Raw genomic sequence first — 72,089 nt, 5'->3', positions numbered from 1 at the left:
ACTATTAAACAAGATGAAATCTATGGGGTTAGGTGAGACACTAATTGCATGGGTCAAAGATTGGCTGAGTGGAAGACGTCAGAGGGTGGTGGTCAACGGCACCCTCTCTGAGACATCGGAGGTGACCAGCGGAGTGCCACAAGGCTCGGTCCTGGGTCCACTCCTTTTTAACATATTCATAAGAGACTTGACCCAAGGGCTTCAGGGTAAAGTAACTCTATTCGCTGATGACGCCAAACTATGTAATATAGTAAGTGAAAGCAATCTGCAGGATAGTATGACGCAGGATCTGCTTACGTTGGAAAACTGGTCCTCGACATGGCAGCTGGGCTTCAACGCTAAGAAATGTAAGGTTATGCATCTCGGTAGCAGAAATCCATGCAAACCTTACACCTTAAATGGAGAAACACTAGCTAGGACTTCAGAAGAAAGAGACTTGGGAGTAATCATCAGTGCAGACATGAAGGCCGCCAAACAAGTAGAGAAGGCCTCATCCAAAGCAAGGCAACTTATGGGATGTATCAATAGAAGCTTCGTTAGCCGCAAATCTGAAGTCATAATGCCACTGTACAGAACCATGGTGAGACCTCATCTGGAGTACTGTGTGCAATTCTGGAGGCCACATTACCGTAAAGACGTGCTTAGAGTTGAGTCGGTTCAGCGGATGGCCACTAGGATGATCTCGGGGCTCAAGGGTCTCTCGTACGAAGAAAGACTAAACAAATTGCAGCTCTACACTCTAGAGGAGCGCAGGGAGAGGGGGGACATGATTGAGACATTTAAATACATCACGGGACGTGTCGAGGTGGAAGAAGACATCTTCTTTCTCAGGGGACCCTCGGTCACAAGGGGGCATCCATTCAAACTCAGAGGAGGGAAATTCGATAGTGACATAAGGAAGTATTTCTTCACAGAAAGGGTTGTAGATCACTGGAACAAGCTTCCAGAGCAGGTGATCAAGGCCACCAGCGTTATTGACTTTAAGAATAAATGGGATGCCCTAGTAGGATCCTTACGAGGGTCGAGTTAAGGAACTAGGTCATTAGTACTCAGACTTAATGGGGTGGGTCAGTAGAGTGGGCAGACTTGATGGGCTATAGCCCTTTTCTGCCGTCATCTTTCTATGTTTCTATGTTTCTATGTTTCTAAGTTAAAAGGTGATAGGCTCCGGAGTAATCTAAGGAAATACTTTTTTTCAGAAAGGGTGGTAGATGCATGGAACAGTCTCCCAGAAGAGGTGGTGGGGACAGAGACTGTGTCTGAATTCAAAAGAGCCTGGGATAGGCACATGGGATCTCTCGGAGAAACAAAGAGATAATGTTTACTGTGGATGGGCAGACTAGATGGGCCATTTGGCCTTTATCTACCATCATGTCTCTATGTCTATGTTTCAAACACTGGTGGTGAGCAGAAATTCAGATCTGGTATCATGCTGCAAAGGGAGCATGGCAGAAGGAGAGCTGGCTTCCATACTTGTGGCTGGCTTCTCTCTGAGCCCAGAAGAGCAGAAGGGTCCTGCAAATCCAGCACTCCAGGTTGGTGTTTGTGCAGAGCAAGAGCAGCCTACAAAGACAATCAGAGATTCAGATGCAGGGTCAACCCAACTTGGGGAAATGTTGCTTCAAATTACCAGAATGGAAGGAAGAAGGGACATCACTGCACAACCAGATCAAGGAGAAGAAGCAATTAGAAGATTCCTTGCTTGGGGAAGGGAGACCAAGATGACACAAGAGACACTTGAATGCATGAACTTTGCAGTACAACTAATATAACCATTCAATTCTTTCTGGAAAGATTTTGCCAACTTTGAGCTTTCTCTCGCAAAAATTTGCTTTTTTATCTGATATTTTACAACACTCAATAGTGAATTATCAGACTTTGGAAAAGAGGATTTCCCTAACGGAAAATAAAGTGGTACATTTAAAAGAGTCAGCTAAGACTTTCGCATAATTATTGTGAGAGATAAAAGCTTGAAACTTTGAAGAACATAGTCTATTGATGGATTTTACATTTTCCCAAGGTATCCTCTTACTCCATCTCTAACTTTGAAATCACTGAAATCCTGAGTGTCGGAGCAGTTACTGCCACTGCCAGTGCTACAACCCGCGCTAAACATTCGTAAAAAAGGGGGTTAGTTTTTAATTGGTTTTAAGCAACATGGTCAATTAACTTAATTGGTTTAATTGGCAATGAACAATGTGGTAACTGGCAGTAGGAATCCTACCTCTGCCTAACTTTTGGCATCCCTATGAGAATCAGGGACTGATTTTTCACGACACTTATTGTTCTGTGCCATTTACTAAATCTGGTCTGTATTGTGTGGTAAGTGCAAAACTTTAGTGTTTTTTTTTATTTTTTTTTAATATATAGTAATGAAATTAATCCAAAACTTCTAAATCATGTGGAGCACAGCAGGATGTATTCAATTTTTGATACTGCCTAAAATGTTAAGAATGTATGCAAAAATTAAACACATGTGGCAGGTAATGTGTGGTGCCAGATGGCTAGATTAAAAACTTGGAATCTACAATGCAATAGTTTTTAACAAAAATATTTGTGTTGTACCAAGTAACTAAAGAAGAAAAAGAAAATTCTGTCATTCTTTCGAATAAAGTTAGAACTAGATTTCTTCCAAAAATAAACTTTCACAAAGACTGCGCAGGTTTTTATTTTAATTTGCATGAATTGTAAACAAGCTAATACAACTTATCAAGTAAATGAGGTTCAAACATCTGATATACAATCCAAGAGCAGAAAAAATAAATGAAGGAAGATCATATATCTTAGCGGCTTCTATCAAGTCCATCTTATTCACAAAGAGATGAATACTATCATATTGGATAGGAGAAAGAAAAAAATCAGGAAGCACCACTAGAGTTACATGTCACTATAGTCATTTTAGCCCAACCTCTATCATCTATTTGAAATGATATAACTCTTTCTAAAGTGCACTAATAGTCCAAGAGCATACTTAGATGTTTAAAGTTAAAAAAAAATCTAACACTTTAAAATTTAGAGGCCCATTTACAAAGTTGTGGTGAAAAGTGGCCTTAGTGCGTCCTTACACGGGTGTGTCCTGCATGCTAAGACCACTTTTTTGCCATGGCAGGAGAATGGCCAATTTTCCATTTCTAAATAAATGGTTCTGCGCTGATGTTGCATTAAGATGTGGCTATTGACAAAGTTTACCACCAACTATTTTGTAGGCTGTATGGGTTCAAGCACTAAACTTGCATTCATCAGTAATGTACAGTAGCTATGCTAAGTAATTAGCACATGCATTCACTCTCTACCTCTCAAGATATGCTGCCTTGGCCAAAAAATAAAATTTATTTTTTAGCATGTGGGTAGCTTGCGCACATGTGCACCTTGCCGCAGGATACTTGAGCATGCTCCACGATATGCCATTTTAAGCTGTGCTAGTGCTTACTGCAGCTTGGTAAAAGGGCCCCATAGCCCTTTATTTGGCACTGTTGCTCAGAAGCAATGTGTCTTCTATGGTTCTTATGGGAGATCTGCATCTCCAAATGCCTTGGCACTGTTGCTCTCGTTCAACATCGGTACGTAAAGCAGCTGTTTCACCATCTGCCAAATAAAGGGTTAATAAAGAACTTCAAAGGGTGTCACCAAATTCACCACCTATATTTACCACTACTTGCCAAATCATCATAAACAATATGGACTCGGTTCTGTAAGTGGTGCCGAAAACTTTGTGCCAAGAAAACTTTGCACTAAATACTATTTTATCAACAGTGCTCAGAGTAGGCCACCATTTATAGAATAGTTTTTGGTGCTGGGATCTGTGCGCAATTTTAGGAATTAATTTACATAAAATAAAACCAGGTGCAAATTCTTACACCTACATCACACACAGAGATCCCTTATTCTATAAAATCATGCATAAATTCCAGAAATATCCCCAATCTGTCCATGTTCCTCCCATAGCTGTGCCTCCTTTTTGGATCTGCATATAAATTTTACACACGAATCCCAACACTTAAAAATGTGTACATCAATTCTAATTAATGCTAATTAGTGCCAATAATTGATACCAATTATAGGTACTAATTTGCTTGTTATTCATTTAAATTACACACAGAAATTGGGTGTATGCCCACATTTTCACATGCAACTTTGAGCACCATATATAGAATTCATCCATATATACCTGCTCTGTGAATGCTTGCATTAGTCAAGAAACAACAATACTATCTGATTCAGCCATAGGGGTCCTTTTATTACAATGTGGCCTGCACTGTTTTTAGCATGACTCTAAAATGACCGCTATTAACATAGTTATAAAGGCAAATTTAACAAAAAGATGAAAATACTCAATCAAACTGAGTTAAGTAATCCAACGTACAAATCAACAAAGAGGAAAAGATTTCAGAAGGTACCACCAATACAGGCTGAATATATCAACTCACCATGGGTAAAAAAATAACCAGCACCACCATCATGAATCAGAAAACCTAGTATTCAAATAATATTTTATTTTCAAAACAAAACAAAAAAATATTGTTCTTATAGTGATCAAATGAAATTAAACATCTCTTAGTTTGAATGTATCTATCTAAAACTGTAATTAACCATCCATATCAGCAGGGACTATGTAATATAGAGGGCCATTTTCAAAATGACTAAGTCAGACTTTGGATGTTTCTACAAAATGTCCAAAGTCAGAGATGGAGAAACAGACATTTTTGAATGGGACATCCAATTATTTTTTTTTTTCAATCCCCTACTTGGATATCTTAGCCACCAGGACGTCTAAATTTATTTGCCATTTTTGACCACATAAATGTCCACCTTAGAGCCTTGCAAATCTAGACCATTTCAACATGAGAGGGGCTAGAATTGTTAAGGACTGGCCACATAGACATCCCAATAGAGCAGTGGAACACCATAGAGGATACTGCTATGAATTTCGCATAAAAGGTGCCCAATACATCTCACCTTATACACTGCCATATACACCTCACCTTAACCCCCTTAAAATGTATGTTGATCCCTCAAAAACTCCCTAAAAACCTACTATTCTCAACTGTCTACTACCCCGATAGTTCTTATAGCTCCAGGTGGCACTTATATGGCAGCATAGTAGGTTTTGGTGGACTCATACCCCTTTCCTCCAAATCTGAATAAAACAGTACATACCTGTCTGCAGAACAGCAGCATCTAGCATAGGTGTCAGAACAGAGAAGGCCACAGGGGCCATAGCTTCTCCAAGAATTAGTGGTCAGAAGAGTCAGTTATGGCTCTACTCCCCCACCCACCTCCTCCCGGCTGCTATAATTTTAAATCTGCGGGCAGCTGCCACACCGCATCACTGTAGATTGAAGACTTCCAGGGCAGGCCTCCTCATTGATGCTGTGCAGCAGCTGCCTGAAGATTTAAAATTGCAGTGACCGGGAAAGGTAGGTGGGAGAAATTGTCATGTCACAAGATCCTGCTGGAGATAGGGTGGAGCTTTAAGGCCCCGAAACAAAAAAGTGTTCCGCTGCCTATGGCATCTGGTATGGGAAAGGTTAGTAGAGCATCACATGAGTGTCTTGAGTATCCTAAGAGGACCCAGGCCCTTAAGACACTCTTACCACTACATTTATGGTGGAAAGTGTGAGTCTACCAAACCCCACCAAAATCCTACTGTTAAGAATATAAGAATTGCCATACTGGGACAAACCGAAGGTCCATCAAGATCAGTATCCTGTTTCCAACAGTGGCCAACCCAGGTCTCAACCACCTAGCTAGATCCCAAGTAGAAAAACAGCCACCTGCAACCAAAAGGGTTATTGAAGTTGTAGACAGGTGGGTATAGCTGGGGGGGATTTTTTTTAAGGGGGTTATGGTGAGATATATATCTGGTACCCTTTATGTGAAGTTCACAGCAGTGCCCTCTAAGGTGCCCCACTGCTCTATAGGGATGTCTATATAGCCAGTCTATTATAATTCTGGTCCTTCCCATTTCCAAATAGTCTAGATTTGGATGTTTTCAATTCGGTTGTTTCTGTGGCCTCACACTTTCCACCATAAATGTAGTGGTTAGTGTGTCTTATGGGCCTGGGTTCTCCTTTCTATGATTCACTAGCCAACTCAATAGGCTACTTAAGACTTGTGTACTACTCTAGTAGGCTTTCCTAAACCTGGTAGTGCTGTTCTAGAGACAGGTATGTACTTTTTCATTTAGAGTATTGTGGGGTATGAGGGTGTATGTGACTACTGGGGGAGTGTGGGGTGGGGTCATTACTTAATCCCTCCAGTTATCATCTGGTCAGTTGAGTACTTTTTGGCCACTTAGATGATTCTAAAACAGGTCTAGCTCAGAATATCTTTCAGTCTAGGAAGTCCTGCAAAAGGTTTGATTATCACCACCACATGTCCAAGTCTAACCCAGCCCACAGCCTGCCCATATCCTCCCCAAAACGCACCTCTAATATGCCCCTTTCTAAGATGGACGTTTTGGAGGACAAACATCCTGCAAAACGTCTAAGTTTTTTGTTCCGATTATTAGCACTTGGATGTTTCACAGAAAAAAAGCATCCAAGTGCCGATTTTTGGATGTTTTTGTGTTTTGAAAATGCCCCTAATAGTAACATAGTAAATGACAGCGGATAAAGATCTGAATGGTCCATCCAGTCTGCCTAATAGTTACTGGGTCATAGACTGCAGAGTTCTGCCTGGTACTGTCCTTAGGGTTCAACTACTGGAGTCGCCGTCAAAGCTCACTCCAGCCTATCGGAACTCTCTCATCATTTGTAGGATACAGACCATAAAAGTCTACCCAACACTATCCTCATGTTCCAAATTATTGGCGTTCCCGTCGAAGCCCTCCTCAGACCATTCTAAACCAAATTGCCATATACAAGACACAGACCATGCAAGTCTGCCTAGTACCAGCCCTAGTTCTTCCCATTGCCATTTTCCTATTAATGGATATGTGCATATTGTAAAATTAGTGCATGAGCTCTCAACACCACCTATTTAGATGTTAAGGGCTCCTGTGCTAATCCTTTGTTAATCAGTCAGCATGCACCAATGTCCAAGTGCTAACTGATTAGTGCAGGGCATGCCTACTGTCTGCCCCCAAACAGGACCCAGCACTAAAATACAAAATGTATGTTTTAACACATGGGAAGTGCACTGAGCCTGCTGGTAGCACATGGTTCCACAGCATGTGTCACCAGCGCCAATTTTAGGCAGTGGTAAGCACTCAGTAGTGTTTACCATTGCTTAATAAAAGGGTCCAATATTGCTCTACACATGGAAAAATGTGGTATTGTAGAATATTTATCTGACTCAAAACCTAATTCTATTAAGAGTAGCACAGCTGTCTATTCTTCAGTATCAGGGTCCTCCAGAAGTGTAGAAAAGCCTAAACTATCTACTCACATGACGATTTATATTATATTACAGCCTTTTCACCCTCATTCTCTACTTGCCTCTTAAATGGGAAATGCAATACTTTATTTAAAGTACGAAAAAATGAATGACTTCCCTTGACATTTTGAACACCTCCTTCAGGTTGATGGCAAATAGGAAAAATTACTGGAAGTGCCATAATATTCAAATGCCTCATTCTGTTTTCAAAGAGTTTCAGCTTATGATGCATCCAGGTGCTGCTCTGTATTAAAACAGTTAAATGTTTGTAAAGCTATAATCTGAGGCCTTGATACCACTGCAGTCCGCATTTTTTAAGCCACTGAAAGCTGTGGCTGAATTAAGCAAATATATTCAATGATTGATCATGTCTGGGTTATGTCACTGAATATCTGGGTAAGTGTAGTCACCTGGAAGTTAACGTGGTACAGGCCAATATTCAAACCAGTCCTTGGCTAGAATTAGTGGATAAAGTTGCTATTCCTAACTGGTGGAACACTCCAACACTTACTGCTAACTGAACAATGCCATGGTTGTCACAGGGAATATTAATGTAAGTGCTGCCATGTAAGTGCTGCCAAGTATTGATGGAATGCCAGTTTAGAGGATTTAACTGGGTAGGAGCCTTTTCTGTCTAGTGTAACCGGGTCTGTGGCCTGAACGAGCCTCCACAGCACCTCACAGTGGTTACACACACAACAACACCTACGTGTGACCCAGACTGGAGTCACCCTGCAGGCATGGACTGACACCAAGAGTAAAACCAAAAATAAACCACAATTCCTTAGAAAAAGAAGTAAATCAAAACTCAGGATTTATTTTCTTTTAGGTAGTAAAGTCAGGATTAATAGTAGTACTACCAGCAACAGGTAAGTAGAAGGTCTTCAGTTCAAATTCAAACAGCAGAATAATGAACAGTCCAAACATAAACTACAAAAAAAATACTTTTTTTTTTTTTTCTTCACCCCACTGGGTTTTGTGCTTCCCTTAGCATTCAATTTAGCCTGCTCCTAAGCAGGGCATTTAGTTCATTACAAACAACAAAACACAACAGGGTTTAAGGCACTGGATACCCTATTGTTAGTGCTTCAAAAGGAAGCCTCTGGCAGCCATGAAATTGCACTGCCAGGAAAAGGAGAGTGCCTCAGGTTTGCTTTATTTTTCAGCATATAATAGCTTCAAATTTCCCTCCCAGATTATAGCAAACCTCTCCCTCAGTTCAGGCACTATCAGCTTCAACCAAAATGCAAAACAGTAAAAAAGAAAGTCCTCCAAGGTTCAGCTTCATTCAAACAGTCTCTCAAACAAAGAAAGCTGAACAAAATGCACTCACTGTTTCTTCAATGGTTAGCAGGTACAGCTGGTGGACAAACCAACTTCCATGGCTTCCTCAGCCAAGCTCATTTCTTCTGGCAGGTTGTTAGTCTCCATTGGAAGTTCCAGCTCAGCTACAGATTCTTCCAGGATATCTCCAGCCTCTTGCACCTCCATGGGTGTAACTGGTTCGCTCTTGCCTGGCCCAAGGAGACTCGCAGGGAGCAAAGGTCCCAACCTTCTCCCTAACCTGCTTCCTTGCTTGTACACAGCTGCTGGTTTTATACTGATTGGGCTACGCCCTAGCCTGGCTGATTCAGCAGTCCTCAAGGCAGCTCTAGAGCTCCTCCTGTGGTGCCCTGGATATTGCTGGTCTAGGGAACTATTGGGAAACTCAGGCTCCCTCTGGTGGTCAGCCTGGGAATCAGCCAGATCCTCACTAGGACAGCTTTTACCTACTCTCTTCCGGGTTTTGCTGGGAGTCTTAGTAGAAACACTAACTGGAACCAGGTCAGGCACGAAGTCTGTCTGGTTACATACCCCCTCCCTTAAATGATGCTTATCCTTATAAGCATGGGGATTATCTGCCTAGCAAAAAGGAGAAAAAAAAAATTATTTGCGTCTCCTATTTTTATATCTCTTCTCCTCCGGACGTGGATTGGGACACAAATTTTCAAAATCTTCGGGCCAATGCAAGACCGGAGGTTCTGGAGATTTAGCCTCGTTCCCTTCATTCTGAGGCTCAGCCTCCTCCAACTCTTCTATCCTATTCGAAATTGCAGTCATGACTTGAGCAATTTCCTCAAAGCGTTCTTATACTTGGTCCTGTAGGTGTGTAACACTACCCCCTACATGTTTTACCGAGTCTTTCACGGTTCCCAATTGTACGGCTTGTTGTTCTACTGGGCTTTGTTAATCTGGCTTTGTTTGACCAGAGTGGCTGGTTCCACTCCTTGGCCGGCCCAAAGCTCCTGTTTAGACTGTAAATTTTTCAACTGAGATAGTAACTCCTGCTGTTGAACTTGACTACTGGACACTCTAGCCTCTATTTCCCTAACCTGGCTCTTCATCTGGTCCAGAAGTTTCTCAAGAGTGCTAGCCTGCTGCTGTCCCTGTATAACCATCTCCTGTTTCAGTACTTCCTTTAATTCAGGCATGAAACTATTAGATATAGGTTTTTCCTTTACAGGCTGTTTAAGGCACGCCTCCACACATGCCTGCCGGACAGCTTCTAGTTCCTCTTTCCGGTTGGCCACCTGGGTGCTTGCTATCTCTTGTAATTCCTTTTTTAGAGACACTACTTCTTGTTGAAGGAGGGCAATACTTTGATCTGCCTGAGTTATCCTGCCCTCACTAGAGCACTGAGAATATCTTTCTTCACAGACATCCCTTTCCCTATCTTGTGAAGAGTTCAGTTCAGGCCTTTGCGTATTGTCCGGGCTGGCTATCCCTGTAGAACCAAACTCTTTTGACCCCCTATCGGTGTCCCTCAGGTGAACCCACCGCTCTAACTTAGGGAACCATATTCGCTCACAAATCAGCTGTGCTATCTTATCTCCGTGACGAACCTGGTAATCTGCCTCTCCTTGATTAACAAGGAGCACAGAGAGGTTGCCTCTGTAATCGGGGTCAACAATCCCTGCTGCTACATCAAGGGAGTGTTCCAATGCTAGACCAGATTTGGCTTCAATCCTAATGTATGAACCCGGTGGAGGGGAAATCTGTAAATCAGTCTTAACTAAAGACCGGCCTTTAGCTGGTATAACCTGTTCATGGGCTGCATAAATATCTAAGCCCGCCGCTTTAGAGTACGCTTGGGTGGGAGCCCGAGCGTTCTCGGACAGTGGAACCCACCTAAGTGTGGGCCGCCACCCCTGTCTAAAAGTAGACGAAGGAGATTGTCTTTTCTTCCAATTTTCCTATCAGAATTCCAACCCCCCTTAACCTGAGTTCCGCACACTAGTTTAGGAGTCGGTGAAAACTTAACCTGCATTTTATTAAAAACTGGTCCTGTTTGTTTCACCCACCTCCTCCATCCTGGCCAATCCCTGCCTAAAATTAGTGGGAACGGGCAAGTATCCAGGATGGCGACTTGTAAGTTATATTTTTTTCTCCCATGTTGGAGCTTTACCATAGCCAATGGGTAACGTTTAGAATCTCCATGCACACATCTTACATCCACACTCTTCATTTTCCCCTTCCTTAAGGATGAGGTCTCCACCCGATTCCAAAGTTGGCGTGAGATTACCGATTGTTCTGCCCCTGTGTCTAATAACGCCTCCACACTTTTCCCGGCTACCCACAATGGGACCCGACACCCTGATAGGTCAGGTCTGTTAGACTCCAGGGACATTACAAAATCTCTCCTCTCTCTACAGAACCGTTGTGTGTGTCCCGGCTTTCCACACCTGTAACACCTTCTGTCCCCACCCTGAGTGTTAGGTTTAGGACTTGGACCACAGGGATCCTTAACCTGCGGCTTCTTACCCCAACCTTTGCCTAACTCCCGTGGGTTCGATCTAGGTGTGTGGTCAGCTAAGGGACTCATATTCTCTCCTGAAGGTTCTTGGGCATCTATAAATGCTTCAGCCACTTCCAGAACTTGTCCTAAAGTCTTGCAGTTCTGCCTCTTAATCCAGGACCTGATGTTCTTTGGGACAGCTTCTAATAGTTGTTCCCTCACTATTTCTGTGAATAAGGCCCTGGCATCATTCAGAACTGGTTGCAGCCATTTTTCAGCCAGTTTGGTAATGCGCTGAAGCAACGCTTTAGGCCGTTCTGTATGAAGCATTGTGGTTGCCCTAAACTTTTGTCTGTAGTGTTCTGTGGTGAAACCTAAGAAATCCAATATATGGGCTTTTACTACAGGGTAGCTATTGGCAAGCTCGGGCCCTAGGGTCTGGAATGCCGCTAGAGTCTCCCCGGCCAGGCAAGGCAACAACCGGTACACCCATTGCTCTGGAGGCCATCCAGCAGCCACAGCAATTCTTTCAAAAGAATTAAGAAAATCGTCCGGTGCATCCCCAGGTGCTATCTTGCATAAGTTTAAATGCAATAAAGGGTTAGGTCCTACCGGTGCTGGAACAGATACAGCGGGTAATGTCTGTCCTGCAGGAGGTATAGCAGTCTTTTGAAGAATTTGTGAAAATGCTTTGGCCTGGTCCTGCATTGTGGAAATCAGTTCCCCATGTTGCCGCATCATTGCTTCCTGATTCGCCTGCCAGCGTTCCTCGCTTGACTTCAGGATAGCCTTCAAGTCATCACACTGCCGCTGCCGCTCGCCGGCTAGTGTGGCTAGGATCTGGGCCTGCTCCATCACGACGACCTACAAAGTAAACAACAAGACAAGGAGACCCAAGTGTGGCCGCTTGGAAAGAGTGTTCCTCCCTTACTAGCCTCCCCCAGCTTCCAGTCCTCCCCAACCAGCACCACTTTATCCTCACCAGCTACCCCTAGGTACTCTTACCGGAGGTACTGGTGAGTCTTCGCATTCGTGCTGATTGGGTGCACCGCCCGTGCTGTCTCCGGTCTGGAGCTGGTTTCCGGCTCGGTCTCCTGGTCCCTCTGGGTCGTCCTGGAACTCGGTTCTGGAACTCTGGTCCGGTTCTTTCCACCTCCGAACTCCAACTGAGCTCCTCGCTGCACTCCTCCACAGGATATGCTGTAGTCTTTTTTCCTGCTTCCGCCTTCCGGTGGGAAACTCCTCCTCCGAATAGGTAACAGGAACCTCCTCCAATAAAGTACTCCAACAAAAATTAGGCTTTTTCAAACAAACAATTGGTCAATAGTTCAATAGTCCAATTACAAAAATAAAGGATAGTCAAATATGCCCTTCCAGCACAAGTTCAAAATGGCACCAACAAAAAAAAAAAAAAAAATTTTTTTTTTTTTTTTCACAATTGCAGTACCTTGGTGTCGCCTGCAGGAGGTGCACTATCCCACTTCTGACACCAAATATGTGTAACCGGGTCTGTGGCCTGAACGAGCCTCCACAGCACCTCACAGTGGTTACACACACAACAACACCTACGTGTGACCCAGACTGGAGTCACCCTGCAGGCATGGACTGACACCAAGAGTAAAACCAAAAATAAACCACAATTCCTTAGAAAAAGAAGTAAATCAAAACTCAGGATTTATTTTCTTTTAGGTAGTAAAGTCAGGATTAATAGTAGTACTACCAGCAACAGGTAAGTAGAAGGTCTTCAGTTCAAATTCAAACAGCAGAATAATGAACAGTCCAAACATAAACTACAAAAAAAATACTTTTTTTTTTTTTTCTTCACCCCACTGGGTTTTGTGCTTCCCTTAGCATTCAATTTAGCCTGCTCCTAAGCAGGGCATTTAGTTCATTACAAACAACAAAACACAACAGGGGTTTAAGGCACTGGATACCCTATTGTTAGTGCTTCAAAAGGAAGCCTCTGGCAGCCATGAAATTGCACTGCCAGGAAAAGGAGAGTGCCTCAGGTTTGCTTTATTTTTCAGCATATAATAGCTTCAAATTTCCCTCCCAGATTATAGCAAACCTCTCCCTCAGTTCAGGCACTATCAGCTTCAACCAAAATGCAAAACAGTAAAAAAGAAAGTCCTCCAAGGTTCAGCTTCATTCAAACAGTCTCTCAAACAAAGAAAGCTGAACAAAATGCACTCACTGTTTCTTCAATGGTTAGCAGGTACAGCTGGTGGACAAACCAACTTCCATGGCTTCCTCAGCCAAGCTCATTTCTTCTGGCAGGTTGTTAGTCTCCATTGGAAGTTCCAGCTCAGCTACAGATTCTTCCAGGATATCTCCAGCCTCTTGCACCTCCATGGGTGTAACTGGTTCGCTCTTGCCTGGCCCAAGGAGACTCGCAGGGAGCAAAGGTCCCAACCTTCTCCCTAACCTGCTTCCTTGCTTGTACACAGCTGCTGGTTTTATACTGATTGGGCTACGCCCTAGCCTGGCTGATTCAGCAGTCCTCAAGGCAGCTCTAGAGCTCCTCCTGTGGTGCCCTGGATATTGCTGGTCTAGGGAACTATTGGGAAACTCAGGCTCCCTCTGGTGGTCAGCCTGGGAATCAGCCAGATCCTCACTAGGACAGCTTTTACCTACTCTCTTCCGGGTTTTGCTGGGAGTCTTAGTAGAAACACTAACTGGAACCAGGTCAGGCACGAAGTCTGTCTGGTTACACTAGTTATAAGCTTTTGAAGATCAGGCCCTGAGTTTCCAAAGCCTCACTTTTCCCCAAATGTTCTACAGCAGGTCCTTTAAGTCTGTCCACATGATCTTGCACTGTCCCTAGAGAGGCATCCACTTTGTTACTTATAGTGCACTCTAAGTAACAACCGCTTGTCAAATAGATTCCAGGATAGCAGTAGCAGGATGTTCTAATGTTTATATCTCAACAGCCTCAAAGATATCTCTGATCCATTTACCCTTACTCTGTTGTCTCCTCTACAGTCAGATTGGTCAGACCATGTGTATCCTCAAAACACTTCTAGGCATAGATACTTCCACATCAGTATCCAACAGTCTAGTTGCTCTGTTTAGTTCTACGTTGAGACCTTTGGAAGCAACATCTCCACGCTCCTAGGTTTTCCAATACAAATACATTGCCACCAAATCCAATAGCTGGTTGGCATCTGTCTGACCCTTGAGGCTGAGAAACATCTCCTCCTTAAACCAAGATAAATCTCATTCTTTAGCATTAACAATCAGAATATTTCCCAAGGTTTCAAGATTCCTGTCTGCCTCCCAAAATGTATGGAAACATACTGTAGTGTGGAATAAAAGTTAAGGTTCCTGAAGGAAAAACCTTCTGTTCTGTCAACAAATAAGACTGAGTCAAGGATACAAACTGGTGACACCATCTGATGAAAATGGGATGGAACTACTCTCTGAAAGGGTCCAGAGAAGAGTGAGTAAGATGGTTAAGGTGTTGGAGGAGCTGCCGTACAGTGAAAGATTAGAGAAACTGGGCCTCTTCTCCCTCGAACAGAGTAGATTGAGAAGGGACATGATCGAAACATTCAAGGTACTGAAGGGGATAGACTTAGTAGATAAGGACAGGTTGTTCACCCTCTCCAAGGTAGGGAGAACGAGAGAGCACTCTCTAAAGTTGAAAGGGGATTGATTCTGTGCAAACGTAAGGAAGTTTTTCTTCACCAAGAGAGTGGTAGAAAGCTGAAACGCTCTTCCGGAGGCTGTTAAAGGGGAAAAACACCCTCCAGGGATTCAAGACAAAGGTAGACAAGTTCCTGCTGAACAAGAACGTGTGCTGTTAGGGCTAATCTCGGTTAGGGTGCTGGTCTTTAACCAGAGGGCCACCGCGTGAGCGGGCTGCTGGGCATGATGGACCACTGGTCTCACCCATCAGCGGCAATTCTTATGTTCTTGTGAAAGCTCAGAAAATTAGTGTAAAGTTCTATACCTGCTTGGCACTTCCCTCATGCAATGGTCCCTTCAGCTGCTCAGTTGAACAGAAGCAAAACTGCCCAAATGTGTTGTGTTCCCTGATTGTTTTTATTATATTTTTTTTTTTCCTTCTTACTATGTTGCCTAAGTTAGGCTTTTGGCAGTGCCCAAAATGTGGCAGAAAAATTCAGAATTCTAACACAGACACCAACTGACTTCTTTTTTTTGCCTCGGTCCTTTCTATAATTTTGGTGTCATTATTATTCACTTTTATTAAGTTTTATCAAGTTTATTATGCAATTTGATTAATCGCCTATTCTACATTCTAGGCGATATACAAACAATAACGAATAAATAAAAACTTGGGGTAATTATTACATAGACAAATAATATTATATAATTACAAAAACTTACAATCATGAGACACTAGGCATGTCCATTTGCACCAACTAAAATATGGTAAATCCTCATGCCTAGCTTAGGCATGGATGCCTCTTATTCTCTAATTATATGTGTAAATTTGAGACACCTTCCCTTCCCCCGATCCACCCATCACTCTCCCATTTTTGGGCCCTTTTTTTGGCAGCACATGTAAAATTTAGGGGTCCTTTTAATAAGGCGCGCTAGCTGTTTTAGCACCTGCTAAATATTAGTGCATGCTAAATGCTAACACATCCATTATAGTCTATGGACGCGTTACCATTTAGCGTGCGCTAAAACGGCTTGAGCGCCTTAGTAAAAGGACCACTTAGGCACGGATCCCGTGCCTATATTTCCATGCATAAATTTAAATTTAAACCAATTAACACTAATAATTGCTTGTTAAGAAGTCAAATATCAGCGCTAATTGGCTTGTTATGCACAAATTGCACACATGCAGAAATGCTGGCACACATAAGAACATAAGAAGTTGCCTCCGCTGAGGCAGACCAGAGGTCCATCTCGCCCAGCGGTCCGCTCCCGCGGCGGCCCATCAGGCCTATTGCCTGAGCAATGGTCCCTGACTATCCCTATGACCTACCTCTACTCAAAGGGCTCCTTTTACTAAGGTGTGCCAGCATTTTCTGCACCACGCTACATGAAAAATACTAACGCAAGCTCTATGGAGGTATTAGTGTGTAGCGCACGCTAAGCGCGTGCTAAAACTGCTAGCACACCTTAGTAAAAGGAGCCCAAAGTGCCAAATATAGATATAGGACGTTATACTGTGAGGCCACATTAAGGGGTTTTGCAGTATTTGTCTGTTATCATGTTACTTAATGTTTTTGAATTTCTCTATTGGTGGTTTGGCATGGGCCAAGTGTGGGTGTAGACGTCATTTGGCCATTAATGAGCTGAACTTACTACATATCGTCTAACACAGAGTTAATGTGGAGCATTGTGCTCCAGTCATCAAAATCATCTTACTGTCCCTTCATTATGTCATACTATTTATGATACCACTCATAAATCTATTTTCTCAGTAATTGTTCCCATGTTACAAAATGCCATGTCTTCCTATCTTCGTCAAGAATCTTCATTTGATAGGTTTAAATCTAACCTCAAAACTTTCCTATTTAAAGATACATACAACATATGAGAATAAGAGACTTCCTTCACCATTGTTTACTTTCTTTTCATTAAATAAGAACGGGACTATTTTAATCCAAACTTAGATAAAGTTTGGTCAATTTTAACTATATTTCCCCTCTCCCTTTTATGCTTTTCATTTGTGTTCTTTTTTATTGAAATATTGTATTTTTCCCCCCTTTCCTTATGTATCTTGTCAATTGTCTTTTTATTATTCCCTGTATTTTTTTTTTAACTTACCTTTACTGTAAACCGCTCAGGCATTTGATAGGTGGTATATCAAAATCGGAATAAATGAGTGAAGTGGTGTGGTGGAAAGCCTGAAAGCATTTCAGGAATAGGAAGAGGGAGGGTTGGGTGTGTGGGCATGCTTTCGTGTTTTCCATATATATACTGATATTTGTCAACATTTCCTTATTTCTGATCTGAAGAAGAAGGATTACCTTCAAAAGACCATCATCAAATGCATTGAGCTAATCCAATAAAAAGATATCACCTTATTTCCTTTGGCTTTTTTTGTTTGTTTTATTTTTTTATATTGCCCTGAATAAACTTAAAACCACTTACTGCATCTTAAATAGGAGGAATCAAATGACTTTATTTTGAATCAAAATAAAAGGCATTTTCTGACAAAAAATAAAAAAATAAACAGGAGGCACACGTGTGTCCAAGTTAATCAGAATATTCAAAAATATCCCAAAGCCTAAAGTTCTTAATATTTGGAACTCGCACTCTGCATTCAAACAACTCAAACAACACTTAAACATAAAATTAAACACTTAAGCATCAATTTATTATGGCAGAAATTTGGCCTCAGCTTTATTAATTGAAATACTCAAATAACACAGCAATTCAACTTCTGTTTCATATCCCTCTCTTCCTAGGCGGTCTTCCATTTTCTTTTCCCAACAGCTAGTCGGTCCCGACCTAGCTGCTTCTCCCCAACATCCACTACATTAGATTACATTCTAAGTATCCCATCTGCAAGGCCTGCGGTGTCGCCCGGCCTCACCTGTCTGTGGTGATGCCGCCCACAGCATATAACATTATCATATCTTTTACTATTTCCCCACAATCCATGGCCGCCTGGAAGTAATCCCCACCCCATTTTCCGCCACGTTGCGACAATCCCAACCCCCCCTTTGCCCAACACAGCACTGAACACAACTACCCAGTGAAAACAATCCCGCACCTAAGCCAAACAGCCAAAACATACTCCCCCCCCCAACCTAAACCAAAGTAAAACAGCCCCACAGAAAGGGAGGGAAGGGAGGGGATTAAACCAAAACTAAAAATAACAGCTCACAATAAAAATAATAAAAAATTGAGGGAGCACCCTTTCTTGATGTATCATTAATTATGGGCTTGCCACATATTAAAATACTGCATTATAGTATGTTAAACCCAAAACTTAGACCTTCAAAGCATTTTAGCACGGATTTAGCGCGTGCTAAATCAACACATGCGCTAACCGCTAACATGTCCATAAGATAACATGCACGCATTAGCATTTAGTGCGTGTTTAGCACATGCTAATATTTAGTGCACGATAAAAAGCTTAGCGCACCTTTGTAAAAGAGGGAGTTAATACCTTCTACTGTAGCAGAAGAAACAGAACCTCTAAAAGACTAATGCAATGATATTTGAGTATGTATTCCTGAAGATGCACTTTAGAAACACTAAAGACTGATAAATTTAAGTAAACATAGCTTTTCAGATCACAGCTCATTTTTCATCTGAGTAATTACAGACTACCCACATTGTGGTAAGCTTTTCTAGCTTAAATTTTTATCTTGAATATCCTACGATTAGTTTTCTTCAATGAAGGTCTTTCCTATATTTTTCAGAGGTGTATCTGGAGAAAAAACGCGCACAAAAAAGGTTTGGAATACAAATGGTAAAGCCCACACATCTGACCTGTCTCCAAGTGAGCATCAATTGAGCCTGATTGATCAAATGTCTTGCATCTGCCAACCTGTCATTCAAGCAAAGGGGATTTTGATGAATCCAGCACTTAACTGAAGGAAAGCTTTGCCAAAATGACTTTGTGATTCCATTTATGTGAGCTACTGTAGCCCTAAAGCATCTAGGTTCAGTGAAATCTTATAGCTGATTGTTTGCTATGGATAATGTTTGCTAGAAAACAACTCCAATAATTCAGAAAATGTACTGTCACAGAACTGAATGGATTTTCCTCTTAATGTGCGCCTTTAACCTAAAAAAAAAATAAAATCACAAATGTCTGCTGCGTTACACAGTGAGAATATATAAGCATTTAAATCACTAATATCATTACTTACACGTGTAATTGTGAAATATGTTCTGTTTGCATTGAAAATTAAGGGAGACAGATGGTACAAAATCAGCTTAAAGCTACTGTATATGCCCATTAAAACACCCCATAGAGTTTCTGTTCATTGTAACAATAGTTTTTTTTCATTTATAGAAAATTTTTAAATGCAGAAGTGAAAGGAATGACATGGACTGGAGGACTTCATAGGAACAGGTATAATAATATGTGATATCTCCTTCTCTGCTTCCCAGTGCTTCCAGCCAACTTATTGCCCCCTTATCTTTCTCATTGGTCCCATGAATTTTGATTTTCTGAAGTATTATTAATAGAAGTATTTACATCTTTGACCTCCATAAATTTCTTGTTGACATCAGCAAATTAGGAATTTGGGGAGGCTAGTTTCATTCATGAATCTTTCAAGTATGCACACAGTAGGAAACTTGTACTTCCAAGTAAGCAGGGGATTATTTGAAAACACTCTGTCAAAAATTACAAAGACTATGGGACACTCGATGAAGTTACAGGGAAATACTCTTAAAACCAATAGGAGAAAAAAAATTTTCACTCAGAATAGTTAAGCTCTGGAGCGCATTGCCAGAGGATGTGGTAGGAGCGGATAGCGTAGCTGGTTTTTAAGAAAGGTTTGGACAAGTTCCTGGAGGAAAAGTTCATAGTCTGTTATTGAGAAAGACATGGGGAAGCCACTGCTTGCCTTGTATTGGTAGCATGCAATATTGCTACACCTTGGGTTTTGGCCAGGTACTATTGATCTGGATTGGCCCACCGTGAGAATGAGCTACTGGGCTTGAAGGACCATTGGTCTGACCGAGTAAAGCCATTCTTATGTTCTTAATACCCACCATAAATGACAGAACTTGAGAAATCAAAAAATATCAAGTTGCTGCATACATGCAATCCATCCCATTTCAAGAACAGAAAAAATGTACTTTTTGGAGTGTACAAAATTTCCAAGAACCTCCTTCATTTTATGTGTATGTGTTGTATCTGTTCAATCCTGTTTTCTCCTCTTCCTTTCTTAACCAACTGTTCACTTAGTTCCCCCACCCCATGTTTCAGTGGATCCATATACCACTTCAACCTCAGTAGGCCAATCTGGGCTTTAATTTCACCTTGACTGGTCTTACAGACAGTTGTTAGAAAAAACATACACATTGGAATTTAGATGTCTAGGCTGAGATATGCCAGCTTCCAGTATTATTTTAGAAAAGTATCTAATGACATAAAGCCTTTTAAAAATACATGCAGGAATGACAACATACAAGATCTGACAATTAAATTCATGACCTTGCCACCATGTGCTTACATACGCAGCACTATACATAGAGCTTGGTAAGGTTTCATAATCATGGTACATCAGTGTCTCACAGCTGTGTTTGTGTCGATGTGTGCTGGTGTCTTGCTGAGTGACGTTCATTATTGTTGCATGTTTTTGTGTGCTGTCGCAAGAATGTTGGAGCTTGAATTAGAGCAACAAACAAACATTAACCCCCTCTTCTACTAAACCACGCTAGCGGTTTTAGCGCAGAGAGCCACGCTGAATGGCCTGCGCTGCTCCCGATGCTCAATGAGTTCCTATGAGCATCAGGAGCAGCAAGGGCCATTCAGCTCGGCTCTCTGTGCTAAAACCACTAGCGCGGTTTAGTAGAAGAGGCCCTAAATTTCTTGTTAAACTTGGCAAGAGTGGAAGTGAAATCAGGGACATGTTAGTACAAGTTTATGGGGATAATGCCTTGAAGAAAACGGCAGTGTACAAATGGATTAAAATTTTTCTGAGGGGAGAGAATGTGTCACTGATGAAAAAAAAGTCAGGGCAGCCAGTAACGAGTAGAACTGATGAAAACATTGCAAAAATTTGTCGAATTGTGCGTCACAATCATCGGCTGACTGTGAGAAGCATAGCAAACCAAGTAAACATCAATAGGGAAACAGGAAAAAACTGAAAATCTTGGCATGAGAAAGGTATGTGCAAAAATGGTCCCTCATGGTTCTTCCATCATGACAATGCACCAGCTCACACGGGAATTTTTAGCCAGTAAACAAATAACTGTATTGGAACACCCTCCCTATGCACCTGATCTGACCCCAATGGCTTTTTTCTTTACTCAAAGATAAAGGAAATATTGAAAGGAAGACATTTTGATGACATTCAGGACATCAAGGATAATATGATGACAGCACTGATGGCCATTCCAGAAAAAGAGTTTCAAAATTGCTTTGAAGGGTGGACTAGGTGCTGGTGTTGGTGCATAGCTTCCCAAGGGGAGTACTTCGAAGGGGACCGTAGTGATATTCAGGAATGAGGTATGTAGCAATGAAAGAGTAAGGGGTTACCTTCTGCTAATGCTACCATTCTACTTCCATACAGCAGGGGCTATCAGCCCAAGACTGAGCAGAATACATGGCCCAGACCGCACTGGGATTTACAGCTCAGTGTTGAGCCATCTTAACAAGGTAACCCTGCTGAGCAGGGAGGTGTTTATCTGCCATAGAGGAGAATCATTCAGGGAGGTCCCAGAGTGAGAGGATCCCGAAGAAGAGAAACCTTCCCTAGCCATGGCTGCATTCAAGCCCTGGGGAGGACTGGAATGAGAAAGCTTAGCGACCCTGGCCCAATTCACTTACCTGTCTTCTGACCATCCTCCGATCCGTGCATACAAATGAGGGCAACGGCATGCAAAGTAGGCAGGGATGTGATTCACTAAACAAAATCCTGTAACATCGACTGGGCTGGCCAATCAAAAAAAAGCGACTTCTGAGGACCAGTTGCTGAAGCCCTTTGCGACTCCCCTGCCTTCTACAACCCTGCTCTCTGCCCTATCAGCCCCGATCTCCTGCTGCCCCGAATGCCTCCTGCAGCCCCAAACGTGCCTGCCTTCCCCAAACATGCCTGCTTTCCAGCCCCGAACCCGAACATCCTGCCTGCCTGCCCCAACTCTCCCACCCTTCCCCGCACTGCAAGCCCGTGGTTTTAATCTGCGGGCTTAAGTGGGTTAAAACCACAGGCTCCCAAAAGTTCCTCGATCGCCTATTTTAAAAAATCTATGCCATCCCTGAGATCCAGCACTTTTCAGGTTCCCTGGCTGCGCTCAAATAGAAGAAGAAAAAAAGCCAATTCCGACAGCCTGGAGGTCCTGCACATGCTCAGACCATCTACAGATGGTCTGCGCATGTGCTGGGATCGCTATAGCGCGATCCATGCCTGCAGATGGGGGCATTCCTCCGATCGCCCTAATCTGCATGTTGGAGTTTGCTGAATTAGTCGGACCTGCCTGGATCGGGCCCAATCAGGCAGGTTAGTGAATCCTGTCCTATGTTTGATAGTTTTCCTAATTAGGTAGAGAGCCTGCAATTACTGTTCTCTTTAAGCTAAGAGGGAGTCCTCCAACTGAACAGCTGCTAGTGGATGGTGGTGCTTCATTATTGTGTTTTCAATTTCTAGAAAGAGGCAGGTTCCCTGGAGTCCTGCAGAGGTTGCCTCTCCTGCGCTGTTGAAAATCTGATAGTGAAATAGCACTGGCAGGACTATAGGTGGAGGACTCCTGCTCAGCTTAGAGGGAACAGTGCCTGCAGTCATATGGCACAATCAATTTAATGGGGATAGGTGGAACAGGGGTATTAAGATACTATATATCAGTAGAATGTAGTCAAAGCCAGTGGCTATACATATAGAGGCATTGCAGGAAAGTTAACTCCCTAGACTCCACCAAAAATATATAAACCTCAAATCTAAATTTTTAAGATAAGGAGCATCCTCAGCGTGAGTTTGAAAGCTTTAAATAGCGACTCAAAGAGCAGCTCTAGTGCTTAGAATAGTAAACCCAGCAAACAAATGATGATGGTATGTGGCTGGCAGAGAGTGGTAATCTCTGCTCAGTGTTTGCTGGCGATCTGCACGAGGCAGAAGCGTAGGAAGATCGCTCCTGCCCCGAAAGCCCTCTAGACCACCAGGTAAGGCCGGGAAGGCGACAAGGAGGTGGGGGTGGGTCAGAGCCGGATAATCGCGGTTTTTCGGCATTCGCGGTCCGGCTCTGCCCGTATCCCCCGCGAATGACGAGGGAGAAGTGTATTCACAAATGATGATTTTGCAATGTGGTACATAAAATTTGTGCGCTATGATTGAGATTTAACCAAAAGTTGTTTTACTTCATGGTCATTCCTTTGAAATTACTATTTCTATGAGCATACTTTATGCAACTAAAATTTTTAGTGCATTTATTTTTGAGTCTGCGGGATTTTCAGTTATTCATTTTTAGAGAAGCGGCATTAGGGCTGTTTAAGTCACATTAAGGGCCAATTAATATGACTTAAACTCCCAACACCACTTGATGAATTCTCCCCTTAGTGTGACCTTTGAAAATAATGTAGGGCTCTTTTTACAAAGGTGCGCTAGTTGTTTGTGGGTTGCAGGTTCCCAATGATCTATCTCTATCTATACATGTCATGCATACATGCATGCATCTTTAAACAGACTTTACTTCAAAAGAAAAAGCAATACTGCCTTACAATCTATTCGAACTCCGGTGTTCAGTGAAGCTCTCCTAACATCTGATAAAGGGATGCAATCCTTAAACTGGTAAATGAAAAACACTCTACACCAGTAATGATGAAATATAATGGTTGTCTGGCATGCTAAAAAATGAGCCTGTTAAAAGTTGTTATGCACCATTTCATGTCAATTCTACAGATAGGGTGAAGCCCTCTCAAACAAATACCTGATGAAAGAGTAAACCTGTAAAGATAAATTTGCTGTCCGTCAGTACTACATATAGATGTGGGTTTGTGCTATATCTGCTGTGAATAAATTACTGCAGTAATGCCTATTATTTCAAAGAGCAGCAAGAATAGCATAACCCGATGATGTCAAAGCAGTGTGATCAAAATTCTGACTATGCAGTATCATTGCTATGTCACTCCGGTTTTTCCTTCCTGAGCCATATTTACAAACTTTTATTCTACTGCCATTAGCCGTGTAAGTTAAGAACATAAGAATAGCCATACTGGATCAGACTAATGGTCCATCTAGTCCAGTATCCCGTATTCACTGAGGTTACATATCGTACTACGATGTGGAAGAGCATTTTGATATGACATCTAAATCTGAGTTTAGACATTTTTGAAGAACGCACTGAAAAATCCAATAGCAAGCGTGACCACTTACAAAACAGGAAAATGCCTATTTTTTTGTTTCAAAAATGACCATTTCTCAGATGTGTATGGGTAACAGTGAACCTGGTTTTATAAATGGCGCCCACGTCATTCCCTTCTTGGCTGGACTGAGAACTTTTTATCACTCCCCGGTAGAAAAAAGACCATCACCTCTTTCCCAGGGCAGGATTAACCAATAGGCCAAGTAGGCACGTGCCTAGGGCCCGAAATGGTCAGGGGGGCCCGATGAAGGAAGGCATCAACATTGTTTTTTTTCCAAACAGTGATGGGCCCCTCCAGCATCGATCGGTAACGCGGGCCCCACCCCAATCGGCAACCCCCCCAATCGACGGAAAGTATGACAAGCAAGCAACGCGGGTAAGAAAGGCAATGAGAACTATAATTGTGCAAGCGGTGCTGCTTGCCCAAAGCTTCCTTCTGACGCAGCTTCCTGTATCCACCTGGGCACATGGTGGGGTGGGGTGGGGCGGGGCAGGGAGGCCCAGTGTACTTGTGTGCCTAGGGGCCCTCGACGAATTAATCCTGCCCTGCTCTTTCCAAGACAGCCTACAGCAACTCCTCCTTTCCTCATGCCCCATACATTTCAGTAGTTTTGACATTAAGGGGTCAATATTGAAAGCAATTTAACTGAGCAGTAGAGGCTCCTGCCTGGTAAATCACTTGTGCTGGTCTATCCACTGATATTCAGCGGCACTTAGTCAATTAGTGCTGCAGCATATCAGCACTAACCACTAAAACTAAGGGCAGTCCAAGGATGCATTTGGCACTGAACCACCTACTTTAAGTTAACTGGACAAACTAGAATGCCTAAAACTCAGTCCCCTCTTTATCCAGCTTCACTTAGGCCATTAAGTGCTGATCAAACTTAACTGGATTAGGGATAGCCAGTCACATGAACCCAGATTTTCAATGCCAGCACCTGGTCATGGCCTGACATTGAATATCAGGGTCCAATGCCAGCATAGGCTATAAAATGCTGATCATCACTGACTGCCTTTTTACCCCTATATTTCTTTCACTGTCTTTTTCAGCGAGTTGATGAGCAGCAGTGCTTAGATTTCTCCACATTTGGTTAGTTTCGCTACATCTTTATTCATTGGACCCCTGAGGAAGGTGTTTTGCCAAAACACGGCCCGTGTTGGCTCCGTTCAATACAAATGTGGATTGTTTTTAAGCTTTGTTTTTGAGTTGCTTTGAAGAAATAAAAACGAAGACTTTGAACATCGTTTGTTTCCACAGTTTTGTTTGGTTTGCCATTTTTTCTGTGGAAACTTGGGTCAATTTTTTCTTGGTTTTCATTGTTTTCAAAGAGTTGCATCTCTTCCTGGCCTTAAAAAGCATTTTGGGGAGTCCTTGTATTATGCTTAAATAAGCACTATCACTAGGTTAAAAAGGCACTACCACAGGACATGCTGTGTTCCACGGTGGTTTTGGGATCAGCACACATTTCCCAAGGGCTAACAGATGGGCTTTATTTCTTAGTTCGTGGATATGCTTGAAGGCAGAGAATAGGCATGTCCTGCGTTAATTAGCATGTTGGCATTGGTGTGTGCCGACTGATTAGTACAGGATTAACACGGGAGCCCTTACCACCTACAAAATTCAAAAATGGCCATTAATAAGAAAAAGCAAATGGCAGCCTTTTAATACTACTACTATTTATTATTTCTATAGCACTGTGCTAAAAATAGTAAAGGGTCCCATAATCTATTATAGCCATATTTTATTCATGGGACTCACTGAACCATGCATGCATGATAGCGACATTACCCAAGTCTGCCTCAATAATTAAAGCTTGCAGATATGGAATTTTATTGATTAGTCTGTGGATTTTGTATTCATAGTTTTCTAGATATTTCTCTGTGACTTGCTTACACTCAATATAACCTTCTGCCTGTTTTACTTTCATACCCTATTGCTCAAGAGTTTGATTAAATAGAAACCAAAATTAATTTCTATTGCTGTTTCACACATACAATAAATTAACTGCTCCATTTGCATTGCTGTTTGGAATATTTTCCAAGAGAAGAATGTTGGCTTTCATGGTATCATCTACAAATCATTTTCCCACCTTGAATATAGACAATTAGCTAAGAATGACCTCTAGGAACATAGCATTTCATTGCTTAAGCATACCTTATCCCAAGGGGCCTTCACATTTACAAAGCAGAACTCTTTCCCGGCCCAGAAAGTCCATTAAATTAAAACAGAAGAATTATTTTTCTTTTTCAAAATTAGTTATTGGTTTACAGTTGAAATTTAAAACCCTCTCAGTAGAAATATTTGGCCAAAAATAAATAAACAAAATAGAAATAGTAGAAAGGTGTGGAACAGGCAATTATTTGCAATAGGAGAAACTATTGATTTCCCTTTTGATACATAGTTTAAATTATCCCTCTAGAAAAGTAGTAATGCATCTTTAAACAGATTTATTGATGCAGCCAGAAAAAAAACAGCGTTACTTAACTTCAATGGCATTGAATGTTTCTTTTTTTTTATTTGATAGAAAGATAGAAGTGACAGATAGATAGACCTCTCAGACAAGGCTTGATTAGTTGCAATCTAGGCTGTTACCGAAGAGCAGAATGCAAATGAGAGAGAAATGCTGCAGTTTTGACTGAGGTCATGTCAAATAGAAGTTGAAAGATCTTGCATTGTACTTCAAAACTTGACAGGCCTTGAAAGAAGGACAATCACAAGAAAGAATGTCAAATTATGATGATGGCCATGAGGAAGATGATTTAAAACATACATTTAGAAATGATGTCCTGAACCATTTGGGATGTTACTTTATAGGTTATGATTTTATATGATTTAATAGATAGATGCACTTTAAAAATGTCCATTATGGATATGTCAAATATAAAAATAAGCATGTGACACTTACCCTCTCTTTTATTAAGGTGTGCTAACTGATTAGCGCATGCTAATCGAATTAGCGTGAGCTAAACACTAACATGTCCGTAGACTAACATGCATACATTAGCGTTTAGCACACGCTAATTGGTTAGCGCAGCCTAGCAAAAGAGGGCCTTAGAAACATAGAAACTGACGGCAGAAAAGGGCCACGGCCCATCTAATCTGCCCATACCAATGACCCACCCTTACCTACCTCTATGAAGAGATCCCACGTGCCAATCTCATTTTTTCTTAAAATCTGGTTCCGATAATTTAGACACAGCAGTATAGTAAACGATACAGACCACTATGCCCATCTACTCCACCAAGATATTTTGGTCCCTGTTGCTAAGTACAAGGGTTAAATGAAAAGTAATGCCTCCACCTCTATGGGCTCCTTTTATCAAGGCACGCGACGAGGGGTTAGCGCGTCGGACATTTCATCACACGCTAACCCCCGCGGCAAGCCAAAAAACTAACGCCTTGTCAATGAAAGCGTTAGCAACTAGTGCGGTGGGTGGTTTAACATGCGGTATTCTGCTCATTAAACCCCTACCGCGCCTTGATAAAAGGACCCCTATAACTTTTGTTCAAATGAAGATATTGTTGTAATGAATTAAAAAAAAAAAATGTTTGAAACTTGTGGTTTTATAACATACGTTTTATTTTCTACATATTTGCCACCATTCACCAATCATTTCTGCCAACGATGGACGCATTTTTGAAAGTTGTCACCAAAGAACTGCACCTCTTGTCTCTTCAACCATTTGCTCACAATCCTTTCCACCATTTCAGCTGAGCAGATGGACCTGAAGGTATTCTTTCCATTTTGGAAAAAAAAAAAGATGGAAATAAACTTATATATGACAACTTGTTATACATCGAGGGGAATTGCTGGTTTCTATGTGGTTTACAAAACAAATAAGAGAAATGTGAGAAAAAGAAAAAGGAAGAAGGGAAGGGGGAACATAGCTGGGAAGGGAAGAAAGAATCTCGGAAAGTTAGGGAAAAAATTTCATGGTGCTAAGTCTGGGTTGTAGGGCAGATGGGGTAAGACTGTGAGACTATAACTATCAAAAATAGGATGAAGAGATCTATATATATGTAATAACCCAAACAAGCAATGATCTCATGCAAAGTTAGCAGTCCTTCATGAGAGGAAATGGATTTCAGCATCCCTATAGACCAGTGGTTCTTAACCTTGTTGGAGGTATTGAACCCCACCAGTTTCATATGCGTGTTCACCGAACCCTTCTTTATTCCCTTAGTTTTGCCGGAGCTAGACTAGAATTACTCAACTTGGCATTGCAAATCATGCAATTAGGACGCTGACTCCCATCACGTTCCGTTATACATGTGAATCCATATTGTACATATTCGTCCGACCACTTTCGTATTTTGCTCGACATAGTTAGTAAGGGATTAAAATATTAAGATAGGTATCACACGACGTACCATCATAACAGTTACAATTCGACTACTGTGCGCATCAAATCCCCTGCAGCACAGTTGCGAGATCACCTGCAGCCAATTATGGACAAGCGGGGCGTATCATCACGAATCATAAGCGCTTCGGTCATGTTCAATCATCTATCAGTTAAATCACAAATTTTGATCAGAAATTGATTGATGTATATAAGGCGTTAGTTACAGATTGATAGATCAAGAAACCGAGTACACGATCAGTCTTGATCAAAATCACTGAATAACTGATAGATGATTGAACGTGACCGAAGCGTTATATGAGTCGGAGGTGTGTTTTGACCTCCGCCGAACCCGCGAGACTGACTCACCGAACCCCTGGGGTTCAGTCGAATCCAGGTTAAGAACCACTGCTATAGACAATCCAAAAGGATAATCAAGTCTGTTTTGAGCAAGCTCTGTTGTCTTTCATCGATCCTAAAAAAAATCTATCAAAGCTGACAAAATTAAATTGTCAAATCTATTTTTTCTTTAGATATATATAATTTTGGTCCAACTATCAGTGGTGCAAAATATGTCTCAACACCTTAAACTTTGGGCTCCTTTTACAAAGGCGCGCTAGGGCCTTAACGTGCGGAATAGCACGCGCTAAAATGCCACGTGCGCTAGCCGCTACCGCCTCCTTTGAGCAGGTGGTAGATTTTTGGCTAGCGCGTGCTATAGAAACATAGAATATGATGGCAGAAAAGGGCCGTCGGCCCAGCACGTCTGCCCACTCAAAAGAACCCTCCCCTTAAAAGAACACTCCCCTAAGCAATTCCCCGAAGTGAACCCACATGTTTATCCCATCGCTTCTTGAAGTCGAGCACGTTGCTGGCCTCAACTACCTGACGTGGAAGGCCATTCCAACGATCAATCACCCTTTCGGTGAAGAAGTACTTCCTGATGTCGCCATGAAATCTCCCACCCTTGAGTTTGAGCGGATGCCCTCTTGTTGCTAATCCGGTGTGTGCGGTAAAACCCGTAGCGCACCTTCCTAAAAGGATCCCTATATAAAAATGCCACTTAGCTTTCTAAACAGAGATTCCCCCGTTGCTGGGTGAACAAAATACTAGTTTGCCATATCCCGTTTTGCCACTCACAGTGACTTCTTCATGGGTCAATTAAAGCAAGGGAATTGGCAGACCCCCCCCCCTAAAATTCTCCAGCAACTTTGATAGTGAGGTGTTTTTTTTTGGGGGGGGGATCAATGAAAGACAACGGAACCCGTTCAAAACAAACTTGATTATCCTTTCGGATTGTCTGTGGGATTGCCGAGATACTTTTCCTCTCACATGAAGGACTGCTGACTTTGCATGAGGTATGACTGAGACCCATCTTTGCAATTACCTCTTTGGTGTTTAAGTCTGTGTGAGATTTAGTGTTATCATGTTAAAACAAAATTTTCTTCTCGTTCTTCCAAACTCTTCTCAGTCACTCTTTTCAAAGTTTATAGGGTTGAATGTAATGCTTTGAGAGATTCTTTGTTGCCCAAGTTTATCAACCTTTCTCATCTGAGACTCATCTGTTGCTGTCATGGGTAATCCATTCCATTTTTTATCACACAAATCAGCCCTACCCAGTTCACCATCTTTACATTTTTTGGCCCAGCAATGCACAGTACTTGCATAAAAACAGTCATCACCATAAACAACCTGCATACAGCAATGAATTTCAATTGGAGGGACTCTTTCAACATTCAGGAATTCTATAGCAGCACGTTATTGAAATCACACTGTGAATATTCACTGTATGCTTCATGTTACAAGCAATTGCAAAAAAGTCTTTTCACACAGTTGAGGTGAAGACGAGTATATGTGGAGCATCAATGCTGCCATTTGTTGATGAATTATGGAGGTGGATGCATTACTTTTCAATTAACCTTTATATTTATTCCAGCTATTGGCAATAGAAGTTAGATCACTTACAGAATATTACCCTTTACCCAAATCAGTTGTTGCTGTATTTTTATTCTGGGTAGATGATCATACAAAATTTCCATACTTATTCCAAAATTCAGAGTTTTCTGCCTCCATATCCGGCCTCTGTACTTTCTAATTGTCCGAAAAGCAATCAAAACTAATTAGACTGTTCAACCTCATCGTGGGCATAAACACATCCACACTTCTAACTGAAGTGAATAAGAAGGTTCAAGATTGTTTTTATGTTTTTACTAAGGCACGCTAATCGCTTTAGCGCATGCTAACTGATTTAGCATGCACTAATTAATTTAGTGCAAGCTAAAGATTAGTGCGCGCTAAATGTGGCTCCCATAGAATATAATGGGCGCCTTAGCATTTAGCATGCGCTAAATCGGTTTGCGCGCCTTAGTAAAAGGACTCCATATTTAGAATATTGCTCAAAATTAGTGAGGTTATGCCCCGAGTATTCAGCTGCCTATATCCTCATGACCTTCTTGGACTTTGCCTGGCTACCACAACCTGCTGTCATCCATTGCTTTCTTTGGTGGTGTAGCTTATTAGTTTCCTCATAGCTTGCAGTGTCACTAGGTTATATTTTCTTTTTTTTCCCTAGTTACCTATTCCCGTTTCTTTCCTTCTGAGACAGAGAACTGAAGGGGGGAATTATTTACAATAGTGCAGCCTCCTAACCTGTTTTTTAGCAATGCCCTTTATAGCTGTTCCAAACATAGATGAATTCTGTCACAGCATTAGTTTCCAACACAGTTTGAGAAAAAGATAGACTTTATCCCTTTCTTGAATTTTCCGGTTTTCTTTTCTAGCTTTAAGCCCTTCGGTAAGTATGTCAGTCACTGGTAGGTGCAGTATCCAGAATCATGTCTATTTTTTGTACAGATATCCTATATGTAGGCCAGCTTTTTACAGGCCTACATTTAAAGAGTCTGACGCATGCCTACGGAAACGCCTAGGCATACCTATGGATGCTTAAGGCAACTTAAGGCCATGCTTAAGGTCTGTACTGTGTTTGTGGTAAAAGGGGATGTGGGAAGGTCTTGATGGTATGGGGGATGAGTATATAGGCAGACAGCAGGGCCTATCCAGATCCCGGTGTTAAGCCTTTTTTCTCATGTTAAGCACGTTAGCACTTAATGAAATTTAGTAAAAGGGTGACTAAATTTGCACCAAAGATAATAGGAGGGTCAGTGGAGATATGAACCCTGGCATCCATGATTCTTAACCCAATTTAAGAATCATGGATCTTATCCTCTGAGAACTTCTTTATAGATGAACTTGCTTTCTATAAAAGGTTCAGTTTATATTCTATCAAAAGTAATTCAAATTTTAGAGTCTTATAGATGAGAAGCTATGTCTGAACCCTCATATCAATTTACGAATGAAAAAATGATTCATTTTATTTTGGAAATTAAGGAGAATTTGAATATTTTTTGTCTAAATTTCATTTTTGCCTATTGGTTCAATCATTATAATTCCTATATCTTATTGATTACAGTAAACAACATTTATTTAAACTATACTAAGTTGGTTTTATTCAAATTGTAAACTTTACTAAATTTATTTTATTTAAAAATTTATAACCTGCATATCCTGCAATTCTAGGCGGGTAACAATAAAACATGCATAATAAAATGGCACATGATTGCATAACAATAAAAGTTATACAAACAGTTGACATTAAAATCTACTACAAGCAAAACTAACCACAGTCAGAAAGTGTATCAAACATAAAATTAAAATTAAAACCACATTTTAGGAAAGGAACACTTGTTCAAAAAGCCTAGTTTTTAACATCTTCCTAAACTGCAGAATCCCTGACAGATTTCTCATCTCCATGGGCAACTTGTTTGTTTGTTTATTTATTTCTCACCTGCCCTTATCCAGGGCGAGTTATATATTAACATACAAAATAAAAATTTACATTTATCGTACAAAACACTTCAAAGACACACTATAACAAATTTCATACTTACATATCAAATCAAATTACATATAACATACACGTCACATCAATGCGAAGGGTTCGGTGCTTGGACCCATGCTCTTCAACATATTTATAAATGATCTGGAAATTGATACGACGAGTGAGGTGATTAAATTTGCGGACGATATGAAGTTATTCAGAGTAGTGAAGACGCGGGAGGATTGTGAAGATCTGCAAGGTGACATAAACACGTTCGAGAAATGGACATCGACATGGCAAATGAGGTTCAACGTGGATAAGTGTAAGGTGATGCATGTCGGTAACAAAAATCTTATACATGAATACAGGATGCCCGGGGCGGTACTTGGAGAGACCCCCAGGAAAGAGACTTGGGAGTATAGGTGGACAAGTTGATGAAGCTGTCCGCACAATGTGCGGCGGCGGCGAAAAGGGCAAACAGAATTCTAGGAATGATTAAGAAGGGATCACAAACAGATCGGAGAAGGTTATCATGCTGATGTACCGGGCCATGGTATGCCCTCACCTGGAATACTGCATCCAGCACTGGTCACTGTACATGAGGAAGAACACAGTACTACTCGAAAGGGTCCAGAGAAGAGCGATTAAAATGGTTAAGGGGCTGGAGGAGTTGCCGTACAGTGAGAGATTAGAGAAACTGGGCCTCTTCTCCCTTGAAAAGAGGAGACTGAAAGGAGACATGGTAGAAACATTCAAGATACTGAAGGGAATAGACTTAGTAGATAAAGGCAGGTTGTTCACCCTCTCCGAGGTAGGGAAAATGGCGGGCACTCTCTAAAGTTAGATTAAGTGGGGATGGGCGGATCCGCTATGCCTAAGGCCTGATTGGTCCAGGCTTCTAGAGCCTGGGCCAATCAGGCCTTAGGCTTCGGAAGGATGGGCCGGGAAGGGGCGGGCCCACCTCATTTCGACGAGATGGGCCTGCCAGCTGGCCAACAAGGAAAGGTTAGTTTGGTTGGGGGGAGGTTTGAGGGCTGTTAGCGCGGGAGGGGGGATGCGGAGGGGGTGCGTCTTCCGGCAGGAGGGATTGGGCACCCTCCTGCCAGCGATCGGTAGTGTCAGGGGGGGGGGCGGTCGGTAGTGTCGGGGGGGCATCTTCTGGCAGGAGGGATTGGGCACCCTCCTGCCAGCGATCGGTAGTGTCGGGGGGGGGGGAGGGGGGCGGTCGGTATACTTATAGCAGCAGAGAGATCCCTTGCCGCAATAAGTATAGCGGCCGCGTCTACTTACAATGTAGACCAGCATTTTGTTGGCCTACATTGTAAGCGTCTCTTCCTCTACTAGGGAGATGCGTAGGGCCGCCTAGGTTCGCCTAAGGCCCGCCTAAGGCCCTTAGGCGAGCTTAGGTGTCTTGCGGGCCTCGCCTTCAATATAGAAAGCCTGCCTGGGGAGCATTTAAAAAAAAAACGTGCATCCCAATTGGCTGATTAGACAGCTGTAGGATGCCTACAGCTGCCTAAAATCGGGACGCACTATGTAGAATCAGGGCCTAATTGTGAATGTTCAGTTATCACCCACTGAATAATCATGGTTGGCCACAAAAATGCTATTTAAGAGGTCAGGGGCTTTTATCAGGGGTAAGGGGTCACACAGTATCCCTTAGATAACCAATTTGCAAGCAATACTTTAAATGCTCTAACTGGTTAGTATAAGAAACCCCACTCCCTCACCCATGATATGCCCCCTCCTAAATATTAGTGTAACTTAGTAAAAGGGCCCCTAAGTAAGAGAGTCTACAAGGCCACAGACTTAGGCATCAGACATTGGCTATGGATATGATAAGAGGAGTTGTTAGAAGGCAGGAAGCAGCTCCGAGCAACTTTAAAAGCTAAGCACTTCATTGCTGTTGAGCCTCCTGCGTGCTAAGTCCATATTGCCACCTTCCTCTTCTCTAGGTAGACCTACTAGCTGCTTACTGACACCAGTCCAGAACCATACTTCTAGTTGGTTTCTAATTTATGCTTTAACCTTATGTTCACCTTGATAACTCCACTCCTAGCTCACTAATAATTTCTGTTCTAGCCTGTAATTCCCTAGGTGACTCCAGTTCTGGGATTACAGTGCTATGGTACCTGTTTTCTTCTGCACAAATTCGAACTCCAGTTCCTCCTACTTTCAAGTTCTAGATCTGGGCCTTTGTCCACCTGACTAGAGCTCCTGACTTCTGGGTACTTCCTTTCTTTTGCCAAGGTCAGCCTATGCCAGGCCCAGCCTGAGGTTCCATGCCCTGGGCTAGGGCTCTGGCCCAAACCCTCCAAGTACTAAAAACAAAACAAAAAACTATACCTTGACAGATTTGCACACTTTGTTCACCACTTTGAATTACTGTGGGCCAGAAAGCAATATACAATTAGACTAAACAAAGAAATAAATCTCCAGTTGGGAGAAAAGGGGTGAATGATGCTACCTCTTCAAAGACTATGCTGTATTACTGCAGGTTGATGATTAGTGATCATTCCAGGAAGATTAGAATGTGAAAAGTGAGACAGTGTACCATTTATTTTCTATCTAGTTCATACAGGATGCAAACCAGAAAATAAGATTTCAGCATTTCCTGGTGCTTTTTTACCCAAATCCAATCTCTGCTAAAGATGCAATTTTGTGACAATGATTCTGGAACACAGTTCCTCCTTGTACTTCACATGCTCAGATCCTCTATGTAAAACAGTCAATCAAAACAGGCAAATGATTTCCCCAGGATGTTGAAGGGAACCATGCCACAGTAATTCAAGCTACTTCGTGGCTGACTCTGTGCTTTCAATAAAAGAGAGGCAAGCAAGCCAACAACTGTGTAATTTAAAAATGTGGTCTGAAAACTTGAGAGATTTTTTTTGTTTGTTTGTTAAAAAGAAAATTAAAATTCTGCACAAAGCAAGTTGAAGGAATGGAAGATATAGGCTCAAGAGAAATGTGATTGCAATACTGACAGATAAATGTAAGGCATTCCTGTTATGACAATGAGAACTGGTTTTTCTCTCTTGAAATATTAAAAGCAATGCCTACAGTGGTTCAATTTGCTTCCTTATTTCAAACCCTTGCAATTGGAGCTATGGTTATCTGAAAGTTTGCTTACTTTCTCAAGAGTTTCAAACTTTCATAACCCTTGGATGACCTGATGAACACAGTAAAGCACAGTGAAATCAAAAGATTGGAGAGAGAGAGCCCAAACACCTTCAGTATTAAAAAAAAAGAAAAAAAAAAAAGGATAAAGCAAGGGAACTGTGAGATGGTATAAATGAAATGGTTTGGATGAGTATAGTGCAATGCCTGTGAGATTGGAACAGACCCTTAGATAAGCGTGTGCGGTATTTATAGTGCCATTCGGTAACATTCCCGTGAAATCATCACAATTCATCATATATTTCCACTATTTCAAGATGTAAGCATTCAATACTCATGCTGTAAAGTAGGTATTATGTTGATTTATGTTAATCTGCTCCATCAAGGCTGTCACATTGCATTGTTAAGTGGTGACATTGGTGAAATATTTCTACTCGGTGTTGTACTGCAAGCGGGGCAGAGAACCCACAGCAAAAGCGAGCAATCACTTCCTAAAGCTGTTTTATTGTATCAGATCCAGCACTGATCTTAGGGCCCGATCCCCCAAGGCTTTTCTCCCATCCTGTTTCTCAAGAAGAATATTGAACCAGTTAGGCTCTCGGTGAGCTGCGATTTGATTCCGAATTTGGTTTTAAACTCATCCTTTAGGGTTAAATAAGAATAATGCATGCATAGGGGCATGTGCTTTTCTGCAAGTGTGTTTATAAACCTCTGGCATCTTCCTAATCATATAGCTCAATGTCTGATTACTTTCATTGGGAGTCATTTTCTACAACAATAGCTGAAATTGCTGGGTATCTATCCCTAGTAAACGTGTCTGGATTTCAGATGATGTTCTACAGCACTGTAATTGAACATGGTTGACCAGCTAATGCACTGTTGGTTATTTGATTTTCTTCTTTAAATCAAATCTAGTTTCTGTTGTATTAAAAAAAAAAAAAATAAAAAGAATATCAGAAGCATCTCTCATCCTCAGTAGTCGGCTACAGATGCCCTTTTACCTCTCTATAGTGAAAATTTTACTTCGGTTGTTAGCTGACTCAAAACAACACGCAATCATTGTGTAAAAAAATATGTGCCATCAGAGTTTTTATGAAAGAATAGTATTAAAATACAAGCAAGGTCGCAGGGAAACTGGCTTGTCAAAGAACTTCTTGAAAAGTTAAGTTTGGTTTTTTTATTTCATAAATTTATATACCAGTTTGATGGTTAAGAGATCACTCAAAGTGGCGGGCAGGAATGGCCAAGCTACGAGATAATATACGTCATCAAACATAGGGGTCCTAAGTCATCCATTATATTCTATGGGTGCCTTAGCATTTAGTGCGCGCTAAATCAATTAGCGCACCTTAGTAACAGGACCCCCATAAGTAGCTGTGATCAAAACAGCATTCATCAAATGTTCTTCAGTCTCCAGATTATAGAGATAGGAGAGGGCAAATAGATTCACGTTTCTTATTGATCAACATATTATTGTTCAGGATAAAAATTAGTTCTCTATAATCCACTGAATCTAGAGATCATTTGCATATATATTTAATAGAAACATTAGTCTAATGTATAGTGCATGATTAAAGCAAGCTTGGGGGATAATTGTATTACAGGGTGCCTTATTTAATTGGGCAGGAAGGTGCCAATTTTGGTCCCAAATTACAAGCAAAAACCATGCAGAAATCATGTCTAGACTGAAGGCGTGGACATTAAACCTGCTTGAAAGCAGATATAAATGCACATACTGTATGCACACAGAATAGCATATTTTATAGTCAGCATGTATACTAAACATCTCTGTGCTCACTCTGTCCAGATGTGCCCCTGGCCATGCCCACAGTAAAAGTACACGTTCATGCCAACAAGCATACTTTTTACTCTTGAACTAATGTTATAAAAGCTATTATGCAAATATAGGAGGACATTCAATAAATGGTGCCCAAATTTAGGTGCCAGGATGATCTGTGCTAAGCTAGCATTCTGTAAAGACCATTTTACCTGGAATGACCTTTACATAATCCTGGCTTAGCACATGTTTCATGCCTAATAGCAAGTCTCCCCTGGAAAAGCAATTTCTTTGCTGGCTCCAGCTGGCTAAGGAGGTGTTTTGTAACATCTAATCTGCCCTACCCCTCCATAGGGGCCTCTGCTTTTGAACTAGAACTGTGCCTTGCTGGTGATATCACCAGTTTCGGAAACCACCCCTAAAGCCGACAAGCAGTCAGGTGTCTCCCGCTGGTGGGCCATGCCAAAGGGCCCTTAGTGTGGCCCTTAATGTGCATAATGTGGGTGAAGAGTGGATGTCTGAGGTTTGGTAAAGATAAAGTAAATAATGTGATACTGTTTTCTAATTCTTAAGGAATTTTTAAACTTGATGATGACTTTAACTTCTATTTTACCAATTTATATGATGCTTATACTTGATGAGGGTAGGGTTGGTTCTTCGACTTCTGGAAATGTGATACTATCTCTAACTTTTAATTTATTTAGTTTTCTATACTATTCTCCTGGGGGAGCTCAGAATGGTTTCATTATTTTATTCAGGGACTTAAGCATTTTCCCCTGTCTGTCCTGGTGGGCTCACAATTTATCTAATGTACCTGGGGCAATGGAGGGGGGGATTAAGTGACTTGCTCAGGGTCACAAGGAGCAGTGTGAGTTTGAACCCACATCCTCTGGGTGGTGAGGCTCCTCCCCAGTGCATCCCAGAATGCACCAGGAAGGCCCGACATTTTCCAGTAGCGGGCCCTTCCGAAAAGAGAGAACATTTTTTAAAGAAGAATGGGAAGGGAGGGATATGACCATGGTGGGTAGAAGCGGAAGGGATGCCTGGACCTTGGAGCCCCTGGAACTGTGGCGCCCAGAGCAGCTGCCCTGTTTGCACCCCTCCTCTCTAATGTTGGCCCTACCCCCAGGCATTTAATGGAAGTAATTAACTTGATAGTCACTCACATACAAGGAGTAACATCAGCTGTACAGCTTACCCACTCCTAACCTAGCTGAGAAATTATTCAAATACTTTTCTGACGACTTGTGCAACTTTCTTTAAAAAAAAAAAAAGTCCCCTTATTTTCTAACTCTGTCTTATCTATCTATATGTATCTTTGCTTATATCTTATGCTATCTATTAAAATATTTTGTTGACATTATAATGCAGCATACTCTGCCATACCTTCTATTTATTTATTTGGTTCAATTTGTACCCCGTCCTCTTCAACAAGCGCAGAATAAATATTGCTATTTGACCACTACTACTACTACTACTACTAGTTATCACTTCTATAGCACTGCTAGAAGTTTAAGAAACCCCCTTCTCAATAGAGCTTACAATCTAATTTTTACCACTGTTATTGTCTGTTGCCTATGTATGACTTATTCTTGTTGTATATCGCCTTGAGTGAATTTCTTCAAAAAGGCAGTAAATAAATCCTAATAACTAAAGAAAATAAACTTCTACCTTTGTCATGTTTCTTCTTTCCCTGTCATCCGTTCCTCTTCTAGACCATACCTTTTCCCTCTGTTTCCCTTATTACTACTCATTTATTGCACAAGCTATATATTTTTTGCATGCACTAGTTGGTCATCACTGCCTAACAGCTATAAACAACAAACAGAAAAGCTTGTCTTATGACAAGTGTCCCCCCCCCCCCTCCGCAATGGTGTTGACGACCAACACAACTGTTCCCCTACTCTCTACCTAAAACAATACTTGCTATACTCATCAGAATATTAAGGTAGCTGCCGATTGTTTTGGTTCATAATTTGCTTGCAATACTCAAGGGATTAATTATGGATTAAAACGCACTCTGTACTGTCACTTATTTTGGCTAGGATAGAGATTTGTTCAGGAGGGGAGGAACTGATGCAGGCAAAGCATTCTTAGCTGCTCTCCAGTTTCATCTTTTTCCTCCTATCAGAACTAATGTCAGGAAGCTTACTACTCACGCTACATTAGAGGCTTCCATCACATTTCACATATTATTGTCAGGATAACATGAAAACTTGCTTGCCTTATTTTTGCAGCATCATGTTCCAGGTTGATCTACTAATTCACCCACTACTGCACAAGTCTTCCACAGATCCATATGTCTCCTATGAAATTTATTCAGAATGCAGCTGTTCAACTTATATTTTTTTTCTTCAGCATCATTTTTGATCTTGCGCTCCTTCTCCTCTAGTTATCGCATTATGTCTCCAAACACTTTCAGATGCAGCTCAAGCTTTTACAACTTTGCCCCTTCTCTGTAATCAATGCATTCTCCTAAACTCTCTTTATTTGTCATGTATGTTTGTTTTGACTATGTTCTATAAAGCATGGACTATGGGAGCTCATTTTCAAAGCATTTAGACCAGGGCTGCCCAAGTCCAGTCCTTGAGATCTACTGGCAGGCCAGGTTTTCAGGATATCCACAATGAATATGCATGAGAGAGATCTGCCTGCATTGCCTTCTTGGTATGCAAATCTCTCTTATGCATGTTCATTGTGGATATCCTGAAAACCTGGCCTGCCAGTAGATCTCGAGGACTGGACTTGGGCAGCCCTGATTTAGACACAGAAAGTACCATAGGCTACTTTGGTACTTTGTGGGCCTGATTCTAATAACGGCGCAGTTAAGTGGCGGCAGGCGCCCTACTACCACCTAACTTAATTCTTTTAATTGGCGGTAATCAGTGCAGTAATTGAACACCTCATTTAAAACTGATTCAAGAAGTCGTTTTAAAAAAAAATGTAGGCAACCACGGGTGCCTACAAAAAAGGATGCCATGATCGCATCTACAAATGGGCCTAATGGCACCAAAGACAAAGCAGGCATGGTTTACACCAGAAATGACCTTAGCCGCTGCTAGGTGCATCTGTAAATGTGATTCTTGTTAAACATAGGCAACCTTAATGTAGACCTGCAAAACCCTGGCCTACATTATTGGCACCTATGTTAAACATAAGCTGCGAGTCTCTTAACAGCAACTAAGAGTGATTGGCATGTGGCCAGCATCAGTTTTGGAAGAGCTGACCGATGTAGGTGGCGTTACTAGAATCCGGCCCTGTGTGCCTTAAGTGCTTTGAAAATGAACCTCCATATCTCTTATATGTGTCCAGTAATGTAATGTAATTTATTTCTTATATACCGCTACATCCGTTAGGTTCTAAGCGGTTTACAGAAAATATACATTAAGATTAGAAATAAGAAAGGTACTTGAAAAATTCCCTTACTTTTTGGTTGGCTTGGAGGTCACCCACATGTAGAGAATATGCTGCCTGCTTGTCCTGGGATAAAGCACAGTTACTTACCGTAACAGGTGTTATCCAGGGACAGCAGGCAGATATTCTCACAACCCGCCCGCCTCCCCGAGGATGGCTTCTTTGCTAGTTATGGAACTGAGGACCACGAGGTGGGATGCGTCCTCTAGTGGGCAAAAAGGCATGCACATGCGTGGTGCAGTGCTATGTATGCTTGGTAGCACTTTAGAAAAATGGTGGTGTTAGTAGGTTGGAGTATCAACGATATACAGGAAAGAGGAAACAAAAGTAGAGGAGACAATCGCCTATGACATTAATAAAAGAAATAAGATGAGAACTAAGGAAATATATAGAAAGGATGGGGAAATATCATCATGGAAAGTCATGCATGTGAATGTTCAAAATCCTGTTAACAAAATTACAGATTATCAGAGGCTACCATCGCAGAGGCTGACTTTACACTTCTCCACTCCATATCCACGGGGGTTAGGGGGCAGAGCCGGTCCGCAAATATTTTAAAAATGCGAATAATATTCGGGCCGGTTCTGCCCCTAGCCGCCGCTTCCCCCAGCTATTTTAACAAAACATAGTAACACAGTAGATGACGGCAGATAAAGACCCAAATGGTCCATCCAGTCTGCCCAACCTGATTCAATTTAAATTTTTTTTCTTCTTAGCTATTTCTGAGCAAGAATCCAAAGCTCTACCCGGTACTGTGCTTCGGTAGTGTTCCAACTGCCAAAATCTCTGTCAAAACCTACTCCAGCCCATCTACACCCTCACAGCTATTGAAGCCCTCTCCAGCCCATCCTCCCTCAAACAGCCATATACAGACTGACACAAACCATTCAAGTCTGCCCAGTACTAGCCTTAGTTCAATATTTAATATTATTTTCTGATTCTAGATCCTCTGTGTTCATCCCATGCTTCTTTGAACTCTGTCACTGTTTTCATCTTCACCACCTCTTTCGGGAGCACATTTCAGGCATCCACCACCCTCTCCGTAAAGTAGAATTTCCTAACATTGCTCTTGAATCTACCACCCCTCAACCTCAAATTATGACCTCTGGTTTACCATTTTCCTTTCTCTGGAAAGGCTACGGGAGTTCAAGGCAGCCATTTCCTATGAGTGATCTGCACGGGGCAAGAGCGTGGGAAGATCGCTCCTGCCCCGTAAACCCACTAGACCACCAGGTAAGGCTTAAGGGGGGGCTTAAAATATCACATCACACACAAGTCCTCATTCGTCAAGGATAAATCTTCCAAAACTTCTATTGAAAATTTTCTTGTTCAGAAATCCAGACAGACAACTTGAGTAATTCTTAATCTGTATCTTTATTGCTTGCCCCAATGTAAATGCCCGACGGGACCCGTTTCGCCTGGAAAGGCTTTTTCAAGGACTGGAATGGGACGATTTGGCATGGCTGAGATGAAATATCCTGTGATGAATTGTCCCATTCCAATTCAGGCCTGGAGTTCCCATCAGTCTTTGAAGGGCCATAGTGTGCTAATATCTCTCTGGTGTCCAATGTACAGTTTACAAGTACACTTTCCCCTCCGAATCCGCTCCTGCCCTGGGATTGAAAGGATTTCTAAAGAGTACCCCCCTTAGGAAACTGAAATAAAGATTTAACTCTGAAACAATACAAGGGTTTTGCCAATGAGAAATGGACTAATTGAGACATATAAACAGGAACTTCTCCATAAAGAATCTCAAATAGAAAACAATAAAACTTAAACCGGATCCTCACTTCAATTGGCAGCCAATGCAGTTTAATTATACTGCGGGGGGTGGGGGGTTTTCCCAGCCGAAGCTGCTGCCTCTTAACTGTGATCACGACAGGGGGATTCCCTTGCCGTGAACAGCTGATTGCAAGGGATCCCTTGGCAAGTCTCTAACTGCCGCCTGTGATCGGTTAGAGAATCGAGGTGGTTAGGCATCTGTTCTCTTAGGGCAGACATGATTCTGCATAGGATGCCAGTGTGCGATTCTCAGCCGCTTCTTAGGTGGCTACTGAGAATGGTGTCCTATACAGAATTTCCCCCTAAAAGCACAGTTTTATCCTGATCAAACGCTGTATAACAATCATTGAGTAAAGAAGCCAATATTCAGATTGTGAAGAATGAAGCATGAATGAAGACTTGAGTGCTGGGAAAGTTGAAGAAACACGATGGCAGATAAAGACCAAATGGCCTATCCAGTCTGCCCATCCATAGCATCCACTATCTCCTCCTCTCCCTGAAAGATCCCACATGCCTTTCCCACACTTTCTTGAATTTAGACACAGGGCTCCTTTTACGAATCCGCGCGAGCGATTTAACGCGCGTAATAGCGTGCGCTAATTTGCCGGCTGTGCTAGCCGCTACCGCCTCCTCTTGAGCAGGTGGTAGTTTTTCGGCTAGTGCAGGGGTTAGCGCACGCCAACAATGTGCATGCGATAAAGCCGCTAACGCGGCTTCGTAAAAGGAGCCCTCAGTCTTTGTCTTCACCACCTCTACCATCCTTTCTGTAAAAAAGTATTTCTTCAGATTATTCCCGGGCCTATCACCTCTTAATTTTATATTATGCCTCTCTCACTCTAGCATTTTCTTTCAAATACCTGATGCATATTTATGCCATGAAGGTATTTAAATGTTTCTATCATATCTCCCTTCTCCTACCTTTCCTCCAAAGTACTTGTATACTGTACATATTGAGATCTTTGAGCCTCTGTAAGCCTTATAACGTAGACCTCCGACTATTTTAGTAGCCTTCCTCTTGAATGACTCCATCCTGTTTATATATTTTTGAAGGTGTGGTCTCCAGAATTGTACTCAATATTCTAAATGAGGTCTCACCAGAGTCTTATACAAGGGCATCAATACATCCCTTTTTCCTACTGGCCATTCTTCTCTCTATGCATCCAAACATCCTTCTAGCTTTCCCTGTCACCTAATCAACCTATTTGGCCACTTTAAGATCATCACATACTATCACAACCAAGTCCTGCTCTTCTTTCATATACAAAGTTCTTCACCTCCTAAACTGTACCATTCCCTTGGGTTTTTGCAACCCATATGCATGACTTTGCATTTCTTAGCATTAAATCTTAGCTGTCAAATTTCAGACTATTCTTCAAGCTTCACTAGGTCCTTCCTCGTGTTATCAGGGTTGTCTACTCTATTGCAAAAGCAAACAAACAAATTAAAGAAACATTTACCAGCTCTATTCTCCTGTCCCCTTTGAAATCTGAAACTATCCCTCACTTTTTGAGGGGGTTCACAAATGGATTTTTACTGTTTGAAAATACATCAAATACATTAAAAAAAACAATTTAAAGGATTGTGGGTTAACATTAAATATTCATTTTCATGCTTATAATTGGGCCTTTTCTGCTCTTTTATTTCGCAGCCTAATTGCAGTCTGCCAATCAGACGTGTCATCATCAAATTGGTCAGGTGTAAAATCAAGTTTGAACTCTGTGTCTACATCAGTGATGATATGAAGGGAGTACATTAAGAGGGTAGAAATGTCAGAAGTCAGAAACGTGGACCAAATGCAATGGGATCAACATATTTTTCTACCTCATCGCATTCTGGGATCTTAATGCTGGGTTTAACATGCTGCACCTGAACTGTCTCTTCACCAGGACGTTCTCTCCATATCAGGATGGAAAAAAAAAAAAAAAAGCAGGTGTACAGAAAGCTATTTTTACTTACTGTGCTGAGCTGACATAATATCTTTGTCACTGGAGATTAGGTAGCATCCATTAAAGGGCCATGCCGCAAAGGCAGCTTTAAAAATAAATGTCTTCATTGGGTACGAGGTACATTGGAATTGAAACCTCCTGACAGTACCTTTACTCGACGTGACTGTATGTGAATCACCATGGATAATTAGGAAACTGAAGTGAACACGTTGAGCGGATGAATAGCATTAAAACTATAGCTGCAAGATATCAAATGTTCAGCAGCAGCATCGGAACAAAACACTGCATCATTGCTTTAAGAGAGAACAGCTGTATAATTATTTCATGTGCCGGTCATGAGTATGAGAATGAATCATGGGCACTGGATGCACTCTGAACTCCACAAAGATCCCTGTCTTCCATAGGCTTCACCACTGCAATGCCCCGAGAATCTAAAGTGGCATGAATGGACAGGGAATGAAAATAACCATTCACAAAACAGCAGACTTGTAGCCTTTATTTCCTCAAATAACTATCATAAAGAAATCAGTAACAGTAATGGCTACAAAACATTCTGTAGCTTGAAAGTATGATTGCAGTCGGTGGCATTATTATTGTTTTAAAGACACGGAGATACCATGTACAATACTTTGCACTAAACTCTTTTGGACATGTAAGGTTATTTAGGTTTTGCCAAATAGAAGTAATTTCCAAATTGGTGTGCATTATTTGAGCGCTAAAATAGTTTAGGAGGTACTGTATTTAGGAACTATTCATTGTGTTCAAAAATCATATTTCTCGGCCAAAAAAAATCCTTCGACTATAAACAGAGTGTGACTTAATAAGAAAAAGCAGCAGATTTCAAAGAGAAATCAAGCAAAAATAATCTATAGGCACCAAACATTCAAAAATTACTTTCATACTCAAGAGACCACACCATTAGAGAACAATCTCTACACGTGTTTTATAGGGAAAAAAATAATTGGTCTCAAAACAAAACTAATCTCAAACCGGCTGATGTTCAGCGCTGTTTAACCAGCCAGAAATGACATTGAACAGTTAACCAGCACTTAACCAGCTAAATGTAAATATTCAGTGTGAGATAAGCAGTTATCTTTGCTGAATATTGAAGGTTAACAGTTAAAAGTTAACTGGTAATTTTCATCACTGACAGGCCAAGTTTAGCATGCTATTCCAAGAATACCAAAACATAAAATGAATTGTTTAATTTATTAATTTCTTTAATTCAATTCATATCCTAAAAACTAACAAAATTTATTTCATCTACATTTAAAATCTACAACAACAAGTAATACAAAGTGCAGAGTGCTACTAATGACAAAATCATAGGCTGGGAAAAGCTACAGCAGGGGTGTCAAAGTCCCTCCTCGAGGGCCACAATCCAGTCGGGTTTTAAGGATTTCCCCAATGAATATGCATGAGATCTATTTACATGCAGTGCTTAACGTTCCATACTGTAAGGTTCTCTCGTCTTAATCCTTATTGTTTTCCAGTTTTACTTACTTATATTGTTCAATCAGCATAAGCCTCCAACTCCAGCTGAGTTTCAGTTGAGTCCATCATCAGGGAGGTTGAAGATATAAGTACTAAGACAATAAGAAGAGTTTTCTAAATACTAAATACTACAACTAGTGCATTTACTATAGTCAAATACATTCCAATAACCATTAATCCTCAGTTCCTAGTTATGAATACCTAGTTATGAATACCTATCAAGTTTAGCAGCCAAATTGGGCCACATAAATAGTAGTCCTATTTTTGGCTGCTACAAACTTTAACCTGCCAGGTTAAGTTCACACTGGCCAAAAGAAATTGTTTATTCAATGTCGGTCACCGGAAACAGCCCAGCATTGATTATCCACATTCAGCACCAACTGCGGGAGTTAGCCAGCCTGTCTGTCGTGGTTTGAATATTGGCCTGAAAGACCCAGAGGGGCAGATTCTATAAACCCAAGACATAGAACATAAATAGACATAAGAACATAAGAACAGCCTTACTGGGTCAGACCAATAGACCATCAAGCTCAGTAGCCCATTCTTACGGTGGTCAATCCAGGTCACTAGTACCTGGACAAACCCAAAGAGTAGCAACATTCAACACTACTGATCCAGGGCAAGCAGTGGCTTCCCCCATGTCTTTCTCAACAACAGACTATGGACTTTTCCTCCAGGAAATTGCCCAAACCTTTCTTAAAACCAGCTACGCTAGCCACTCTTGCCACAATGCATTCCAGAGCTTAATTTTTTTTGAAAACTGTGACTGAAGAACTGTATATCTTGTTTCTTCAACCAGTTGCTCGTAACCCTTTCCACCTCATCATTTGGGTCAAACAGATGCCCCCAACGGTATATCTTCAATTTTGGAAAAAGATGGAAACCACATGGCTCTGAGTCTAAGCTATAAGGTGGATGGGATAAGTTTGTGAGAATACAACTAAAAAAGTAGGAGACTAAATACTCACTTAAAATTCAAAAACTTCTCCTTTATTAGAAATCTCAGTGTGTAATGAATAAATGTCCAACAAGGAGTTATTATAATATAAAATAATAGGTGGAGAAAGAGACCTCAGTAAGCCAAAAAATACACGCCCTGAACAAAGCTAGAGCAATTCTTGTTTTCTTTCATTGGTCATAAAAACTCCACCATGTAATTTCAAAACTATTAATGCACACTTGGTTTCATTGGCAATCAACTATACTGATTTCGTGTGCATTAAAACTGCTTCAAAAAGCATGTCTCAAAAATGCATGCAAGTGAATCCAACAAGCAAACCATTTAACTGAGGTCTTTTACTCCATCTATTATTTTATATTGAAAACTCATCTTTTTTCAAAATATTTAGCGAACTAATTTAAATCATCCTTAGGTTATTTTATTTTAAATCTTTTGTTCACCGCATTGAACTTACGGTTATGCGGTTTATAAGTACGATGTTATGTAATATTATATTCACCACTTTTTGGAGGAAGTTTATTCACTGTACATTGAGGTTTCTAACAAAGGAGACATTTTTTTAAATTTTCAGTGGGTAAGTCCAAGACCCATCCTCACATTTGCTTCTTAGTTGTTTTGTGCTCTGTGAAGCCTAGTGTCATTTTGCAGCAAAATTTCCTTCTTGTACTTCTGAACTCTTCTCAGTCATTCTTTCAAAGTTGTCAGGGTTACAATGGAATGCTTTGAGTGATCATCCTTTATGAGTTCATCAACCTCGCTCATGAGTCTCATCTGTTGCTGTCACAGATCATCCACTTCATTTTTGATCATACAATCAGCCCTTCCCAGTTCACAGTCAACATTTCTTGCCTCAGCAATGCACAGTACTCACATCAACACAGGCATAGCCATAAACAACCTGGATGCGGTGGTGAATTTCATTTGGAGGGACTCCTTCAATAGTCAGAAATTCTAACATGGCACTTTTCTTAAGTCACACCAAGTCCTCACTGCATATGCTTCCATTTCACAAACAGCAAAACAGTCTCTTCAAGCAGACATTTCTTGTCAACTGAGGTGGAGGACAAGATTTCAAAACACAAGCAAACATGTGTAGTATCAGTGCTGTCATCTGTTGCTGGATTAGGGAGGTAGAGGCATTACTTTTCATTTAACCCTCATATATTGTGATCAGTCAGGTATACACCAAGCACAGGTCCCAGTCTGCTCAGAAAAGAAAGAAGTGAGAAAGAAATCCCGGGGAGGAATTGGGAAGGATCAGGTTATGAATGAGCTAAATAATAGCACTGACCACCGGGGGAGCCCAAGAGGCCCTTGGAACACTGCCAGGGCTGACACAGCAGGGCGTTTCCCCAAACTATATAACCCTGTCTCTCCCAGTAGAAAAGCAAGCCGGTTAGGAAGGAAGCTAGGTCCTTGCCTTCCTAAGGATCCTGTCCAGCCAGACAGGGACAACGAGTGCCAGCCTATGGAAGTTGAGCAGTTTGAACAGCCCGGAGATCTGTCTCAATCTGAAGAGCTCATGGATATCCCAGAGGCTTGGACTGGTGAAGAGAATGAACCTGAACCCATGCAGGTGAACTTAATGCTGAGCCACAAACAGTGAAGGTGTTTGCAAACTGTTTGTGTGCTGTGTTTTTGCTGTTTGAATGAGGATTTTGCTTGGATAGCTTAGAGAGAGTGTGGGAGAGGATTTGCTGCCACCTGGGTGGGAATTTGTAGCCTGTTTTTTTTAGGCCAGTAATTGTGCAAATCCTGTGACTCTCTCTTTTTCCTGGCAGCCATAATTAGTGATTGCCAGAGGCTGTTTTTCCTTTATTTTTTTTGTGCTATGGACTAAGAATGAAGGATACCTGAATGTTGGATTATAATTTTTGTTTGGACTGAATAAAGCAACTGCTTTCCTAGCAGTCTAAAGAAGCTCTAGGGAGCCAAGGTCTTGGTATGAGGCAAGACCTAGAAAACTGTGGCAAAGTAAAGCTGATAGCTAAACAAGTTGACTTTTGTTTCTTTGCCCTTTTGGCAATTGTTTGATTTTCTTTTTCCCTGATGAATGCTGTATATAATCTGGAGGGAAAAATATCAGAATGCTGAATGACATTACTTACCTGTTCCAAAGACATTAAGTAAAGTGAACTGTTTATTTAACTTGACTGAGTGTTGGAACTTTATTTTGGAGTTTTGTTTTTCTGAATCCAGTCCTACAGGAAGACTCCATGTCGGGTCTCACGCAAATGTTCATTTTTATGTGTAGCCGTGCTCAGAGCCTTAAAATCCTATCCGGGATTACTCTGACGGCCACAATATGCACATTTTTAAAACATCTGTAAATCATGATTTTGCATGGCATCCAAATTCTGCTCTGAACCTACAAAAAGAGTATATTTTAGTTGTGTGAATGTACACATATAAAAGGCCTCTTATACAATTATTCCATGGATTACACTTGTAAGAGTAATGCCGCATCAAGAATATATATCTTTTTAAGCAACTGCTCATAGCCATGCTTAATGGCACCATTTGGGTGGATTATGAGAAAAGACGCTAATTATGTACATTGTTTATAAAACATATGTATATGTGCATACTTTATGCTCATACGTTCATGCCTGTTCCTATGCAGGAGTAAATGCCTATGGTTTGAATCTATGCACAAATTCTGCAGCATTGTCACTAGTACGTATTTTCAAAAGGATATTTAAGTGCTAAAAATTAAAAAAAAAAATAGGTCCAGCACAAATCATTCCCCCCTAAAAAATCCATCTCGCAGACATTTTCAAATAGGAAAAATGTTGGGGCTTCCTGTCTGAAAATACATTAAAAGGACATCCTTACTCTAGAGATGTCCATCTTGAACCATCATTTTACTAAACTAAACTAAAACCCCTGTTTTACTAAGGTGCGCTAACCTATTAGCGCGCGTTAATTGAATTAGCACATACTAAACGCTAACGCGTCCATAAACTAGCATGCATACGTTAGCGTTTAGCGCATGCTAAATCAATTAGCGCGCACTAATCACTTAGTGCACCTTAGTAAAACAGGGCCTTAGCTTTGTATACCGTGTCTTCAACCAAAGTGGAGCTCGACAGACAGAAATATTGGTATGGCTAATTTACGAAATGATTAACAAATAAAATAGTATTTAAAGATTTGCGAAAAAGTTGAAAAGGACCCAGGACGCCTTAAGATAAAGAGGAAACTCGTTCCATAATTGAGATAATTTGAAGACCAACGATTGACTGAAATTCTTGATTCCTGTGATTCCTTTCGCTGAAGGAAAGGAAAATTTGAATTATTGGGTGCCTCTTGCATAGGAGAATCTATAGGCATTCCATAATAAAGGGACGGAAGGAATGAAAATACCATATAGCATTTTAAAAGTAATACATGCATATTTAAAGTGAATCCTGAGATGGACAGGAACTTTTAATTTAAAAATGAGGGGTAAACAAGGCACAAGGATGTCTGTCTGGCAGCATTCATATGAAAATGGCCATACATAATTCTTGTAGAAGAGAGAAGTAGCCAATGGTTATTATAAATGTGATACCTCCAAGAAAATAAAAATACCTATTATACATGATTGTATACAACTTTAATAGCCTTCAAGCTTGCAAGTGTTTCTTATCTTTAGGTACAGTAAATACCTACTTCTACTATTTATCATTTCTTTAGCGCTACTAGGCATACGCAATGTTGTACATCAAACATGGAATGGACAATCCCTGCTCGCTGTCTGTATACAGTTTCTTCCTCTGTAAACTGCTCTAAACTATTTGTGGTATTGCGGTATATAAAAATTAAGTTATTATTACAATCCAGTTATGACCGACAAACTGGACAAAAAGGTTCATCTATGCACAGTGATCAGATGGGGAATTACGAAAGGAATGCAGAACAGATGGGTGCTAGCAGATGGGCTGGAGTTAAGAATTAAAAGCAGCTTCAAATAATTGGGCTTCAAGCATGGATTTGAACACTGCCAGAGACAAAGCTTGAGGTACCGAGTCAGGCAGTTTGTTCCAGGCCTACGGTGCAACAAAGTAGAAGGGACAGAATCTGGAGTCAGCCTTAGAGGAGAGACTTACCCGATGAGCAGAGTTCCCTGGGAGGAGTATAGGGAAAGATGAGAGAAGAGTTACTGAGGAGCTACGGAGTAAATACACTTGTAGGTCAGTAAGAGGCATTTCAACTGCATATGGAAACGGAGAGGGAGCCAATGAAGTCACTTGAGGAGAGGGGTAGTGTGTGGACTGTATAATGGCACTGGTGGAATATAAGGTAGAATATGAGCCGAGTTCTGGACAGATTGAAGGGGGAGAGATGGTCTAATGGAAGGCCAGTGAGAAGCAGGTTACAGTAATCTAGGCAAGAGGTGATTATGGTACGGATGAGAGCAGTGTCCTCAGAAAAGAAGGCTCAGACTTTAGCAATGTTGTAGAGGAAAAAAAAAATGACAGGTTTTGGTGGTCTGTTGAATCTGAGAAGAGAAGGAAAGGGATGAGTCAAGGATCACTCGAGGTTGTGAGCCGATGGGACAGGGAGGATGAGGATGTTGTCTACAGTAATAAAGAATGGGAAAAAGGAGAGGTGGGTTTAGGAGGAAAGATAAAAAGCTCAGTCTTGGTCACGTTTAGTTTTAGATGGTGGTGAAGCATCCATGTAGCGATGTCAGACATGCAGGTCAAGACTCAGGCCTGAATGTATATAGATATTTCAAGTGTAAAGAGATAGATCTGTGATTTGTCAGCAAAGAGGTGATACTGAAAGCCATGGGAGGAGATTAGAGCACCAAGGGAAGAAGTATAAATGGAAGAAAGAAGTGGTCAGAGGACAAAGCCTTGAGGTACCCTAACCGATAGTGGGATGGTGATTGAGGAGGATCTACCAGAGCATATGCTAAAAGTGCAATGGGAGAAATAGGAAGAAAACCATGGAGGGAGCCCCAGAAAAAAAAATAATAGAGTTATAGTGGGATTCTAACTTTTGTCTCTTGGTTTATAGTACACTGCATTAACCACTAATCTACTCCTCAAGTCTACTTGCAGGTGACATATCCTGGTTTTCCTTTCCAATTTCACTTTCAGGGGAAAGTGGGGACAGCAACAACTGGGAGATTAAACATAAGAATAGCCTTACTGGGTCAGACCAATGGTCCATCAAGCCCAGCAGCCCGCTCACACGGTGGCCAATCCAGGTCACAAGTACCTGGCCAAAACCCAAAGAGTAGCAACATTCCATACTACCAATCCAGGACAAGCAGACTATGGACTTTTCCTCAAGGAATTTGTCCAAACCTTTGTTAAACCAGCTACTCTATCCCCTTTTACCACCTCTGGCAACATGTTCCAGAGCTTAACTATTCCGAGTGAAAAATATTTCTTCCTATTGGTTTTAAAAGTATTTCCTTGCAGTTTCATAGAGTGTCCCCTAGTCTTTGTAATTTCTAACGGGAGTGGAAAACTGATCCACTTGTATCCGTTCTACTCCACTCAGGATTTTGTAGATTTCAATTATATCCCCCCTCAGCCTTCTCTGATCTAATAGGTGTTTTTATTAGGTTCACAGGGGTGACAATTTCCACCTCCGTACTGTGGTAACCCTCAGGGATCTCCTCTTGGTCCTGTTCTTTTTAAGATCTTTTTGGCTCCTTTGGAACTTCAATTTTTGGAGTTTATTTTCTTCATCTACACCAATGATATACAACTTCTTTTATGGATTGGTATTTCTTCTCATTTGGACAGAACCGTAGACTGACTAGTTTCCAAAGATTGAGATAAAATCCCCAAAAAGTCAGCATTTATTTTTCAGAAGAATATGCTCCATACTCAGTACACTGGAACATCTGTGGTGATCTTAAAGTAATAGCTCTGTTACTTGGAATGCGGCTTAAATATATCAAGTACTGTTGTTTCATTTATGAATAGGACAGCCGTGCTAAGGAGTTGCATTACATTCAAAAGAACTGGCCACTCCATAAGAATTTGGTACCAGGACAGAAAAATGTGGTACATGAACCACTTGTTGACCCGACAAAGATATTTTTGCTTCCTCTTCACATAAAACTTGGACTGATGAAAAATTTCATAAAAGCGATGAACAAGGCAGGCAAAGGTTTTATTTATCTAAGACAGATGTGTCCAAGAATTAAGAAGGGTAATGCCTTAATCAGAGCATCTTTTTATAACATGAACAATCAGAGCATCTTTTTATAACATGGACATGACTGAAACAGGTCTAGATTTTTTTTAATGGCCTTTTTTTTTTTAGAAATGGATAATTCTTTCTGTTTGAAAATCACCCACAACATGCCACTCTTGCTATTTGGATGAACTGCAATATGAAATGTCCAAATTCTGACTTTACAAATAAAGATTTGAATGTTTTTAGCAGATTGACGTTTTTAGGCATCCATCTGCTTTGAAAATATGCATCATAGATAGATAAGTGTCTTATAAACTAGTCTTAAAATATAGTAGGTACCTACTTAGCTTTCACAACTGAAAATGTCTTATAAATTACCCAGATATCAACAAGGCAATTGGCTAGCAAGATCCAACGTGAAAACATAAAAAATGGCAAGCTGATTAGAAGATAAAGGTGTCCTTTACTGAAATCTGGGTTTATGATACTGCAAAATTTATTGGTTGGTCAAAATTGGACTTTAGGACCAATTATTATTTATTATGCCGCTGACACAGGGTGATTTGGGGCATCTACTTTTAGAACCTGGAGCAAGATTAGTAAATGAAGTTTACATTTTATCGTCTCATTGGCTTGCTATTTTTACTATTTCTACTTTATAAAATTACCCTCCATACATTATAGGATTATTCTTGAGGTTTTGTAGGTTGTAACATCTTTCAAAGAACCAGTAAAAAAAAATATGTTCTAGCACAGAAGCTTTCACAATCCCTTCTCAAATAACAGAAGAGGCCTACGAGCTCTCAAAAAAACGTGTTACATCATCTTTTTTGTTGGTCTTTCACAGGTATGACAACCTTCAAAGACTATACTTTTCATCAAGATGAATATGAATACTAAAAATCTCCACTGTATAGATTTTTCTAAAACAGTTGCTCTCAGCCAGCATTCTTTAGAGATTTTTCATTAAGAAAGTTAAACTGAGTGGTTCTAGCATGCATATAGAGCACAAGTGAAACCAGGGTAATATATATTTACAATAATACTGAAGCAATTTTTTACTAGTATAATTAGAGCTTTCAATCCAGTAATATTTATGTTGCGGATCAGTTTATTGACATTTACATTTTAGAGTGCGAAAAAAAATTGAGAACTTTCAAAATGATTGTTACTGAAGCTGAGAAAAGAAGAGAACTCTAAAAATAAATACTATGAAACTGGAGGTCAAAAATGTTAGCTATTATCAATCTGTATACGTTCATCATGCTATCTTGTAATCTTATCTTACCCCTCCCCCCTTTATGAAGCTGTATTAGGGTTATCGCTGGCCATGGCAGTAAAAGCTCTGACGCTCCTAGAATTCCTAAGAGCGTCAGAGCTTTTACCGCTGTGGCCGGCGATAAAAAACTCTAACATAGCTTTATAAAAGGGGGGGGGGTGTTAGTGACTAATGTGGAATTTTGTAGTATCATTAAACAAAAGAAAATACACAGAATTATTTTCTGTTTTCTTCACTTTTTATTGAGCTTTTCTTTATTATACACATCTATGTTCAGTGAAGGGCACTTTTTTTTGTAATCTTTATTAATTTTCAAACAGTGAATTGCAAAAATTTTAAACATAAACGAATCAGGAAAAGCACTTTAAATATACAAACATTCTGAAAACAATCATTTTCTCCCCCCCCCCTTCCTCCCATTCATCCATAAAAGTATAACCACATATAGAATTCCAATAAACTAAAAACATGAAATAATGATGCCTTCCCACCTCCCTCCCTCCCACCCTGGATGTGTAAGGAATTAACTAAAAAGAAAAGGTACATGACAATTAATGTGATTCAACAGATGATGTCAATGGGATCCAGTGAAGGACACATTTAACAAGAGTTTTAGAGGTTCTACAATAATCTAAACTAAGCTTCTAAATTTCTACACTTTTTTTTATCAATATAGGGTCAAGCACTGCTTTATATAACACATGTATACCGCCCTTTCTCCAGAAAAAGGAGCACTTGTACACTGCAGAATCTTACAAAGGGGGATCTGCCTTGAGACAGGCTGATCAGGGCGAAACATGAATTTGTGTCAGCATTCATACACACACCCCTGATATGGCTAGAAAATCTTCTGATATACTATAAGGAGTACACTTTTAGGAATAATTTTCAAGAATTTAAAAATATTTATATTAAAACACCTGATATTTAAAAGTATGGGCTGATGAAAAAGTGATGTTCATGCATTATGCTATAGTGTACAGTGGAATGTGGTGTAGTGGTTAAAGCTACAGCTTCAGCATCCTGAAGTTGTGGGTTCAAACCCACGCTGCTCCTTGTGACCCTGGGCAAGTCACTTAATCCCCCCATTGCCCCAGGTACATTAGATAGATTGTGAGCCCACCGGGACAGATAGGAAAACATGCTTGAGTACCTGAATAAATTCATGTAAACCATTCTGAGCTCCCCTGGGAGAACGGTATAGAAAATTGAATGAATGAATATATTTCTGACGGTCCAAAATGAGTGTGGTATATGCACAGTTTTAAACAAACACCAAGAGCAGGGCGGGCGGGAGCTCTTAAACAGCAAATGAGAATTTGGGGGGAGGCCCTGGCCCCTGTGGCCTCTCCCGTTCCAACGCCTATGAAAATGTATAGATAGAGGGGGAAGAAGCAAGTAGGGATCACTCCTTCCTCCTTCTGGAAGTCCAAATTCACAAGTTTAATCAGGATTTTCTATCCTGCTCATCTACAGAAGTCGTCTAAGCAGTTTGCATTCTCATTACGTAGGGAAGGGAGTATGTGAATGAGACATGACTGTGAAGAAAGGAGAGGAACTACAATTTTAGAAGGGCTAAGGAGCACCATGGGAAGTCTTGGTCTAGCACTACTTGGATTTTAGCATAATATGATATGGAACTTGGCATGATGGAACATGTTTCTTAAAGAGGTCTATAGCTTGATGATTGAGCAGGTCTGACCTAAAAAAAAATGTAATGCTGAGACAGCAGCTCCTTTAGCATGCCACATCTAATACAGCTGCTGCCTTACAAAAATCTCTTATTGAAGTTGTTTTCCATATTGTGAAAACAGACCTGTGAAAGATTTTTTTACATTCATTTCAATAGAACAATGCATTAATGTGCTGCTTTTTATTTCTTTGCAACATGGCATCTTATTAAGTTTCAAGTTTCAAGTTTATTTCACTTTTGATGAATCGCCTATTTCAAATTTCTAGGCGATGTACATAATATAATAAAGAAACTATAACATAATAACAATAAATTTCAATAATAACTAACATGTAAGATAGGAAAGAGGGTAAAGTTACAATAAAGGGTATAGAAAAGAAAAAAAAAAAAAAAAAAGGGAAGAACAAAAGGTAGGGTAAAAATTTACCAAGGCACATTTCATAAATATTAATTAACACTGAAAAGAAAATTTAAGAATTTTATAAGTTAAAAGCATCCTTAAACAAGTAAGTTTTTAAAAAGTTTTTAAAAGCTGAAATATCACGTTCTATTCTGATGTATTGGGGAAGGGAATTCCACCATTGTGGACCTGCGACAGTGAACATATCTGCTCTTCTTGTTCCAATGATTTTTAAAGAAGGCACAGTTAGTAAGTTTTGATCAGATGAACGCAGAGATCGTTGGGTTTTATATGGGATCAGCGATTTAGATATAAATTGTGGCTCGCTAGATGCTAGGGACTTAAAAATTAAAAACATCAGTTTATACAAGATCCTATGATTAATTGGTAACCAATGTGCGTCTATTAACAATGGGGATACGTGATCAAATTTTTTAGCATTATAAATAAGTTTTATTGCCGTATTCTGGACAATTTGGAGTCTCCTTTTTTCTTTTTGAGTTATATTTAAAAATAGTACATTACAATAGTCGATTTTTGCTATGATGAAAGAATGGATTAAAATCTTTAAGGAAGAGGGATTAAGAAATTTGGCAATAGATCTTATTTGCCATAATTTGAAAAAACAATTTTTAACAATAGAGGAGACATGTTCATGAATTATCATCTAATAATACCCCAAGAACCTTTGCATATAGCAGACTACACATGAAAGATTACTCCATGAAACCCATTTTTATATACAGTACTCCCCCGAAATTTGTGGGGATTCCATTCCAGGAACATGAATACTAATACTTCTGACCGGAAGAGGCAGTAAGAAAATACTGGAGTCCGCGAATTACGAATTCACGTGGGAATACTGTAGTTGTTGCTGTTTTCCGGGTCTCGCCGTGTCTGCGTAGATAGAACCAATATTTCAGCCATCATTCTGTGGCTACACTCCTCAGGAGTCCTGGTTGTAACTTTATGCCTGGTGACAAGCCAGCTTAGGCCTAAAACAGGGAAAAGGAAAAAAACAAAAACATCCTTCCCAAAAATACTGCCTAACCAGTTTTTTAAGCAACTTTCTTGAAAAGTTCTTTTGACAACACATTGTCCTTTAAAGCAGGAATGGCTTCCAGTAATTGAAAAAAATGTTAAATAGTCTCAGCTCCATGCCACACTCCTTTCCAAGCAAAAATAGCAGAACACAATCAATTGCCAGTCATAGTCAGATTTACCTCTATGGCTTCTGAGGTCTCTGGCTCAGGTGCAGCTATTTCCAATGCATCCTCTGCCTCAAAAGGTTCAGGTAAGTTGGGCTCCTCACTGCTCTCTGCTTACTCTGGAGAGACCTTAGGAGAAAGCTGTTCCTGCAGTGCTCTCTCTAGCTTCTGTGTGTTGCTCTTAAGTTTCCCAGAGCTGCACCCAAATCTGCCTGACTGAGAAGCAGGCTTTATCTCTCTCTGGCTCCCCGTGTGGCCACCCAGGAAATTTTCCTCCCCATTGATAAACAGGAACCTGCCTGAATACCTGTTTGGAATAAACAGCTATGTGTGCACTAGGCTTATTCCTGTGGTGTGGCTGCCCTTTTCTGCTTGAGGGAGACCCTGTAGGCTTACCTTTCAGAGTGACAGGGCTGACTCTACTGTCTGAAATGTCACAATATGAATACAGTCCTTACAGCATTGAAGTTATAGGATAATCTTTCTAGAATGTCTTCATTATTTCTGTTTCAGTATCCATCTGTTTTTCCATCCATCCATAAGTATGCTTGCCTGATACATGTATATGGATAGACAGACAAAAGGGAAGAGAATGATGGGGAATCTGGATTTAGCTCATGCTATTTCCGAAGTAGCTCAAGGCAAGTTAGATGCAGCCACACAAGATGTCTAAATCTGAATTTAGATGTTATGGGGAACTTTGTCCAAATATTCAGTAGAGCTCTTTGTTTTGCGTCTTTTTGCTGCTTCAGGAGAAAAAAAAAAACCAACCCATTGTAACTGCTGTAAATAACGTACCACAACAGATCATTTTTCTCCTGAAGCAGCGGGAAGCCACAAAACAAGGGACCCTTGTCGGGAATTGGTTTTCCTCTCTGGCTGGATATTTGGACTGCTGAAAATAAACAACTTTGGATTGGATGTGAAATTTCATCAACTCGACTGAAAATCTTGAGTTTAAGATAAACGAGCGGTTTATATTGATATTTTCTTGAACTGCAGATGATTTGCATAAGGGATTCTGATTTGGAATGATAGAGTCTGGGTTTTTGTAGAACAATCTTTTTCTCCTATCTTTTCATAGGAGGTGGGGTTTTTTCTTTTTTTTTCTCCCAACTGCTAAGATAATGTGACCATTTATTTTTTTTCATCAAAATGGGACATCTATTAATATTCAGTCCCGCCCCCAATACCGCCCTAGCCCCGCCCCCAATTTCTTCCATTCATTTTTCATGTACACACAATATCTTATTATTATGCAGAGAAAATATTAATTATCATTTATATTTGGGGGGTTTCAATGATGTCACCTCAGTAACTATAGAAAAATAGACAAATATAGTGCAAAATATAAACAGCAGATATAAATTCTCAAAACTGACACATTTTTATCACTAAATTGAAAATAAAATCATTTTTCCTACTTTTCCTGTCTGGTGATTTCATGAGTCTCTGGTTGCATTTCCTTCTGACAGCATTCTATCTTTCATTTCTTTCTGCACTCAGGCCCAACAATTGTCCATTTCTATTCCCTCCCTCCTTTCTTCCTATGTCCTTAGTGTCCCCAGTGCCTCCTTGCTATGTCCTTAGTGCCCCTTTCTATGTCCTTAGTGCCCCCAGTGCCTCCTTCCTATGTCCTTAGTGTCCCCAGATCCAGTGTCAGTTCTTCTATGTACCTTTGTTCCAGGTCTCTCTCTCTCTCTCTCCCTCCTCTGTTATGATTTTGCCTCTCTCTGCTCTTCCTCAGGGGCTCTCCCCCTCTGTCTGTACCTCCCAAAGTCCTGCTTCTGCCTCCTGTCTTTCCCCTTTGGTCCAGGCCTTTATCTCTCTAGTCTTTCTTCTACTTACAACCCCCCCCCCCCCCCCCCTTCTCTGCCGTTTTCTCTCCTTCCTTCATCCCTCCTTCCTATGTCCCCTCACTACCTTCCAGACTTTGTCCCACCCCCTCCCAAAACGCTAATCGCACCCAGAAGCCTTCTTTCCGATGTCAATTCTGACGTCGGAGAGGACGTTCCGGGCCAGCCAGGCAGTGATTGGCTGGCCCGGAACGTCCTCTCCATCAGAATTGACGTCGGGAAGAAGGCTTCCGAATGCGAGTAGTGGCAGGGAGATAAGCAGTGGAGTAGCGGCGGTGGACCGGGGGAAGTTTAAATCGGGCCTGGAGGAAGGCTTTTTTTTTTTTGGTGCGGCAGGGGAGGGACAGGAAGCGATCGCCTGTCCTGTTCTCCCCGCGCACTAGCTTCGGAGACGCTGTCCCTGAAAACGGGACATTTTGGCGTCCCGAAGCTGTGTGTAGGGACAACGGGACAGGGGATACGAAAACGGGACTGTCCCGTTCAAAATGGGACGTATGGTCACGTTATGCTAAGAGCAAGCCAGTGATTATGACAGGGCTTCTGAATCCCTATAGTGGTCTGTTTTGAAGCCTGTTTTCTGGTTTTGAGGCTTGCCATTTGAAAATAATTACTTTCCCAGTTTATTCCTTAGTGTAACTTATGTATGCCTGCATTTTGTCACTGCCTTTAGTAGCAAGTTAAAAAATTGTCATGGATTGCAATATTGGTCCTAGGAAAGAAGTAATGTTAGGTACATTTAAAGAAGAGGTACACAACCCAACTGCCACAACCCAGTTTGATTTTCAAGATTTCTACAATGAATATGCATGAGATAGAAGCAGTACATTAATTATATGCAAATAGATCCCATGCATTTGATGTGGTAGATCATCAACTCCTATTACTGATCCTAAACTTTTAGGAATAAGCAGTAAAGTGCCCTCTTGGCTAGAAGTATTTCTAACAAATAGAACACAGAGCATAAAAATGAATGGAGAATGATCGAAAGAATGGTCAACATCAAGCGGAGTACCTCAAGACTCCGCACTTTCCCCAATACTTTTCAATGTACTGATGTTAACATTAGGACACTTCTTAGACAAGAAAGGCCTCACTTACTTCTCCTATGCTGATGATATTGAAGGAGTCTGGGACTGGTTTTCCTAAGTGTTGAACTAAGTTTTCTCTTTAATAAAATGCTGAATTATGTTTTAGCCTGCAGACCTAACTTATCTGATGTTCTAGCCTGCCTGCATTGGGTGTTAGCTTGGACATTCAAACTTCTTATGGCTATCTCAGCATAAACGACATGTAACAGAAAGACTGCAGGGCTTAGATAAGTGACCTGTTAATGACCTGCTAATGTGAGTTTTAGCACCAATGATTGTTAAGAAAAGATAACACGTTGAAAAGTTTTCTAGAATTCAGTTGTATAGCCAGAAGAATGTATAATATCTCTGTAAACTTCCTATTTTCGGGACTTCTGAAGCCAGCTTGGAGCTCAGGAGAGTTGCATATGTATGCTAATAAACATCATGTGCTTTCTTCAAGTTTCTAAGTTTTGTGGCTGCCCAAAGTGACCTTTACAATATCACAAATAGCATTTCTTTCTACAAGAAAGAAAATAAGAACAACAAATCAGTGGAGGAAGTTACTCGTCTAGTTGCCAACTAGGCTGACAATATGAAACTGAAACTAAATAAAGAAAACACATTTTTACTGTTAAGCCCACCCAGAATCAGCAGCAACAATACTCAAATAACATTGAAATCTAGAATCTAGAAGTGAGAATCCTAGGGCTTATACTCAACAAGAACCTATCCTGGGAGGCACAAATGTGAATATTAAGCAAGAAAATATTCACAACAGTGAGAAAACTGAGATGAAAGAAAACTTTCAAATTTTGGTTCGGTCACTGGTACTATCGCGACTAGATTATTGCAATGTCCTTTATGTAGAATGCAAAGAAAATATGCAGAGAAAACTACCAACCATTCAAAATGTAGCAGTTAGACTTATTTTCTCAGCAAACAAATATGATGAAGTGACACCCCTGTAGCATGAAGTATACTGGCTCCCCTTCGAAGCAAGATATATTTTAAAACTATGCACATTGATCTTTTTAATCTTCCATGGCGAAACACTAGACTATATGTTGAATTTAATCGAAATACTATCCAAAGACATATACAACCTGATCAGCAACCATATGAGAATAAAATTCCCAAATCCTAGAGGAATCAAATACAAAACTACTCATTTTACAACCCTTCCATACCCGGCAGAAAAATGGTAGAATCCTTAACCAGCACAATTAAGGAACACCCCCTCCACCCAAAACTTTTGTAAAGGCCTAAAAATCTATCTACTTGGAAAATATCTTAACCTCCTCCTCCTCCTCCTCCTCCCTCCCCCCTACACACAAAAAACAGGTTATAACCACCAGAAATCAAACAAGACACAAATAACTTCTAGCTCCCTACACATTGGGAAAATGACACTCATGACAGAACCTGTAATATCAATATTACAACACCAAAGATTTAAAAAAATCTTCTCTCCAAACCATATGCCTAAACAAACACAAACCAAGTTATCTGTGTCATAAACCCTAATGATATAATGTAATCCAGGGGTGTCCAACCTGCGGCCCCATGAAGTATTTTGTGTGGCCCCCGGTCGAGGGCAATGCAGTGCTTTCCTCTGCTGTCCCAGGGTATTTCCCGTCTTGCTTGTTCCTTCCTCTGTCTTGCTGCAGCATTTGCACGTTTCTGCCCCAGAAAAATTTTTCAGCCAATGAGGCCCAGGGAAGCCAAAAGGTTGGACACCCCTGATGTAATCCATGGATATATCCAGGCTCTTCTAATTTGTAATTTCATTGAACTCCTCCTGGGACATATTAGTGATCCATAAACACTAATGTGATGTAATATAAAATTAATTGTGGGAATCTTAATAAGCTTGACTGGGTTGTCCACTCCTGATTTAAATGATCAACATTTAAATCAGGACAACACTTTCAGTTGTTCATAACATGCACAGAGGATTAATAAACTTAAGGGTGTGAATATAAAAGACAGCATTTATCCTAGGTTGCAACAATCAAACTACTTATGGATACCCATTCTCCCTTTTAGCATTATTAGACATTTTTATATAACTGAAAATATTTTTTTATTTTATTCATTTTATTTAAAAATTTATAGTCTGCATATCTAACAATTCTAATAATAATAATAATAATAACAGTTTATATACCGCAGGACCGTGAAGTTCTATGCGGTTTATAATGATTAAAAGATGCTACAAGTTGAGTAGAATTAACAAAGTTAGAAACTAGTGATTAACAGCTCTAGGGATCAGTTATTGTAGAATAAGATTGTACAGGTCAGTTGCATACCACGACTCACACTGGCTCTCAATACAAGCAAGAGTACACTTCAAATTCTATTGCCTACTATTCAAAGCTATTAACGGAGACAGCCCAGCCTACTGGAACAACCGACTAATTCAAGCCACCTCAACCAGACACAGAAGAACCCATTCACTATTCACACACCCACCAACCAAAAATGTCAAACGAAGAAAACTATATGACAACCTAATGGTCACCAGAGCAGCAAAACTAGACAAATCACCAATCTGCTGTCTTCGTACCACAGACTACAAAACCATTCAAAAAAGAAACAAAAACTCTACCCTTCAAAAATTACATAAAACCTATCTAACACAACTAGTTCCTTCCAAGCTCCACCTACCCCACTGTTACTCCTATCAAATCTAAATTGTTCTAATTACCCAATACGTATTACCTTAATTTCTCAACAATTCTTATGTATTCCACCTATATATCTTGTAACTTCATGACAATTCTTATGTAATCCGCCTTGAACCGCAAGCTAATGCAGAATAGAAATCACTAATGTAATGTAAATACTTCAGGAACAGATATGTTTTTAGATGTTTCCTAAATTCCCCATAAGTAGTAGGCATAAGCAATTGTTCCAGTTCTTTATCCATAATGCTGCCTGATGTGAGAAAAGATGTTGATGATGTCTTTTAAATTTACATCCTCTAACTCAGGGGTGCCCAACGCGTCGATCGCGATCGACCAGTAGCTCAGGAAGGCAACTCGAGTCGATCGCACTCGTGTTGCCGTCCTGATCTACGGGCCGATCAGCCTTCCTCTCCAGTGTTCTCCCTAGGGCCTTTTAGCTGGGCGGTCCGCCCAGCTGTCATCTGCCGCTGCTGAACATTAAAAAAAACCCTAAAAAAAACCGGCTTGGAGATTTCAGCCCCTAGCGAACTTATGCTCCGGGCTCTAACGTGTGCGTGCAGGCTTCTCTTCTCTTCCTCCGAAACCGGAAGTTATGCCCGGGAGGGGGAGGGGGGGAGAAGGGAAGCCATGCACGCACATGTTGAGAGCCCTGAAGCAAGCGTTCGCTACGGGCTAAGGCGGGAGACATGTTAGTGAAAGCATTTCCTCTTCTTGCTGCCGGGTCCTGCCTACTTTCTGTTTCCGCGAAGGCAGGACCCGGCAGCATTTCCCCCAACAGTTCCTCGCGATGCTGGTCGGCCGAAGCAGGAGAGGTTGGGGCGGCGTCGGCTTTTGGGCGTGTTATTGGCGTCGGCTTTCGGGCCTGTTATTGGTGGCGGTTTGGGTCTTGGTCCCCGATGGCAGTTTGGGTCCCCAATGGCAGTGGCAGTGTCTTGGGGGAGGGCAGGGAGAAAGAAAGAAAGAAAAAGGGCAGGCAGGGAGACAGAAGGAAAGAAGAGAAACAGAAAAAAAAGGAAAGGGAGGCTGAGAGAAAGAAAGGGCAGGGGAGAGGAAGGAAAAGTTGGGGGAGGGAATGAGGTGTGGAGGAGAGGAAGCATACAGGCTGAAAGAAGGGAAGAAAGACTGGATGCACAGTCAGAAGAAGAAAGTGCAACCAGAGACTCATGAAATCACCAGACAAGGTAGGAAAAATGATTTTATTTTAAATTTAGTGATCGGAAATGTGTCTCAATTATATCTGCTGTCTATATTTTACACTAAGGTCCCCTTTTACTAAACCGCAATAGAGTTTTTTAGCGCAGGGAGCCTCAATGAGCGTCGAGAGCAGCGCTGGGCATTCAGCGCAGCTCCCTGCGCTCTAAAAAACTGCTATCGTGGTTTTAGTAAAAAGGGAGGGGGGTATATTTGTCTATTTTTGTATGGTTGTTACTGAGGTGATAGTGCATAGAGTCATCTGCTTTGACCTCTTTGAAAAACCCTGGAATAGCGATGATAATTAAATTTTCTATGCTTACAGTGTGCGTTGTGTTTTTTTAAAATTTTATTGTTGGTAGATCATTTTGACTTGGTCATTTTAAAAGTAGCTCGCAAGCCCAAAAAGTGTGGGCACCCCTGCTCTAACTGGTGGGGAAACAAAATTCAAGTGTGAGCTTCTATGTCTGTTGGTTGAGAAACACACATAATAAAATCAAAAGAAAAGCATAAACATACAATCAAACATATCAATACAGCATAACAAAAAACATGAAAAATATGAGTCACTAAAACTAAGAACAACATTATCTCTCGCTAAAAAGTACTAAAATTACCAAAAACAAATAAAAACAGGAGTTCAACTCATTATCCCCCTCTTTTACAAAGGCATGCTAATTAATTTAGTGCATGCTAAATATTAGTGTACGCTAAACGCTAACATGCCCATTATAGTCTATGGATGTATTAGCTACCGCATCTTAGTAAAAGGACCTATATATTACATGAGGAACCCTGAATGTCAACTCCTCAACAGACACCAACAAAGAAATGCCAAAATGCACTGATTTATGTTGCAAAAATTAGTGCAAACAATACAATTTTCAACCTCTTCCTGAACTGAAACACACTGGAAGCGTGCCTTAATTCCAATGGTCATCTGTTCCAACAGATAGGTCCCTGTATTGATAATATAGTGTTACGATGCCCAGACAACCTCACTACACTCAATGGGGGCACATCCAGGCACAGCTTATCTATAGACCCTAAATAAAAATGTAACAATGATCACAAGGCCATAGGACCATCATCATTCAGCAGCTTAAAAATTATACAGAGAACCTTAAATTCAATATGCATAATAATGGGTAGCCAATGTAGTTCTCTCAGAATTGGAGTAATGTGGTCAGACCTCGAAACGTGGACAATAATGCATGCAGCAGTATTTGAGCAAGTTGTAAGGCCTTAAGAACATACTTTGGCAATCCCAAGTACAAAGCATTACAATAATCAGAAACTGGAGTCAATACCATCACAATAGTAGTTCTAAAATTATCCACAGACAAATAGTCTCTTAATCTACACAGCAATCTTAACTTAAAGTATGCATGCGACACTACTGATTTTACTTGTGGCTTGAAGGATAATGTTGAGTCCAGAATTACACCCAAATATCTGCTACAATATCTACAATATATATCTTCAATATCTACTACAATACTGGCACCACCTCACTGTCCAGGACTATCTCAATAGAGAATGCCAATAATTGTTTCTCTCAACCAAGGCTCAGCACCTCTGTTTTTGCTATATTCAACTTCAACTGATTTTCACACATCCAGTCCTGTATAACCTACAGACAATTATGAAGATACCCCAAAGCTGCAGTCATGGATTTGTCAATGGGGCTCAAAAACTGGATATCATCCGCATAAAGATAAAAATGTATGCCTAGTTCTCTTAACTTCTTACACAAGGGTAGCAAATAGATGTTAAACAAAGCCACAGACAATGCCGACCCTTGCGGATCCCCATACTTCAGTGGAGACCAATCGGACTTCTCCTACCCTGTTTCCACACAAAGCATTCTATTTCTACTCTGATGCCTAAGGCACGCAATCCTGACAGCAAAATATGGTGATTGACGGTATCAAATGTCACAGAAACGTCCAACAGTATCATGAAATAAACAATCCATGATCCAACCCTGAGCGCACTGTGTCAAGAACAGAGAGCAACAATAACTCTTTTGAATACTTAGGTCTGAGCCCAAATTGAAAATCGTCCAAAATCTTATGAGCTTCCATAAATATGGCAATAGAACTAAACAAGCAATCAGTGTATATATTGCATGGGTCTCAATAGATCTCTTAACCGAATAGTACATGTGCATATATTTAATCCTCATCTGGAAGACAGAAAGACAGGTAAAAAAAAGCCTTTCTTCCCAGTATCTAAAAAGTAAATTTCATCAATTTAAAAGCAGTCTGTTATAGAGTTACACTCGAAGCCTGCTTAGCAAATTAACAAAATGTGTGGTTTCCTTTCTTGAAAAGACCAAAGCATCTTCAAAATACCCCAAAGCAATAAGTTATTTTCATTACTCTCTGTAGGCCTTGGTTATGCAGGATATGTGTGTAAGTGGATATGTGTGACTTCTGTGCGCATGTCTGTGTGCTGTCAGAACGCCAAGTGTATGTCATTATGCTGAAAATAGTATTTCAGATTACTATTTGTATGTCAGCATGCCATGTCTCAGTATCATTATTGCATCTATGTGAGTGTATAAAAGATTACTTTTGTCAATTTTGGGACTTATATATATTAGCACTCTGTTGAGCTGGTCCTGGATATATGATATAATGCTGTTTGTGTTCTACATCTGGCAATATGTATTCCTCAGTGGCATGACCTATATGTGGAAGAATGCTTTCTTTGACAGTTTAATATGGAAGTCAGTGCATCTGTGTCAGTTGCTGTCTTTACAATGTTAGTATTCTGTATATTTTCATGTCTGATAGATCAGCATTTCTATATAATGTTTGTATGCATACTGTGTGTCTATGTGCTTGGTGTTTCATTTATCAGTATGTCTTAGAATGATGAATGCATTTCTCTGTGTTTTCTGTGCATGTGAATGAACAATATCCTAGGTGTTTGACCAATACAAATAAAAAGGTTAACTTCCATAGTGAATATAATGATATATGGTGTGGAAACCTAGCAAAATTCTAGTGATTTCTTGAGTAAAAAAACAATCAGAGCTTGCAATGCCTTCCTTTGATGGGTATAGCAAAGGAGCAGTGCTTTTTCCACTTCACTAGAAATTAATGGAGCATGTATTCTTCGTTCTCAGTCTATTTGAAGCTTCAACAGGGGATATCACATCTGGCAAAACCACTTTCAGTCATGCTATCACACTTATAACATCATCTGGAATATAGTTAGTAGCATTTTAGAAATAAAGCAGCATTGAAACTGGCTTGGTTGAGGAGCCCTGTACTTAAGCACCCAATACAACATTTTTACAATTCAAAAAGTTCCATCTAATTCATTCAAATCAACTTTAAAGTGGATCAGCGCACTCTGAGGGTAATTCAATAAAATGTAATGTGTGAGGTTTATTATTCTTCAAATAGAGTGGGTAAAAATAATAATAATGGGGTGGGAATCCTTTTATCCAGGGCGCTAAATTACCAAATAAAAGAAGCAGTATGGATTAAGAAGGTAGGCACTTCATCCTAAGCATGTTGATTAAGGGTACACAATATACTTTAGGGAATATCTACACCCCCCGATTAGGAATCAAGCAGTGCTCTTACAAACTGGCACTTTAATATGGGGAGGAGGTAGACTTTAACACTGTGCTTAATAATTCTGGGTCCGATATTCAAAGCAATTTAACTGGTTAAATCATACATAACTGGCTATCCATGAATATTCGGCGAGAGATAACCAGTTATCCAAACTGAATATTAGTGGTTAGTGCATAACTAAGAGTCAGCTATATTAGGGACGTTCCAGAGGCATTTCAGGAGTGGGTCACACTTATGACCCAATATTTAGAACTAACAAGGCAAGGTTAGTGTAAAAATGGGATTGCATAAACAGCTATCCCATCTAATAAACGTAGAGATATAGAAATATAGAAACATGATGGCAGATAAAGACCAAATGGCCCATCCAGTCTATCCATCCTTAGCATCCACTATCTCCTCCTCTCCCTATTGGCTAAGGCTGTTTACACCTGTATTGTGATGTCACAGAGCTTTATGAAACATAGAAACATGATGGCAGATAAAGACCAAATGGCCCATCTAGTCTGCCCATCCGCAGTAACCATTATCTCTTTCTCTCTCTGAGAGATCCCACGTGCTTGTCCCAGGCCCTTTTGAATTCAGACACAGTCTCTGTCTCCACCACCTCCTCAGAGAGACTGTTCCACGCATCTACCACCCTTTCTGATGGCCTGTTAGCGAATAGTGGCTTAACTGTTTAACAGCTGGTGGCCAAAAATAGAACCAGATGTTCAATGCCAGTCAGTGGATATAGCTCAGCATTGAATATCTGGGTTCAGCACCGGTGGCAGGCAGCATGATTAAAGCCTTCCGCTGACAAAAAAGTGCAAAAACAGCAATGTCTCTCATTGTATAGAGGAGATAGTGGACTATAAAGGGTAAATTCTATAAATGGCGTCCCGATTGTAGGTGGCGGTAGACGTCCTACTGCTATCTAACCAGCTAATCGCGACACACATTTTTAAAAAAAAATCTCAAGGCAGATTGCCTACATTGTAGGCATATTTGCAAGCCAAGACATCCCCCGGCATGAGGATTGCCAAGTACCTCCTGCCAGAACCCCCCCCCCCTCCGAGGCATCCCCTGGCAGGAGGGATGCCTAGTCCCTCCTGCCAGAACCCACCATCCCAAAGATCATTGGCAGGAGGGATGCCCAGTCCCTCCTGCCGGATCCTCTCCCCGAAGGGCATGCCCTATGACCCTTCCCTCCAAAGCTCACCCAGACCCCACAGTAACTTTTTTAAGTTGGCCAGCTGGAGGGATGCTTCCTCTTTCCAGCTGGCAGGCCCGCATGATCTGAATGGTGGGCCTGCCCCTTCCCAGAGCATCAAGGGATACACCATGGTGGGGCCTAAGGCCCTGATTGGTCCAGACGCTTAAGGGCCCTCCCATAGGGGTCTTAAGCGCTTGGGCCAACCGGAATCAGGCCTCTCTCCCAGTGCATTCTGGGATGTGCTGGGAGTGGCCTAAGATTCTGAAAGGCCAGCTTCCTTAGGCCACTACCAGAAGTAATTTTCAAGGGTGATGATGCAGATAAACTAAACAAAATCTCAGTGAATCTGGAAAATGTACTGAGCCAAACAAAGTTAAAGAATGATAAATCTCCTGGACCGAATGACATATACTTCAGAAAAATGGGGAGGAAGGGAAGGAGAATAGGAGGGTAAGTAAAAAAAAAAGGAAACAGAAAAAACTTTTTCTTATTTATTCTGAATGTTTTATTCACGTTTTGTAGTTTTGTTTGTGAGTGACACATCATCAATAAGCTTGATCCCTGATGCAGGCTTATTGCTGCTGAAACATAGCCCTGTCAGTTCTCTCTTTTGTGCCATCAGATGCTGAGATTAATAAACACAACTGCTTTGTCCATTGCTTCGCTTGTTTTTTTATACTGAAAGAACTCAAGCTTGACATTGCTGATCTGTTGTTAGTGATCTGTAACTTGTTTTCAAAATCATCTATAGTACCTGAAGATTGAAGGGTAGCCAGTATAAGGAAGATTTTTAATAATGGTTGATCTGGGAAATTACAGACCAGTAAGCCTGATTTCAGCGCCAGGCAAAATAGTGGAAACTATTATAAAGAATAAAATTACATAATGCATAGACAAACGGGGTTTAAGGGGACAGAGTCAGCAAGGATTCAGCCAAAGGAAGTCTTGCTCACCAATTTGCTTCATTTCCTTGAAGGCATGAATAAATATGTGGATAAAGGTGAGCCAGCTGATGTAGTGTATCTAGATTTTCATAAAGTTTCATTGGCCACTGTCTTTCTGAGAATTACATGGCATCCAAATAACTAAGTTTTGGAACACAATGTCCTGCTATTTTTTTGAAAGAATTATTGTTAATTATTGTGGTGCTAATTTTATTTTAGAGTCCATTATAGACAGTATGATGCTGAAATATTAAGCAACTAGAACCAATCCCCTCATTCCATAACTTGGTGTCTAAATTTAAGTGCAGTTTGTACACTTATAAAATACTAGCACTTATGGAGATGTGTACACTTGTGCTCATAAGTACCAGGAGCATACTCAGTACTATTCTCGTCTCAGCTGTGCATGCCATGATAATATAAAGATTGGATTATTGTAATACCTTCTACATTGGTCTGACTACAAAGGTCCTTCACCAGCTCCAGTTGATTCAGAGTGCTGCAGCAGGTCTTATAGAAGGCTGTAAGTGACATGACCACATCACACCATTATACAAAACCTTCACTTGCTACCAGCACAATACAGAGCAAAATTTACAACTCTATGTCTGATCTTCAAGGCCCTCAAAGGAAATGGCCCAGAGTGCCCAAAGAACAGGCTACAAACTTTCAAGGTCTCTGAGGTCCTCCCATAGAGTAGCCCAAACCATACCATCTCCAAAGGACATCACACATGTGGTACCCACCAGCAAGCCTTCTCCGGATTAGCACTTAACACAAGGCTATCTCTACTTCAGGAAGCAGGTGGATGCTTGCTTCCTGAAGACTAATGATGTACCATCTGGGCACCAGAAGATGGGCAGTGTTGGAGGCACAGTTTGGCATTTGATGTGACAATGGTGACAACATTGAATTTATACTGTACAGAAGACAGGCCTGACAATCTACTTCTGTATTCTGCCATGAAAACTTGATGATCATCATCAAGTTACTAGGACTCAAACCCGAGTCAATGGCACCTATCAAGTGGATTTGCCTAAATGAAGGAACATAGATGTCAACCTATGATAGTATTCTATAATAGAATCTTAGGGCGGGATTCTTTATAGGACATCCAGTCTCAGCAGCTGCCTAAGTGGTTTTGGGGAATCGCACACGGGCATCCTATATAGAAGGACAGATGCCTAACCCCCACCTAAGCACCCTGATTCTCTAACCAGTGTCCATGTCACAGGCATCTGTTAAAGATTGCATTGCCATTGAGCGAATCACTGCAAGGAAATCTCTCTGCGGCGATCAGTTTAGCGGCTGCGGCCGCAGCAGGAAACCCATCTCCTCCCACGAAGTTGGCCAGCAGGAAGGATGCCCACTCCCTCCTGCTGGAACCAATGAAGCCCCCATCCTGAATGTCCGTGGCAGGAAAAGTGCCCAATTCCTCCTGCTACCACTGAGACATTCCTCAGCAGAAGGAATGCCCACTCCCTCCTGCCGCCACCCCCCCCCGAGACATCCCCGGGCAGGTGGGGTCCATGGGGGTGTGGCTTAAGGGATCTGGTCAATCAGAATCTTAAGCCACTCCCAGTGTATCCCAGAATGCACTGGGAGAGGCCTAAGATTCTGATTGGCCCAGGTGCCTAAGACCCCTCCTATGGGAGGGTCCTTAAGCACATGGGCCAATCAGCAGAAGGAATGCCCACTCCCTCCTGCCGCCCCCCCCCCCCCGAGACATCCCCGGGCAGGTGGGGTCCATGGGGGTGTGGCTTAAGGGATCTGGTCAATCAGAATCTTAAGCCACTCCCAGTGTATCCCAGAATGCACTGGGAGAGGCCTAAGATTCTGATTGGCCCAGGTGCCTAAGACCCCTCCTATGGGAGGGTCCTTAAGCACATGGGCCAATTAGGGCCTTAGGCCCCTCCCCGAGTCATCCCAGGATGCACCAGGAAGGGGAAGGTCTGCCATTCTATGGAGGCGGGCCTGCCGGAAAGAGGGAGTG

This window comes from Geotrypetes seraphini, chromosome 2, assembly GCF_902459505.1.
Source record: "Geotrypetes seraphini chromosome 2, aGeoSer1.1, whole genome shotgun sequence".
Classification (NCBI taxonomy): Eukaryota; Metazoa; Chordata; class Amphibia; order Gymnophiona; family Dermophiidae; genus Geotrypetes; species Geotrypetes seraphini.
This window is presented reverse-complemented; position numbering follows the sequence as displayed.